The 72089-nt window shown below is 40.5% G+C and overlaps 1 protein-coding gene across 1 annotated transcript; it reads right to left on the reverse strand.

Moving 5' to 3' along the window:
• Positions 1-1211: 1211 nt before the first annotated feature.
• SLC41A3 (solute carrier family 41 member 3) lies at positions 1212-34011 on the reverse strand. The gene is made up of 11 exons (XM_032238995.1): positions 32993-34011; positions 30631-30945; positions 22066-22173; positions 20353-20424; positions 18795-18939; positions 15640-15786; positions 10118-10262; positions 8800-8879; positions 5088-5222; positions 3632-3780; positions 1212-2701 (listed from the first exon to the last, which is right to left on the reverse strand). Exons 1-11 carry the CDS (start codon positions 32999-33001, stop codon positions 2516-2518), a joined length of 1491 nt encoding a protein of 496 aa, XP_032094886.1. The 5' UTR covers positions 33002-34011; the 3' UTR covers positions 1212-2515.
• Positions 34012-72089: the final 38078 nt, after the last annotated feature.

Below are 72089 nucleotides of genomic sequence, written 5' to 3' on the forward strand. Positions count from 1 at the left end.
CCCATCTGCTGCCATAAATTCAAAACCAAGTGCCATCAAGGTCTATGTGTGCATGGTTCAGGATTCTGGGAACTATAGTCCCAAAGCCTCAGGTAGGAAAAGCTCTCAAGTATGAGCAGTGCAGAGAGCTTATAAAGCCACATCTTGGTTTAGAGTACAACAACCAGGTTTGTTTGGGAAGAGAAATGATGTTACTTAAACAAAAATAAAATCAATGTACACTTGGAATATAATAATTTACAGATTGTTTGACCATTCCATTTCCCCCCTTCATAAAGTATATTCATTCAGATCCTATTAGTTATTTATGGTGATGTTACATTAGCTGCAGTGCAAGTACATAGTAGTTCTTTGGCTGCCAAACGGTGCTAATCCTTTCCGTTCAGAGTGCACTGGATTGGAGTGGGGGACAGCTAGCTCTACATTTAGAAAGGCTCAATAACATTCGGCAGCAACATCTGGGACTTCTGTCCCCACCAAAGTCACCTCACGCGTCACATTGGGGAAGGTCTGGCACCAGCTGGATTCATTCTTCTGCATAAATGCTGTTATTTTTCTCACTGAATGGGTACCTATTTATCTACTCACATGTAAGATGCTTTCCAACAGCTAGGTTGGCAGAAGCTGAGGCAAATGATGGAAGCTCACTCTGTCACATGATGCTAGGGCTCAAACTGCAGGGAGTACAGACCTTCTCCAGTGTCATTAAGCCACTGAGCCTCTATTCCGATACTATAATAACCATTCTAGAAATGTTTTACTTAGTGACGGCAAATTGAAGGAATCTCATGTTTTGGTGAAAGTTATTCAAATCATAAAATAAGGAAGCATTTGTGAGGCTTTCCAATATATATTTTAGAGTTCCCCTTGTATGTTTTCTTGTTGTAGGCAGGCTGAGGTTCAGGTTTTCCTCAGACATAAAAGATAGCTATGTGACTCTGGGACTCCCCACACACAATCTATTTCTCAGGGTAGTTGTGACAAAAGTGGGAGGCAGGAATAGCATGGATGTCATCTTGAGTTCCCTGTGGATGTATGCCCATCTTTAAAAAAAGAATCGCTCTCTCAGCTGTGCTCAATGCAGTTTTCTACACCAGACTGATTCATATAATTCTTACTATTCATAAAGCTGATACATTATCCCACATCTTACCTGCTGGATCTTAGAAATTATTAGCTTAATAACTAGCCCTGGGCCACATAATGAAGCCATCCAAGTACTAACTCTTATTTATATTTTATTTTGCATGTGTACATTTCCGTGACCCCGTAAAAACAATAATCTGACTTGAACATGTTAAACAAAACAAAAAAGAAGAGTGGGAAAAAAAGATGGAAATTTGATTAAGCCTGACACTTGTGCTGGAGGCTTAGGGAAATTCAACCCCCATTTTTTCTATTGTAAAAATTCCTTTGAGTAAAAACTCAGCTGACACTGGTCTCTGGGCCAAAAATAAATGAATTTATTTCCCTGCCTTTGGAAGAGCTAAGAGGTCACAAAAAGGTTTTGTCCCTGACCCAGAATTCATGAAAGCCTGTTCTTCCCACCACGAAGCTATTACAGACACCAAACTTTATTCACCAAACTTCCTCCTCTGGCTACTTCTAGAATTTGGCTTTTAGATTTAAGCTGGTTCTTATTTTCAGATTTCTCTGCACTAGTCAGCAAGAATCTTTGGCCAGGAAAATAGCATAGTGAGATAGGAAAGATCAGATGCTGATTGCCCTCCCATCACTGACTGTTGCTTTCTTCTAAAACTTTTCTGCCCAAAACACATTTTTTTTATTTTCATTCCTATATACAATCAAGTCTTGAAGTTTCAATATTTAGGTCAACCCCCCTCCCCCAATTATGTATCCCTGTTTAAGTGCAAGAAATTACACACACCTATACACAGAGACACATATCCCATTCCCCAAGTTGAATATTAGTGGACAGACTAAAAAAAAATAATGCAAAGTAATTTTCACTGAGCAGGTTGCCATAATGCATGAGGTGTCATGAAGCGGATTTTGATCTATTGTACTGTAATGCTTTGTCTCTCTTTTTTATATATATTTAGGGATTCAGTGAAAACAATCCTGGACATAATTTTCTTTTTTTGGGAACACATAGCAGTCAGAAAACAAAATGCCTTTGTTGATGGGTGATGGAGACAATGTGGGGTCTCATCAAGGATACAAGCTCAACCCCACTGCGAACAGGGGTTAGCTTTCTGGTAGCATCAATAGAGTGTTCAAACGAAGCCATTGTGGCAAGATTCCTTGTGGTTGAAAAGCTGATCAGAGTACTTCACAATCCTTTCCTTGCTGACACTTCAAAAGCTGTGATACATGATTATGCTACGTCATTTGTAGCTCTTTTCAACTTTCAGCTATGCAGTGTTGAGAGCCAAAGGGAGGAGAGACAGGCAACCTATTCCAGTTTAGGAATCCGGATGCCCTCTTTTCATTACCCTGTTGTTGAAGATTATGAGAGATTTGCAGGTGGGTTGACACTACGGTTGAAACAACTTTAGTTCCCTAGCTTTGGCTCCAACCCACTGAGCAACCAAAGCAAGTAGAAGCAAACTGCCAGGAAGCCAGTGCCTAGGAGATCTCCCAGGGCAGTGAGGTAGGGGATGGAATAATTGTCAGGATCCAGACCCTTTCTCCACATCAGTCGCACAATGATGTCAGCCATGTAGAGCAGAATTCCCACCTGCAGGTGAGAAACAAAACAAGGGCAGCAGTCACCAGCATGCAATGTGTCATGATATCGTAAAACTGCCATCTATTCCATCAGCTGGGATAGCTGCAAGTCAGTGGTCGGTTCCTAACTGGTTTACTACCGGTTTGCTCATGCTCACGTGCGTATGTGCGTGCGATGCTTCTGTGCATGTGCAGAAACAACCGGAAAGTTGGGTGGAGTCTCCCGCCGCCACCACTACTGGTTCGGCCTAACCAGGAACAACCCACCGCTGATGTAAGTGCATACATTCCACAGCTGAGACAAAATCTCCCCCTTCTCATTCCTTTCCCCCATTTATGAGGAATAAAGTATGTATCTATGTCATTTGGTAAGTTGGGGTATTGTAATGCCGGGGTCTCCCAGGCAATGGCCACTCAGAACCAGGCTGCGGAAGTGACAGGTGAGTGTGCATGCCTACTGATCACGCTAATGGAGCTGCGTGTGCATGTGCTTGCTCGCAACTCGCACAATACCAAGGGTCCCCCACCCGGTTGATCTCAAACCCGGAAAGGTTCTGCTATAATAGTATGTGGAAAGCTGTTGGGAAACAGGGCAAAGAGATGCTGCTTAGGGAATGGTCAGGTAAGAGATAGCATAGTCTGCAGCTGGGCAGTGAGTGCAAGAGCCTCACAAGGGACACTCCCTAGTTTCTTGGTCTCTAAAAGAAATAGGAGAATTCATCTTTAGGCTTGCAAACTCATGTTAATGTAGCTTTACGGTAAAGCAGAAATAGCTTATCTGGTTATGTTTTCTGCCTAATTTGTCTGGTAAGGCTTGGGGGCGGGGGAAATGTAGACAAAGTGTTCCACACAGAAAAGAGAGACTTTAAGGTGATGTTAATGGATAAAAATAAATTATCCTAAGCCAGATCCCAAATTCTAAAGGTCAGTTTCTAGTTACCTGCAGAAGAGCAGCTATCAAATAAAATGCCACAAAAGTGAAAGTGATGGTTGTGTGGCCCCCCCCAAAGAAATGTATAGCATAGAGGAACATCAGGTGTCCTGGGATCACTAGCAAGATGAGGACTCGAGCCGATTTAGAATTGATACCTGCAGAAAAGAATAAAGATTGTAATTATGATCACACGATCACAAAAAAGAGCTGAGTTCTTTTTGTGCTAGTCATTCCACACTCTTGGGGGCAGTGCTCATCATCATTTCAAAGCCAAAGAACCAGTGCTGTCCAAAGACATATGGTCATGAGGATGGCATGACTAAATGCTGAAGGTGCACGGAACACTGTTACCTTCCCACCAAAGGTGGTCCCTAATTTTCTACTTGCATTTTTACATGCTTTCAAACTGCTAGGTTGGCAGAAGCTGAGACAAAGTAACGGGAGCTCACTCCGTTACGCAACGCGTAATTCTATAGAAACATATCCATACACACATTCTTATGTACAGTTTTTGATTTCAGCACTACAAGGCAAACCCTAGAGAGGTCCAAGTGAAGATTACTGCAAAATTTAAATTTGGTAATGTATCTTTTAGATGCCACAGCTTATTTAGCAAGTGACAAATTCATAATACTGAAAAAATATAGAAATGGCAGCTAGAGTTTATACATTTTGAAGCCCCTTAAACCTGACTAGGATTGTAGCACTATTCAAAGAGATAATTAAGTTTTCTTTCTTTTTTCTTCTAAAAAATATTTGCCCTAACTGGCAACATATTGAACATTATTATATAGATCTCTCTTTGTCACTTTTCCACTGCTTTTACTGCTGTCCTTATTCCTCATCTAAACAATGTTGTATAGAAGTCACTCTGGGAATTCCATTCCAATGGTAAGAATACTGATACAGATGAGAACTGGATTGAATTGTATTGGGTTGGATTGGAAACATGTGTTTCTCAAACTGAAGTGAGTCTTCTCCATAGCCAATAGATCTAAATTGGCATCCCAATGAAACGATTATGAAAGATGCCCCAAAGGTGCTTTTTCAAAAGGGAGCCGGACTTCCTAATTTTTTTTCTTTGAAAATGTTTCACTTCTCATCCAAGAAGCTTCTTCACTTCTAATGAATGGTGGGAATTCCCCACCAATCAATTAAAAGTGAAGAAGCTTCTTGACTTGAGAAGCAAAATGTTTTTAGAGAAAAAAACCCCAAGAAAGTCCAGTTGCCTTTTGGAAAAAGCACCTTTGGGACAACTATGATCTTGAGAATAGTAAAGAAGATTATGCAAGTCACAGGAACATAGGCAAAGCAATTCATTGTGGCTTATATGGACAGCAACCTTTCTCATTGACTTCTGACTGTGGGAAACAAGAGTAGTTTTCTGTATCACTCCCAGTAAAGTACTAGGATAATTCTAGAACCCAGGTATGCAAATAGCAAGGGGCCAATGACCTCCTACCTGAAGCGAAGAAGGTGGTACATGGATTAGGCCAATGCTGCCTCATTTTCTGTGGCAGGACTCCAGGCATGCTCCAGAAATGGAGAAACGTGGATATGCGACTGGCCTGGATAGCCACCAAATTGCCACCAACACCTGCAGAGGACAGAACACACGTGTTAACCCTCTATAAGAGAAACCCAAAAGCCTAGCCCAAAGCCATGGAAACATGGGTGCAAGTCATGAGGGATGTTCTACTACAAGGGAAGGCCACATTTGGATCTTTATAGCCCACAATTAACATTTTATAGCCCAGGATTGGCCTTGTGGGGATTTGCTGAGGATACAAATCTGACAGACAGCATTATCAATAAAATTACCAATTGAAGAAATACAATTTTCTCTTTTTTTTCACCTTGGATTTTTGCAGGATTCATGAGCTGTTCTTGTTTTAGGAGCTTACACTGTATTTTTTGGGGGGGAGGGGGCATTCCTACCACACTATGGCAGGAAATGGAGCTACTGCTGGTAACTAACATTTTGTAACTAAAAGTAGAAATAATTCTGAGGCCACTCAGTTTACTCATTCCTGTTCTGGAAGGAAGCTCCTAGTGAAACCATTTAAATACCATCATATTGTTTATATTGTTCTTTTTGACGATTGATTTTATGATAAGTACACACACATGTACATATAAAGTAGAAAGCGAGAACATTTGAGCCCCACTTTAAAATTCAATAAATAACGTAGAGGGATTATACAATAAAAGCCTTACCTGGAAGTAACCTCAATGCAACTTAGTTGATATGGAAAAGGAGATGCATTTGATCTAGTATTGGTGGCAATCAATATTTGGCCCTAATCAATATATTTTTAATGTAAGACGAAATTGGAAATTCAGCAGACTCAGAGGTTCCCCCCCCCCGCCTTTAGAAATGGGCAGGGCTTTTTAAAATGTTTATTTATTATCAAATTTATTGGCCTCTCATCTTACCACAGGTAACTCCTGCTTCTTTCCAAGAGATTAAAACAATTTTGCAAGGAATTTGTGGAGGAGATGCCACTTTTTTAAAAAAAACTTTCTGTGACAAATGTAGGTAAGGTAAGTTTGAGATCTGTACCACTCAAAATACTGACACCGGGAGTCTGTTCTCTACTTTTCATTTTTTTCCCCAGAGAGAAACCTCAGCCCAAATTCCATATAGAATTCTGTTCTTCCTTTCTTCAGAGTCATTAACTTCCTGGCCTTCACAAACACTTAAACATTGAAGCAAATATTGGCCCAGCGCTAATATTTTTACATCAGCATTCTGCAGCAATTAAGCTTGTGACAAGTTTTCAAAAAGAAGAACTAATTCTTGTGTGAACTAATATACCTATTATCCAGGGGTGGGTTCCTGCCAGTTTCTAACCTCTTCTATAGAAGAGGTTCCACAAATCTACAGTGCCGTTTAGAACCGGTTCCAGCTCCCTTCCCCCTGCCCGTCTGCACATCATCAAGATGAAGAGCGAGAGGAGGAATTCTGGGAATTGAAGTCCAGAAATCTTAAAGCTGTCAAGTTTGAACACCCCTGGGGTTTTTTTCTAAAGGGGTAGGGTGTAAGGGTCTTGTAACTTGACAGCTTTAAGACTTGCACACTTCAATGCCAGAGTTCCTGAGCTAACATGACTGGAGGAGGAATTCTGGGAATTGAAGTCCACAAGTCTTAAAGCTGTCAGGTTTGAACCCCCTGGGGTTTTTGTTCTAAAGGATTAGGGGTGCAAGAGTCTTGTAACTTGACAGCTTTAAATGCCAGTGTTTCTGAACCAACATTTTGGTTGCTAAGCAAGTTTCAGCACATTTTACAAGTTGGCCATGCCCAGTCACATGACTGGCAAGCCACTCCCACTCGGTCACATGACTGGCAAGCCACTTCCACCCAGTCACATGGCTGGCAAGCCACTGCCACCCAGTCACAGGGCCAGCAAGCCACTCCCACAAAGTAGGCCACACCTACAGAAGAGGTTCTAAAAAAATTTGAAACCCACCACTATTATCTGTCCATGCTTTCACTCCCTTATGCAGAGACAGAAGAAAAGAGTTTTCTCCCCTTTTTTCTCAGCTAGTAGAGCAGGTTTCATATCTCCTTTCTCCCCACACTATGTATACTTTATATAACAGATCCAATCCAAAATCATAATTCAAATGCAATGTCTGCCCTGGATCCATCTTTGGTCAGACTTTACAGGGATGCCACAGTGGGAGCAGAAGAATAGGAAGGGAGTAAATCATAACAACATTCTTTCACATGAGATCAATGTCGGGCTGCTGGCACCTGGAGGGGAGTTAACAAAGTTTGGCGGCAACTGAGAAAGGGGATTGATTGGGCCATGTGATGTAAATGTCACTGGACAGGACAGGGTGTGAGTTTTAATGTGGGTCGGGAAAAGCGTGGGATTTCAGATTCAGGTTTTCCCCAGATATGCCAATATGACTTCTCTAATAAAATCTTACTTTGATGGATTTTGCCTTGGAGTTGGAGCTGGAACGGTGACACGAAAAAGCACTGTTCACAACATGATTTACTCCAGGATGTACCTCCCCTCCCCAGCATGATCCTCAGCATTTTAGAGGCTCCCAGGGTTTCCTTCCCATGGTGATGTGAGGAGCTGTCATATAACTTTGGCATTAGTAGTCCTCTTCTGTAGACATATCTGGCATAGCCTGTTTGCTGCAGCTCCAATACCTGCTTTTCATTCCATTTCTCAGAAATGAACACAGCCAAAAGGCTTTTGCATTTTTAATCCACTTCAAAAAAATAAACTTAGGACACTATAATCATTTTGTTCCTCTGAGAAAGGCCCTGAGAAAATGGACTCCAGCCATGCCAAGCAAACTTAGAAGACAAATCTGTTACTGTATTTCCAAAGCAATTCAGGTTGGCAAATTGGAAAAGTCACATCCTTCATTCAATTGATGCCATGGAATCTTACATTTATACACGTGGGTTCTCCCGTTCATTTTTATGACTCAAAATGGTTGTGCAATATCCACTGTGTATTGGTGGAGCTTTCTTGACACAAATCCTGCTCTGAGTTTAGACTGATCAAGCTCCTTGTTTCATTCTTTTCTTCAAATTGTTAAACAATTTTGGTCGTTGCAAAGCAGCTTAAACTGGCACCTAAATCTCAGCATGCAATGTGGGCCAACTTATCCTTTACAAACTCCATGCTCCATTATGTGAATAAGTTGATTTCCTGGACCCCTACATAAGTGTTATGAATATACCTAGCATTTTATTGGATTTAATATTCCAGTAAAAATCAATGTATTTGGGGCATAGGCCAGTGGCCTGTTTATAGAGCTTCATATTGGCAGGACTAAGATGTGTGGATATCCACTCCTAGAATTCCCCAGCCAGCATGCATGGTTTAGAGCAATGCAATTCTCCTGCCCAGTAATATTTTATCATCTGAGTTTTGAATTTAGAATGATTTGAATAAATCATATGATATTCTGCTGCAGAATTACAACCCTCACCTTTTAAGCAGATACATTATTCAACTGAGAAGAATTGTAATTACTGAGTGCCCTAATACATCCCCAGAGTGAAAAAGGCTAAATAATATAAGGTGAGAGAATCAGAGTTTATTTATCTTTCCTATCAAACCTTGGAACCCCAGAAGACAATAAAGCAGAAATTGTATTTAATTACATTTCATGTGCATTTTTTTTAAAAAAAATCATCTTACCATTGATCACTGGAACGAAAACAGCAATGCCTTCGAAGTTTGGTTTTGCTACAGTTTTGTCCAAAATTACTCCACCTAAGCTGTTTCAAAACATACACATCTATTCATTAGTCTAATTTACCAGTAGGCTAAATGCAAACTACTATCATTTATTCAGACATTTATGCAACTATATATCATTAGCATAAACTAGCAACATATTCTCAAATAAGAATTCAAGCTTATTGAAGTCAGGAAGTTAAGACGTTTTTACTAATAGAGCAAGAATTTTAATCTTGCTGCCAGGAAAGAGAGCACTAAAAGAAAAAGGATCCGCATATGAAAAGAATTTGATGTCAGTATATCCGTTTGATGAGATCTAAATTCTATCTGTTTCAACCAACAAGAACAGTCAGTCACAGGCCAGTGGAAAGGCAGTTAAGACATGACCACAGGACCATCTCCCAGTCTCAGGTTTCTCAACAATTGTCAGTGGAAAATGCTATCCCTCTAATTATTATTATTTATTATTATAAGCCCAAATGAAAACATTGCAGGATGAAAACTTCTTTATTAAAGATGATGAAGAGGTGGGTTTCTGCCAGTTTGCTCTGGATCGGGTGAACTGGTAGTGGCGGCGGCGGGAGGTTCTGCCCACCCACCTGGACACTTCTGTGCATGCACAGAAGTGTCGCAAGAGTGCACAAGTGAATCGCTAGTAAAATACATTGAAACCCATCACTGAGATGATGGATTATAATTTAAAATATTGGTCCAATATGGATCAATAGACAGGTTTTTATTATATTTTATATTTTACTTTATTGTATTTTAATTTTATTTTCTAGTCTTGGGTTAAGAGTGAGTGACCAGCCCAAAGTTACCCACCTGTTTTACTTATTTGGAGGGAAACATCGCCACTCAAAGCTTCAACATTATTTTCTAGAAGCTAAAGCCATGTTATGAAGTTCATTTTTTTAAATAATACATTAGATAATTAGACAAACAGAGGAAAATTAAAAGCTTGAACATTTTTACTACACCGATTTCAAGCTAGAAAGAACTGCTGAAAGAATCACTCTCAGTGATTCTCCTTTTATTTATTTCAAATACTGTAAAAAAAAAACCACCTATTTTTGGCTTCTTAAAGATTCAAATCCAGATGCTTATTAATAAAGATTTCATTAACATATTCCAGATATGCAGAAAGAGACAATCCCCAACAAAAATCCAGACTTTAAGAAAACTGATGATGATGATGATTATATTATTATACTGATTTTTCCACGGTAAGCACATAGCAATGGAGCAAAGCTCTATCTCCAGTGTTTATTATTACCTGCTGATGATCATTGCAATTATAATTGGCTGCCATCCAGTCTTCAAGACTTCGGCAATGGGAGGACTCTGCCGCGCAATAGCAATCCACAAAGGAATCAAAACAATGAAAATAGTACAGACCATAGGGGACAGGTATGTTACATCTGCCGGGAAAAAAAGAAGATCCCAGCTTTACACCTGAATTTTCAATTCTGAGGGATTAAATCACATCCTCATTTTGGTAAAGCAATTCCATGGTTTTCAACTAAAAACAGAGATGCAGCGATAGACACCCAAGTCCTATTGCCTTCAGAACTGTATTTGATATGGGTATCCTTTTTCAATCACCTGCTATAATAGACCAACAGAACTAGCTAATATGAGAGAGAACCAGAAAATACATTGGACCTAAGAAGGAAAAATGTTAAACATCAGTAATAAGAATGCCCATCTACCAGGAAAGAAGTGCCTGAAAAATATAATAATTCAAATATTTATGTTTTAATTTTTCATCCAGAGAATCTGCAAGGTTTACAGTTCAGAAATATAAAAGATACCATAGATATAATATACTGTAACTGTGCTTTGTAGCACCAGCTTAATAAACAATTACATCAAGCAAGGTCATTATGGCAATAATGCATCAATACTAATTCAAAATCCATAGATTTATATAGGAGGTAGTTCTTCAGGCCTATTTTACTGAGAGTTTAGTATGAATATCTTTACTGGATTAAGGTAAAGGAGCTATGTGTTTATGAAAATGTCATCCTAAAGTATATTAACTCCTAAAATATATTAAGATGTCATTCATCTTTCTGTTGCAGCGGGGAAAATTGAGTTTGTAAACAGGGAATTTAATTACCTAAATGTGGGAAATTAGAAATTCCTAATAAAATATGTTTTTGAAGGGTAATTAAACAAGCTCTTTATTGTATCTATGCAGAAAATATGTCATGATAAAGGACCTAGCCTCTTACGACTCTTAATTATGTGACGTTTTGTCTTTACTTTGTAAAGAAAAAATATAATTACAGCCCCACATAAACCTCATAAAATTGAAGTAGAGACATAGAGATCAAAATATTGACAACAAATAGATACTGCCACAATATTCTATGGAACTTAGATTTGGATTTCAACCTTAATCTTTCAAAGCATTGAGTTTGTTCTTCATTCTTTCATAGACTTGGTTTTGGGATAACTGTTCTGTTACCCCAACAACTTATTTTGTGAATTAGATGAGCAAATGGAGTCAGACTCTTGTAGAATTCCCTGTTACAAAGCAGAATTCAGGTTATCTTCAATGATGACAAATTGAAGCAGAAAGCTCAACCCATGTTATTACCTGCTCTGAGGCTCTTACTATAAAAAGCAGTTTCTGCCACACACAATATCCTCAGGGTCTGAAAAGTTCCACCAGCGATCCATCTAACCATAGCTATGTCTCTCTTTGCTTCTGAGCAAACCTGGGACTCCTTAGAGACCAATGGCTTACACATTGCTACTTTTCTGGGATTCCCATTTTTAGCCAATGCTTTTCTGATGGTGGATTCGTGGACACTGATTTTAGGTAAAACCAGAGAAGCTTACAGATTTCTAGAGGTGGTTTTCGTATGGCCACTCTTGAAAAGTAAATTTTGTCCCTTATTTCAAGCATATACGTATATCACTGTTGAACTGTGGGACTCCAGAGCTTTTTAGTCTTTTCCAATGAGGATGGAGATTGATTGTTTTTAACATTGATCTTTGAATGTTTCTATTCAGCTGAGAATTATGCACTGCTGAGAACATCACTGTTAAAACCACCCATGATTCTTTAATTAAGTATTCATAAAACTGATCTTGCCAGTTACACTTTAACTGAATTGACTGAACTAGAGGAGCATTTTTTTTCCACACAGACAAATTACATGTTGAAAGATTTTGCTTATCAAACAAGTAAAACATGCATCAAACATTGGTGTTATTTATTCACTTAGACATATATGTTAATAGAATTACATCAAGTTCTAACAACACTCAATGAGAAAGATGCATAAAAATTCAGAAAGCCTGAAAGACAGCAGATACTTGTTTGCAAATCAAAGACGGTGCTATTCCTATTTGCTATGTCTCAGTTAATTATGCCATAGATTACTTAACTAAACCATGAATTAATTCATCACACTATTTGAACTGGAGTCAAAAAATGGGGCAAGTCCAAAGAGAAGATCTGAAAAGCAACCAACCATTAAAAAATATATTTAATATATGTATGCTTTTTTTTTTTACAAAGAGATCGGTATATGTACAAACATATCAGTATATTACTTCAGTAAAACCAGTTTTACTAAAGTAATATTACTAGTTTTATGCTAACGTTTTGTTGGCAGCTGCTCTTCAAAGCCGGAGTTTCTTTGAAACTGACTTCTCAGCAGCTTTCAGGCAACCATACCCAAGCATGCGCTAAAATAAGCCCTCCCCCAAAAATAAGCCCTCCCCGAAAATATTGCAACGCAGCAGCAGCCATGAGGTGACCACGCTCGCTGTCCCCTTCACCTCAAAAATAAGACCTCCCCAAAAATAAGATCAAGTGCTTAATTTTTTGGGGGGTGTGTGTCAAAAGAAATAAGACGCTGTCTTATTTTTGAGGAAACATGGTAGGTTATCTCACTCAAATGGTAATAGAAGCCAGAGAAGTCAACTTCTATTTCAATAAAATCTCATTACAGATTTATATATACTGTCATGGAATTAGACCTTCATATCACGGTACCTTCAGCTGTTTTGGATTTCAACTGCCATAAGGATTATGAGAGCTGAAGTACAAGAGCTTTGGGGGAAGAAAGCTCATGTGAAACATCATTATGGCAGCTGAAATCCATTTCTTGTAGGGTTTTTTTTCCCCTGGTTACAGACTGAATTGTATCAGTTGAGATTTAAGTTGACCATGTCCCTTTTTTTCTTTGAAGTGAGTTCATTCCATCTGACCCAACTTCATTCTTTCCCCTATAAAAATCCCATAGTAGTATTGAAATTACCCAACTATTCTGCCTAGAATAAAATGTATTTCAACTTCTATTCTCACACAAAAGAATTACTTCGAGCAAAGAATCCCTCCATCCTTTGCAATGGAACATTCCAAACTAAATTTTCTTCCATTGCTTAAACTGCCCTAGTCTGCCCTCTCCTATCTCTAGTGAATCTGAGCTATAAATAGAATAATTATTACTATCTTAACTTGCTTTCCCATAAATGTCCTGCAATAAATTAATTTATCAATTAGTATCCCTTTGATCATTTTCAAATGATCAAATAATATAGCATCGCAATGACCTTTAAATGACCTCCTTGTAAAGGAGACAGAGAAGAATGCTGGGACAGCAGAAAACAAGCAAGATTCAGAAGCAGAAAGAAGGAAGCTTCAGTAACACCTTGAAACAAACAGAAGAGTGCCAATCTTTTGATACCCTAATTATCTTTCTTATAAGATTCTCCATCTGCTCTCTGTAATTGGCCCAAAGCTGGGCTAGTAGCAACCCAATCTCCAGCCAATGTAGTAGAAGAATTCTTGAAATGTGCTTTTCATTTTCCTGAAAAAGATATTGTGAAAGCCTAAAGCCTGAAATCACAAAACTGCATTAATTGCAAAGCAAGCAATTTCAAAGAAAAGAAATTCAGCTTCCTCGGGGGCAGAAAGCAAGGTATAATTCTACAAATACAATATAAGGTGACAGAAGCTTGCTGCTTAGGAAACAGGTGGAAGTGCTATATCTCTACCTGGTTTATGAGGGGAAGGTGGAGTGGCGAAATACTTGAGAAACCTAAATACTCTGGTTTTGGTAGCAAGATTATTTACATATTTTTCAAATCTCTCTTCTATAATTAGATACAGGACACCATAGCTCTTAGTATCTTTCAGCATTTTAATATTTTGCAGAATAGGTATTCCAGGAATTGCTTGAAGTAGTGAACAAGATTGTTTCCAAAATTAATTTTTAAAACAACTGATGAGATAGGCCTGTCCAGTGAGTTTTATGGATGTGTTTTTTGGGGTCACATCTCATTACACATCAGCTGAGTTCTGAAGTGCATGAATGTGGCACTAGAAGTACAATATAATGCATGGCATGTTTGCTGCCTTTGAAAGAAAGAACAGATCCATCCAGAGTATCCATAACAGTGGTGGGATTCAGTCAGTTCGCACCTATTCGAGAGAACCAGTTAGTAACTTTCTAAGCAGTTCGGAGAACTGGTTGTTGGAAGAAATCTCATTTTGTTTTTTTTTCCACTTTACAGGGCTAATCCTATAAGGAAGGCAGGAAGGAAACATCCTGGTGTTGTTTCTAGCCTAATCTTTATTGCCCTGCTTACAGAAACTGCCTCTCTAGTTAACCCTTATTACATTGTAACAGCTAAGGTGAAGCACCCATCAACATGAGTGATGTTGAGTTGGCCATGCCCACCCAGTAACATGATCTACCCTGCTGGTCATTAGGGCAGAGAACTGGTTGTTAAATTATTTGAATCCCACCACTGATCCATAAGTAGCCATGTGACCTGCTCTCATTTTTTAAAATTGTAATTTCTCCTATTGTTATACACTTCAAAAGGAAAAAAAAAGATTGAAAATAAAGTACAAAGCCTACAATTCAGCCAGCTTTCAAAATATTTTCTAGATCATTCAAAAATATCTACCTGTGCCTGTACTGCTTCATAATATGAAACATTCATGCTTCATATAAAGAAAGAATAGTATGTGTGTGTGAAAGAGAGAGAGAGAACTCTGGAACGCCTTGAGCAATTTCAACCAAACTTAGTACACAGATGACTTACCCTCTGGAGAAAAATACTGTGGGGCACCTCTAACAACCCTTGGGGGGGGGGTGTTCTGTTAAGATACAGCCTGTTGTGCCATACTGCCATACTGGTTTCTAGTGTACAAGGCGGTGGAGTTACCATGGTAATAGATTCATAGTACTCCACAAGGGGGCTCTCTCTGGTAAGGGGGAAAATCCAACATTAGAAATTATGTTTGGTCCAGACATTTCCCCCCAATGAATAAATAACCGGGCAATGGCCAGGTTATCGGTTAGTTATATATAGTGTCCTGCCACAAGGACTGAAGGGATGATGGAATTTGGAGATGCTTTAAGTTTTTTTTCTCTGCCAATTTAAATCTGCCAAAATATTATTTTTATATAGCTTATATTGGCCCAGAAACCTATTATTATTAAGGGTTAGGATTACGGTTAGATAATTTCCAGGATATTCGGCATCCAAAAATGTTGATGCTTGTTATTTGTTACTTCTACCAGTCAAAGATCTTTAATTTTTCTGCATTGGTAATTTGCCTTTTAATTCCTATTAATTAATGAACAAAGGTCATTAAAACATTAAAACTCACTGAGGTAAGTATGCAGAAGCTTGTCCATTACTGCATTCCGTACTCAGCCTTCCAAGTCATCTCCCACCGATACAGAAAACTATTCCAAAATAACATTTTTTGTAATGTATTGAACTTGCTGCTGAGTTCCTAAGATTTTTTCATTAACGTACCTATATATCTGAAGAGAATACTGCTAATTCCAGCCAGCAGACTAAGAGTAATCAAATCTCCAAGGCTTGCAGCTATAGGAGTAGCAACATTATCTGGATTTATCCCAATCTTTCTTGCTCCAATGATCACACCAATCATCAACAATCCTAGGAAAGAGAGAGAGACCACAGATTTAGAAAGTTTCCAATAAATCTGCAGAATAGCAAAAGTTCAGAACATCCGTGGGACTTCTTCTTTCCTAGAGCTCACAGAACTAGAAGCAGTAGGCTGATTTGCCAGGGTCTTATAAGTGTGACTAGAATGGAGAGATGAGAGAATAATATCAGATTTTTTAGCATCTGGGATACAATAAAGAGAATCAAAAGGTACTGGAAAAAAGCAGACCAAATACAGCACCAAAAGACCATTATTACAATTTCAAAGTATCATTAGGGACTATAAATAATTCTTTATCATTTTTTAAAATATTCACTTCAATTTTTCACATTGTAAGGCTTAGAAGTCAAACAAAATGAGTATATTAACTATGGAGTTGGGGTGCAGAGAAGAGAGTCTGTACAACTGCATAGCTATGTCAAAGAAAGGAAGATCCCTTGATGAATTATTCTGTTTAATCTTCTTCACGCTTTAATTTCGTTATTGGTGCTCTTACTGCATTCAACAACCATCTTTCAACTTCATGCTTTCTCAAAAAATCCATAATTGAAGCCTACTTGCTTTATCACAAGTGTTCTCTAAATCAACAATGTACAATAAACTTTATTTCATTCAAAATTTCTAATGACCTCCTGAAGAGCAACAATCTTATCTGCCTATGTCCCATCTGGCATGAAACTGTACTGCACGCTCCAAAATTTGTTCCCTTTGTCTAGATATCACAGAAAGAAGTGGGCCGTCATCTTTAAAGACTGCCGCTCCATTCATATTTTGCATTTATAGACCAGCATATCTCATGTGAAACATAGCCACTCGTTCCTTGCTCTTCTTAAAAAGTTATATGCTGCTCTCTTGTGGAAGACCTGAACACTTCTTGGAGCAAAACACTTTTATTATTAAGCCATTTTTCAGGAATAAGGCCTCATAATCCTGACAGGATAGGAAAAAAAGCCTTAACTGTGAAGAAGAAAAAAACTGTGACAAGAATTGCCTAAGATGAGGGGAGAGTTTTGTGTAAGCAGAAGAAATCTCAGGAGAAAGAACACAAGGTGGTAAGTAAGATTTATGTAAAGAGTAAATAAACCATAAGTGAGGCTGTTTTCCTAAAAATCCCTGCATAAAGCCATTTAGCTGAGGGTTCTTACAAGTTTCTTGCAAGTGCCCAAGGAATGCTTGCAAGGGATACTATGAGAAAATGATTAGTTTTCTATGATACCAGTATTTTTAAGAAATAAAGAAGAATGGAAAATAATAGCTCCTACCTCTATGGAACTGATTCAGAATTTATACCTGTTATAAATGGTGTTGCTATTTAGAAGTTCTGCTAGTTTTGAGAAACAAAACTGTATCTCAAAAGTGAGTTTCTTCTCAGCTGAAAGTTACTTTACCTAAACAATGTCATTGTAAAACAATATCATGGAGTTGTCCATTCTCTGTGGCAATACTTTCCTATGGAACAACATCCTGCTAGGGAGGAAGATAACTCTAACCCTCTTAGTCTTTTGTAAAACATTTAGACCTAGTTGTTACCCCAGATTATTTATGGGGTATTTATAGGGCCCTGTGATTAAGCAAGCTCTGCTGATTAACACTGCTTAACTATATGAGACATGATAGCAGTGTTCCAATTTCTCAGGGGTTGCCACAAAGAAGAGGGAGTCAAACTATTCTCCAAGGAACCCGAGGGTAGAACAAGGAGCAATGGGTGGAAAGTAATCAAGGAGAGAAGCAACTTAGAACTGAGGAGAAATTTCCTGACAGTTAGAACAATTAATCAGTGGAACAGCTTGCCTCCAGAAGTTGTGAATGCCCCAACACTGGAAGTCTTTAAGAAGATGTTGGATAGCCATTTGTCTGAAATGGTATAGGGTTTCCTGCCTAGGCAGGGGGTTGGACTAGAAGACCTCCAAGGTCCCTTCCAACTCTGCTATTGTATTGTATTGTATTGTATTGTATTGTAATGTATTGTATTGTATATTTCTGAGTCACGTAAGGTAGGTTGAAAATTAACTCATACAAACAGGATGGGCTGCAGCTCATGCTTCGTACACAGGACTCCAGATTCAGTCATCGGCAATTGAGTGCAAAAAGACTATTCTCTGAAACCCTGAAGAAATATAGCCTGAGAAAGCAGACTAGGAGTGTGCAGGTTTTCTGAGCCACAGAGGACACTTGACTTTTGAGTGGCTTACGGAGCCCACACTGCTTAATACTGTAGAGACAAAACTAACATTCATTTACACTTAATTAAATTAACAGATTAACAGAGTTGGAAGGGATCTTGTAGATCATCTAGTCCAACACTCCCATCCAAGCAGGAGACCCTACGTCATTTCTGACAGAAGGCAGTTCAGTCTCTTCTTGAAAGCTTCAACTGATAAAGCTCCCACAACGTTGATTGCTCTCACTGCCAGAAAATTTATCCTTATTTCCAGGTTGAATATCTTCTTGGTCAGTTTCCATCCATTATTCTTTGTCTGGCCTTCAGGTGCTTTCGAAAACAGGTTGACCCTCCTCCATGCTGTGACAGCCCCTAAACTATTGGAAGACTGATTCAGTCATTCTTCATTCAACTATTTAAATTCAGTAGCATTAATACAGTTACTCTTCATTCAACTATTTAATTGCCCCGCTGGTCCACGGAATCTTGTAACTGAAGTCTTCCATTGCATCCATGGCTTTGAGGAGGTTGCATCTCAAGCAATATACTTGCAAGTAAACCAGATGGAGTATTGGTCTGGTCTGGCCCATTAGAAGGACAGATGCCTGGAACAGGTTACTATTTAATGTATATGGTAATGTATTTTCATACTCCTATTTATTACTGATACAATTTATGTGATTACCCAAGGAAAGGATACACACTGTCTACAAACAGGTATGAAATACTGACCAGGAACCAAGTGCAAACTATTTGTATGAGGAGCAGAATTAAAATTTCAAAGCCAGGGCCAACTGGCATTCCAGGAATCAGCAGAGTTAAAAAAAAACAACTCACCAAGAAAAAAGGCAGCTACAAATGCTGTTGTCAGGCTGCTGGCACACAACACAACGGCATGGTTCAGTTCCAAATACCCATTAGAGAGTGCGCCTAGAAGGATTGCTGCTACAGCTGCCAGAAGGCCTATCACAGTGGCCTGTACCTGTCAAGCAGAAACAATGAAGAACAGAACACGTCAAGAGCCTGTAGTGTGAGATCAGTTCAGAAGCATTTCTGCAGGTCTGTTTTCTAGATGGTGGCATGAAGGGCAGTTGACTTCTTAATGTGTCGAGTCTCCCCAATAGCATCATCCAAGGATGATTAAGCTTTCCAAGCAGATAAAAGCAGTATGTGTTTTGTCCTTCACGTTATCTTTGCCAGTTACTCGTTTCATAGTACAAAGCTACTTTTCAGGCAGACTTATGAAAGTAAGTTCATGTGTGAAATAGCCGATCGGTAACACATGAAGTGAATTTCACCCTTCGCAGGCTTCTCTTGAACAAGATACCTTAGGCAATTATTTTTAGTCAGCTGACAAATGTTTTCTTAAGCAACAAAAAGATTGAAACTTCATGCAAGAAGGTAGTAAGGAGTATTTGTGAATAATTTGATTGTAACTTTAAGCGCTTAACTTATGATAATTCAGGGGATGCTGAATTGTAAATTGTAACAATTCACTCTTGGGATGCTGATAGTTGTACTTCCACAATACTTGGCGGGAGAGCACATATTTCCCTTTCCATCATCTAATCAATTAAATCCTATATTTAACAAGGTAATTAGATACTCACAGTCATAAATCAATAAGCATTTTTAGCCACTGTCAGTATTTTATACTTCACGACACTTTGGGTATGAGTAAATGGGCACTGATTTGAGAGAAATGAAACTTGAAAATCTAACTCTGGGTAATTAAAATGTTACTGAATTGCTAGATGAATTTAAGTTTAAACTATTAAACTTAACTGTAGTTCTGAGTGACAGGAAGTAAGTTGAAAAGTGATAGGAATTATCATTGGCTTGACTAGTGAAGGGAACTTTCTGTGTAGATCTTTCCATTTTCTTACAGTACCTAACAAACGTATGGCTGTAGGAATTGGTTACTTCTAGAACACAAGTGTCAAACTCGATTGCATCACATGACGTATCATGACATATCGTGACATTTTTTGCCTTTGGAGCGGGCATGGCCTGCACATGACGCATCCAGCCCAGTTTGACAGGCCTGTAATCTAGCCTAACAGCTCCTACTGCCACAAATCAAAAAGTAATATGTAGCTTCTCCGACTTTCATCCTAATTTCTGTACAAAAAATATATATAGAAAAAAAGTAGTTGGAAACAGAAATGTTATAAAATGCCTGGACTTTCCCCCTAAACATGTGAATAAATAATCACCTCATTAGAATAACAAACAAACATCAAGGCTTTGTACAAGAAAAAACAACAGAACTTCCATTTTTGAAGTGACACAATTAATAATCAGCTGTAATAGGTGAGTATCAGCTCTATTATCCAAGGGTTCTAATTGGCTAGTATTATCCAAAGATCTCCGTAAAAAATGTAGACTTGCTTACCTGAATCAAGGCCATATTGCAAATAGCCATTTTCCATTTTTCCTGTGTATTATCCATCCGGCCGGTATTAGCCTGGAATGCATAGGAGAGAAAATTCATTTCTTACGCAGGGAAGGGAGCCATCTGCTACAATAAGATGGTCCCTATCTTTTGGCAGGATTATGCCAGGGCACAACTATCAATCTCATTCATTTTCATCTTTATGAAAAACCACTAGAGATACGCCTGCAGGGAATGGATTTCTTTTTCCTTCCAACTGGCAATGTGACCAGTTCAAAAATAGATTTACAAGGGCTGTAGCCCAGTTTGGAGTACATTTGGATGCATAAAATCAGGAGGCACAACTGAAAAAGTGTCTGAACTTCATACTCATCTCCAAGGTCTGCGCCTTTGGATTTTATTGTATCTTTATGCTCATACTAAGCTATAACAACAGTTCACCCAAATCTAAAAATGTTTCAAATCTCGGAGGGGGGGGGACATTTGCAAGGTTTGGGAATTCTGACCATAATAAAGCCATTTGTTTAGGTGAATAAGCCAGGGTGATAGCACAATAGGCTAATCCCAATCTTGCTGGCCTCCCAGAAGGGCTCAAATATCTCACTTTGACATTTGGCCTAAGGATCAGAGAGAAGTATGGAGACCTTAAAATGGCTGGACTGTCCTTGAATTGCTGTGTTCTCTCAGGGAATGTACTCTATGCCTTTAATGGTTTAATTGTTTTTATTTATTTATTTATTGGTACTGTTTATGCTTTAATTGTAAACCACCCAGACTCAAGAATATGAGATGGGGCAACTATGTAAATTGAATGAATGAATGAATGAATGAATGAATGAATGAATGAATGAATGAATGAATAAATAAATAAGGAAATTATAGTCAAACAATATGCAAGCCTCCTAAATGCTTCTAGTGAATGATCTTCTAGCAAGAGGAATATTTTTAACTCTTCGGGTCAACCTAAATGATTGGTTAATAAGCGTGTCATTAATTCAAGATGCCAGGCTTAATTCAGAGGCATGCACATGCAATACTAGCTCAACTGTCCTAAGACAACACAGTACAGGTTATCTCGGGATAGGTTATCTTGGGATGTTGTCCTTTTGGTCGGTAGCTTTTAACCTGATTCAAGTTAATTGTAATGTCTATATCACTATGGTTTTACTGTACTGTAAGCCATCTCGAGCTAAAGTAGTGGATAGTGAGATAGGTGGCATATAAATTAATTAAACAAACAAACAAACAAGCCCTTCTCTTTTCATAATCATGGATGGCAAATAGTACATCTCCCATGTTGTTATATTACACAAGGCAGATCAAAACTTTATTGCCAAGATCTCATTAATAATAGTGAGAAACTTCACTCCTGTCTTTCTGTAGATCTAGGGTGGAGGGCTTGTGGCTTCATCTCTAAAATGGCTCCTTCCAAACTTTGCTTAAATATATTATTGGATACCTAAAATATAATTCTTTCCAAATATGTGGTACAATGGGGAAATCAGAAACACAATTGTAACAGAAATGTTGTTCATGACCACCATGGAAAATAAAACATACAGGTCCAACCTATATAGGTACAATAAGAACTACTAAGCCATCTATGCATTTTCCACTATTGGAGAGGTGATCACATGTCAATACTTTTCTTGCCAAACAAGAACTCTAAATCCTTCTCTGTATATTAAAAGACAACATATAGACTTTACTTACAGCTGTAGAAAGTCTAGATGCCAAGGTCATTTCAAGGTTGCCTTTCAAACCAATCAGGGCTGGAATCAGAATAAACATTTCTCTGATTTTAATGAATACTTTCCAGTGCTGAAAGGGAGAGGAGAAAATATTAATCCATTGTGATATTAGTTGTAACATCAAATTCATATAAGCTTTGAACTACTGTACTACACAGAATTTCCAGCAGTTTTGAATTGTATGTGGTTTTTCAGTGTGGATAGGTCCCCCATCAATATAACTTTGAAAGTGGCAGCTAAATACCTAAGCAACAATTAATAAAGAAAATTGAAATAAATCAGTATTCTTGTCACAGTCCTTAAAAAATATATCACAAAACTAAAGGTAAACTATTTTTTGTTGGACCAAACATACATCATGGAAACTAATTAGACAGTTCCAATTATATCATTCAACCTTTCTTTGCACTCCCAAATTATTTGAAACCATTTCAAAATCATGAAAATAATAAGCAAGTTCTTTAATTTTATGATCTACTTGGTGGCCAATCCTGCACAGCAAAGTTATTTTAGATTGAAGAACACAAAGTTCAAGAGTGTGTTGCTTACGATTATAAATGACTTGAAAGTGAAGAGAAAAAACATACTAGAAAGTGCAGCTTGTGGTGATAAGAGATTTGTATAAGTCTTTTTCCATTCCTTATATGTAATGCATTAATGGTCTGTTTCCTTTTCTGTTTTATGTCTCTAAACTAGAGACACCCTTCAAGTGACAGAATTATTACAGTATTAAAAAAAACAAAACACAATAAACATATTATTGACTACATTGCCTATGCATTTTAAATTACAAATAAACCTGAAATTACAGGGCTGCCACTTCACTTTTCAACCTGTTTTGCTTATTAATAATGAAGCAGGGGGAAAAATGTTTCTAATAATAATATAAAGGGCACAGTCCAATCCACTGATATCAGTGAGGTTTCTCCCTAACTACATATTTAGGCATAGAGTGTTCTGTGACTGCGTAATCATTCATTGGCTGACTTCACACAACATACTACCCTGTTTCCTTGAAAATAAGACCTCCCTGGATAATATGCCCAATTGGGATTTTGAGCACATGCGCTAAAATAAGCCCTCCCCCAAAAATAAGGCCTCCCCGAAAATATTACAACAAGCAGCAGCCATGAGGTGACCACGCTCGCCTCCTCCTGCACCTCAAAAATAATAAGACCCCCCCGAAAATAAGGCCAAGCGCTTATTTCAGGGGTCAAAAGAAAATAAGACCCTGTCTTATTTTCAGGGAAACACGATAGTATAGTTTAACAAAACATAGCATAGCTTAGCGAAACACAAGAGCCTTATATCTGGACAAATAAATAATATTATGCTTTAACATGTTGACTTGATTCACACAACAGACAGAAACTATCCAATTGTGACTTAATGGAGTCTAATGTTTTGCACACAAATCCTGCACTCTTTATATGAGTACATGCATACCTGGAGGATTGTTATAAGGCTCAAAGGCCCTATGAAACAAAGCAACCATAAACAAGAATTTTATTTATTTAGAGGACCCAAATGATTTGGGCCAGTGACAGCCATTCAGCTCTAGGCTAGGAGTTCAAAAGCATAGCTCCACTAACTCACTGCACTAGCATACAGGTAGTTCTTGACTTACAGCCATTTGTTAATTTGTGACCATTCAAAGTTACAACGGCACTGAAAAAAAAATGACTTAGGACCATTGTTCCCACTTGCAGCCATTGAAGCATCCCCATGGTTACATGGTCAAATATTTGGATGCTTGGCAACTGGTGCATATTTATGACGATGTAATGTCCCAGGGTCATTTGATCACCTTTTGTGAGCTTCTAACAAGCAACGTCAACGGAGAAGCAAGATTCACTTAACAACTGTGTTACTAACTTAACAAGTGCATTGAATCACTTAACAACTGTGGCAAGAAAGGCTGCAAAATGGGGCAAAGCTCACTTAGCAAATGTCTCACTTAGCAACATAAATGTTAAGCTCATTTGTGGTTGTAAACTGAGGACTACCTGAGATAGATTATGCTCCATAAATTAAACTTCAGCGAGGAGGCTTTCAATCTGCAATGGACTGATTCAGGCTGATAATGCTCTCTCACACACACAAAACCACAAACACACACCTTTCAAATGACCCCAGAAGGACAACAAAAATATATTCTTAGGAATGATAGAACGCTCTAGTTTCTAGGATGTCAGTTGAAAAGGAAACAAAACAAAACAAAAATTTAAAGGAAGAGAGTAGATAGAATTGGTCTAAGAGCTTAGACTACCCTACAAGAAAAAATTTAATGAGGACCAGGAGTTGCAGTAACCCAGGTGTTCCACAATAATCTCTGCCGGGATTTCCCACCTATATTGTAGGCAACATGAGCAGTTTCCTTGTCACAAAAATAACATATTCTGGCTTGTGGCTGATGAGAACATTCTTGGATCAGTTCAATCCTAGTATATCTTCTCCAGGACACTTTAGAAAGAACATGTGGGCGGTGAATAAGAGTCTTTCATCCGACTCAGTCTGTCCACGAGACTCTTTAAAGAGCCCTGACATTCTCACAAAAGACATCCCGCCCCCGTAGGTAGAACAAATACTGCACTTAGCTCTCACTTAGCCATGTTAAAAATAGATGCTCACAGTCAGCCTACCCCTCATTACCAAGGAAGTTGAAAGAACATACATACTTGAAGAATATCCATCACCAAACCAGCCGCTACCAGGCCTAAACCTGCCAGTATATATGGCCCGATGATCTGTGATGCAATGGAGAAGCCTGTTTCTGGAAGGAATCCACTGGATGATCTGAAAAACTTACAGGTAAAACCTCTGAGTTTCTTCCCCCGGAAGCACAGCTCCAATTTCAGCTCAGTGACCACCATTACTGAATGCCATTAAGCCATGCTAAAGAAGAAGAGGACAAAAGGAAATCCAGAAATCGGAGTAGTCTTCAATCTTCAGTCAGAGTTCCAAGGCACCTTTAGATCACAGTTGCCCCATCATGTGTTTCGAAATCTGCTGTCCTTTTCTTCTTCCGCGGCAGAACAAGGTTAGTTTCCAAAATGCATTCAGATTAGCTGAGCTCGGTTTTCAATATGCTTTGAGTCAGTTTCCAGCTATCACAACCTGGCTGAAAACCAGAAAGACTGGCTGAAGCTGGGACACTAAAGAGTTACCAGCATAAAGAGGGGTAGGTTGTGCTGGAATTGCTTAAAATACTTCAGTCACTTATGTCCTTTCTCCTCCACTTACAAAGACAGTAATTGAAAAGATAAGCTTGCATGGCTGAAATAGTCACAGCGCCATCAAGGCTCACCCTGTGTGACGCTGAATCTTTCTCACTGTTCTAAGGCAAAGGAGAAAGTTTACTTCAGTTTCCTTTTTCCTTTTTTGGCTTCCTCAAGGTGAAGAAAGGTCATTAGGAACAGGAGCTTAATCCTAACTACAAATGCAGAGATTACAGAAGAGCTCAGAGGGAAAAGTAAGGGAGAAAATCTATGAGGCTGCACTAGCTAAAAGGCACTTTCATCCTTTATTTTCTTCTGCTTTCCTAGCTTTGCTTTGGGCACGCAAGTTTAGAAAATAGTCTCTCTCTCTTAATCACTGACTTTCAGAACTCCTGAATGAACACCGATGAGGTTCAAAAGCCAGCGCCCTTATCTGCTGTCATCATTTCAAATTCAGATACAAAAGCCCTGATAACAATCTCTGCAGAACTTATTTAAGGTCATTCTATTCTCTTCCAGTACTTTTCCTGTTGCATTTTATTTCCTGTCCTGAAAATCTGCCATGGGCTATTCAGAACTTTATTTTTTTTTTAAAAAGAGTAAACAATACAATCCACGGCAGATTAATACTAATCATTCAGCACACAAGCATTAAAAAAAAAACCTAGTGCAACTCTTTCAGCTTTGTCTTTTCACAAAACTTGTAATTTACTCAGTTATGTAAACATTTAAATTTGGGATTTTCCTGCTTTGATCAATTCTCTTGAAAGAAGGACGGTGGCTGTCATAGACAATGCAATAATTATTTGGATGCTCTTTGCTTGCTCGAGACCAGTAAGTAAATCTCCTCTGCAGCCCTATGTTTTCATAAAAAGGATACAACAATAAATGACAAAATTCAAATGCTCGGTTCATTCAACTGAACCAGGAATTTCCAGAATCATTTTTTTTCATTATATGTTATTTCACATCTGGTGGCACTACCCTGGAATCTGGATGAGCAGAAGTTTCAAAGCATAAAACTTACTCTCTGTCCCTTTGTCTATATTTTCCCATGTGAGCTTTCTCCAAATGCCTTAGATTGAATGACACACATCCTCATAACATGGTGAGGCAATTTAAACTGGAAGTCCATGATGAATGTAGAGTCATTTAGATGCTGCAGAACCGAAAAAGATTTAAACCCAGTCTTTGGAGTCAGTTTTTAACCCCACCCCAACATTGTCTGCACCACACCAATCAATCAATTCGATAGTAGTCTGGTTACTACAAATAAAACCAGCAATCTTCCTGAGGCATGCTGGTAGATCTAAAAAAAGCTTTCTCTGATAACATTTTGAGGATAATCCAAGAACTCTGCTTGCTTAGCTGCTTTCTTTCCCACACTAAGGAGGTACAGAGGAGGCTGAAGAAAACTGGACTTCAATTCTGTAAGTCCTATAACCAGCATTACTTGAGAAAGAAGCTTGGAAAGTCACCTTCAGACATTAGCTTTCTACACAGATACAGAGAATAAAACAATCGTAGTCTTTTTGTTCCTTTAGATAGCCAGAAAATCCAGGCCATGAATGGGGACACAGAAGAACGGTCAGCTCAGGAGGAGAACTGGCAGTTGGAGCTCAGGATTCTTTGGGGAAGGGAGGGGGGGACGACAATAAATTTCATTCCTTTATGAGCCAGAGAATAGAAGGAGGAAGAATGGACTTGAAGGTCAGGAGGAAGTGCCCCTACCAAGGTAATGGTCAGATAAGAGGGGCTCGAGTCCAGGCCAAGAAACTAATTTGAGAAAATCTTTCAGACAAGGCCTTGTCGAGTTCACATGAAGATAAAATGGTGGGGGAGAGCACAATGAGGCTTGCAATATTTTATTACTATAATTCTTGTAATTAAAAGGGCAACTGTTGGGAAACTCCCAGCCAGCCAGGCAGGGAGGAGTGGTCAAGAAGGGAATTAGCCTTGTGTCCTTGCGCAGCCAAAAAAAGTCTGACCCAGACACCCCCTTAAGTTCCATGAAATCTGATTTGGTTGTTATTGTGATTTATTGTGAAAACAATAAAGTTGCTGATTTGGACTTTTCATAAGTGTATCTGGTTGTTGCACCTGAGATAGTCTGAACTATATGCCGCTGGTTTCTTTGTCGGTTCCACATTGAATGGCTGACACAATGGATGGAAACTTGTTACGTTGCTTCCTATTCTGCACTGCTTTTCTTGAAAGAGGTGTGTGTGTGTTAGAATAACCCTCTTGAAGAAGAGAAAGAGCTGCAGTCAAGGCAATGGTCAGATAAGAGACCCAAAGCAGGAATGTAATTTGAGAAACCATTTTAGACTTGACCCTCCCTAGTTTTCTATTCTAAACATAGACGAGGAGACATATTCAGAGATGCAAAGTTTTGTTACTGCAATTTTAGTATTTGGTGTTTGAGTGTAATCAATCTTAAAGGGCTGACACAATGGATAGGACAGGGCTGCTCTTCCCAGGCTGCATCACTTTCTTTGCGGACAAGAGATGGTACTCTTCTACTTTTGATTAGTGTTTGAACTCATAGAGTGCTTGCCTGCAGCTGCATATTTATAATAAATCCACATTTAAGTGGAAGACGTTTTGTAGGAATCGTTCCAAAATACCATGCTTATAGGTAGAATTCCCAATTTTTATCCCTCATGCCTCTTATTAGCAACAGCACTTAAACTTACATACCTCTTTACAGTGCTTTACAGCCCTCTCTAAGCGGTTTACAGAATCAGCATATGTTTACTGGCTGGATGCCGTGCCTGACACCTACATGGAGTTCACAGCAGATATTTTCTCTTTGTGCTCTGAGAGAGAAACAACTCTACCTAGGACTGAAATAGAAATATAGGTTCCACCACAAAACCGCGGTAGACTAAAGCGCGTGTGACTAAAGCGCAGTGACAAAACCGCACCGTCAAAACCGCGCGACAACAGTGTGCCGACAGAAGCGCGCTGTAACATAACCCTAAAAATAACCCTAAACCTAACCCTAAACCTAACCCTAAACCTAACCCTAAACCTAACCCTAAACCTTACCTTAAATTAAATCGCGCTTCTGTCGGCGCGCTGTTGTTGGCGCGCTTTTGACATCGCGGTTTTAGCGCCGCGGTGTTGTTGGTGCGCTTTTGACGTTCGCAGTTATGTCGTGCCATGAGAAACATATACCATAGAAAATTGCTGCTTCAGATATTTATCCATTCAAGACGAAGGAATATTTTCAAATTTAAAACTGTTGGATAACCCACATATTTCTGTCTTAAAACTTTTGTTTGGAAACAGACCAGAGGCCTACTGATTATTTAATGATGCATTTTCAGTGTTTTTCTTTTTTCTCATTAATAGCTCAGCATCTTGAGAATAGTCTTTCTTCTACTTTCACTTTTAGGATAACTCATGAGGTAACTTTTTATATGGTACCTTTATGACATTACTTGCCTTATCTTCTCCAATCCTCAAGCAAAATGAGAAGGGTGAACCTAGGCCAGTGGTGGGTTGTAGCCGGTTCGGGCGTACAGGAGCCTGCCCAGAGCCCCGGATACCATTCCGGTACAGTGCTCCGGAGGGCCCAACCGCCCACCCGAGCTCCTTACCTATTCTTTAAAGCCTTTGGTGCTTCCACACACGCGCATGGCGCATACAGCACCTGTGTGACACTCCACTGAGCAGCTGAAGTATCGCTGAGACTTGCAGAAGCATCACTGGGATCCGGAACCCATCACTGACCTAGGCCCATAAAGGTTGCTCATCTCTGCTCTAAGTGAAAACTGATTACTTATTTATATGTCTATGCTCTTCAGGCAGAACATTATTTAAGGCTAAATCTTCTCTTCCTGTACTCTATAAAATGTCATGTACCATGGTGGAACTATATAAAAAAATAGTAACACCATCAGCTTGATACAGTGCAAAAACCAATTGGGAAATAAACAGGGTTTGCCAAAAAAATATCAATACACTTCTGGAACATCAAGCATCACACTCCTCTAGGTAATTGGCTAAATCATTTTAATTTGGGATACTTCTAAAATCTATTGCAGGAGGGAACCTCAAAGTGAGAAGAGAACAAACTGCACACCAGCTTCCACGTATTCAGGAAGGAACTAAACTCACATTAGCTCAGCTGCATATAAAACATTCTGAAACAGGTAAAATCTTATGAAACCCAATTGATTTCCTTCATGCTAAACAGTAACATGAAATTAATGTAAGCAAGAAATATGAACTCTGGACCAGAGAAAACAGGCAGAAGGCATTTTAATGTCATCCTATCAGAAAGACAAAGGGCAACATGACCTCTTATTTCACTAGTTAAATAAATTAGATAGCACAAGGAAGGATTTCAGTGCTGAAAAAGTAACCTATTAGAACTTAATCAAATTGCTTGTTTGAATTGAAAAACAAGAGCCTGCTTTTATTTATTTTATACAGTTTATCTACATTTCACCCCAGTGAGGCTCCATGTGGTGTACGACACTAAAATATAAGAATTAACAGTGCATGATTAGTATAATAACAATATTAAAATAAAGTTTAGATTCATGCCGAGTTCCTTCAATTAAATATTTAAAGTGGTATTTGTTGCAGCAAGATTAGCCTCTCCAATGATGTGTTTTAAAATTAGGCTTGCTTCAGGAACTTGCGGTTTCATCTTAAAGTGCAGTTTGCAATATAAGATTTAAAAATACATATTAATCATCATTAAAAAAAACCCTAAGAAATGATAGAAGTTTGATTTGGATCACATGTAATTGACCATGACACTAGACTGAATGTTATAAACCTTCTTAGCTGGAAGTGGTTCCAGAAAAGCTTCCCCCTCCCCCCCCCCTTTACACCTGGAGCTTTTCAAATACATTGGACTGTTACTTTCATAATGCCTATTGATGTGCTGGCTGAACTGTTATGGAAAATTTAGTGCAACCCATCTGGAGGATATAAAAGAAGGCAACTGGAAAAGTTTTTGCACCATCCAAATGCATGCCCAGTTATTGTACTAAAATCTATCAACCTTATATTCAAATGCACATATAACATATTCTTAAAAACTGAGCACTGAGTACAATCGCTTAGATTTAAATCTGAATTAACTATGGAGGCTTACTCCCCGGTCCACACACATAGCATCCAACCAAATGCAACTCTGAGCAAGGAGACCACAAAATCAGATAAGATGTCATTATTTTCGTGCCACCTGCACGTGCCATGTTCCCAACCCCAACCCCGCACATGGTCAAACTTCTTCCTAGGCAACCAAATACAGCAAAGCACATTCCCAGAATTCTTGTTCATCTTACCTGAATATAATCCAAGACCATTCCTGCCAGGACCATGCCCATGCCTGCCAGCAGGTAAGGCAGGAGCACCTGGAGGCCAATTGCCAAGGTTGATTCCTCCTGTAGTTTTGCCATGGCCACTTTTGCCTCGGGAGGCTGCTTCTGAGGCAGGAGCAAAGGGCCATCCTCTGTGCCCTGGCTGCCAAGTTTGCTCTCTTTGTGTTTACTCTTGCTCTTTGCTTTCTGCCTGGATCGCTCTCCATTTCTGGTTCGGCCTTCCTTTCTACGCTGCCGAGTTTCTTCGCCTTTCATGTTGATTTTTCTCAATTCAGGAGTCTTTTGAGGAATGGATATGATAAAGCCCAGGACAATCAATCAATCATCAATCAGACAATAAACAAGAGGAAGAAAATAATAAGACACAACATCCTATCATAATATTTAAACATCCTGATACTTTTTTTCTTTTGAAAACCACCTTTTCCAAACTATGCCAGTTCCTGCAGTTCTTCCCATGGATACACATTTCACCAAAGACTTGCACAATCTGCCCTCTTATTGACCCAATGGCAACTTGAGAGACCACCTGCTGCCAATTACCTCCCACAGACCCATTAGATCTCACAGGGTTGGCCTCCTCCGGGTGCCATCTACCAGCCAATGCCACCTGCTACTACCCGGGGGAGGGCCTTCTCTGTGGCAGCTCCGGCCCTCTGGAATGAACTCCCCGCAGGGATTCGGACCCTCACCTCTCTCCAGGCCTTCCGAAAAGCCGTCAAAACCTGGCTTTACCGGCAGGCCTGGGAGTGATGAGTTCCCTCCCCTCTCGACATGTATGGTTGTGCGACTGTTGTCTACTTTTATTATTTGTATTTTGTCTTTTATGTTCCCCCTTTTTTTCCCCTTTGAATTGTTCGCCGCCCTGAGTCCTCCCGGAGAAGGGCGGCATACAAATAATAAAATACCAAATACCAAATACCAAACTGAATGCTTCCTTCCAAGAGCCTCTGAGCTTCTCAAAGAAACTTTGGCCTACTCCTCTGCTACTTAATAAAAGCAATGCATGTATTATATAAAATACACAGCCTACGCAAAGTCAGAAATCTGAATTTCGAAAGCTAATTATATGCGACAGATGGATTTCAATGAAATGAATGCATCTGTGAAAATCAAAGCTACTTCTTGGTTGCCAAAGTCATATCATATATATCTAAATTATTTATTCAGTCTCTCAAGTTAATGCCCTTCGGCTTGTTGGATCATAATTCCCATACTGTTTGGAGATCATTAGAGTTGTATTCAGAATACAGAACAATAGAGTTGGAAGGGAGCTTGGAGGCCTTCTAATCCAACCCCTTGCTCAAGCAGGGGATCCTACAGCATTCCACAAAATGGTTGTCCAATCTCTTCTTGAAAACCTCCAGTGAAGGAACACCCCTAAATTATAGAGGTAAGCTGTTCTACTGAATTGTTCTCACTGTTAGGAAATTTCTCTTTATGTTAACCCAGTTAGAGGGCAATATATTGGAAAATCTGCATCTATTCACTTCTAAGAGCCTGTCGGCCCTCCCTCCCATAAAGCTTCAGTTTTAAAACTATCTTTCTCAATAACCAGATGCCTATTTACATAGGTCCTACTGTATCATTTCCTAGGTTTCTCATTCCGGTTGCTGATAGCTAATAGCATCCCATTGTTGCATTTTTCACTGCAGGTTTTTTGAACAATATATTTATAAGTGCAAAGTGACATTCAAACACAGCTGGGACCTTCTGAATGAGGAGAATACATTCTTTTCTGAGCCACTTCAAAGGTGTGGAAAAGCAGCAAGTCTGCTGGTGCGAACTGATATTAATTTAATGTGAGACATGCCCATATTTGATGAAAGAATTTTGCTTTAAATCTTCCAGATTGCCTATTAAATCAGAAAGTACATCACACTAAGTAACATTTAGTAACCAAAACGAATAGCTTAGCAGGATTCCTTCAACACTGGCACTAGCTTCTAGTATAAAACCATCAGATTTGTAAAACTGATTAATCTCTTGGTGTCAGAAAGGATGAGATTGTTTCTCCACCTCCAGATCGTCCATTACAGTGAATGACAGCAGCCAGTGCAAGGAATTGAATAGGATGATGTAGAGGTGATCGGACTACTTGTTCCTTTTCCATTATCTCCTAATTTCAGGTTCCTCGTGATACTAAAAATAAAAAGCACTATATGAGCAATGACGGCAAGGAAAGAGTTCATTCTCATCTTGCAATTTCGTCGTAGTAGAAAGACACAACGGGTCAGAGATGAATGCAAAGGCCGGGGGGGGGGGGGACTCCAAACGTAGCCATCAAGTTTAGGGAAACACCTCTCGCGATCCCTTGGCCACTTACCCGGCGCATTTGTCTTTTTTCCGCCAGAGTCTACCGCCCCCTGCGGCCCAAAGGAGGCACGGCACACATCTGGAGCTCAACCAAATGGGGACAGACAGTGCGCAAATGGCAAGGTGTGGCTTTGTCCACATCTGGCACGTTCTCCGGTGCCCTGGGTCTCGCGCTGTCAACCCTGCGGCGGAGGCGAGTGGAAGAGGAAGCGTCGCGCCAGAAGGGGAAGGAGGGAGGGCGCAAGAGATGTGGGGTGGGGGAAGCTGGTGGAGAGGGGCGGCGGGGTGGTGTGGGAACCGCTTCGCCGCCGATACAGTACGGCGAGACCCTCACAGCCAGCGGCCGGTCCGAGGCCTGCTAGGGAGGCGGTCGAGATTTGCACAGCCGCCGTGGCCTCCTTCCGGCAACGCTGCCATCGCTGCTCCGCTTGCAATGGAATCGGTTTGCTTTGCTGGCATATCCAGGAAATGGAGATAATCGGCGGTTACAGGAGGAAGAGGAGACTCCGCCCATGCTGATCGGTTTACATTAGCTGTCCCCAATCTGGTGCCCTCCAGATGCATTTAACTAGGGTGCCACATCTGGAAATTCTTCGCTGTCTTCCATTGGCCGCTCGAAGGTTTGCTACCCCGTCCCTTGACTTAAAACCTCTCAGGATGCGGTGGAGTTGTGAAGATTGCTCTCAGCTTGTGCCCCACCCTCATAATGGAAGCTATATACAGAATATATTGCTGGTGTTTTGCAGGAAATCCCACTAAGAATTCATGCGACAATCATTGGTCTTTAAAGCGCTATTAAGAGACTTTGTTTGGAGGCAGAATTTCTGAGAAGGAAGCCTTTCCAGTACAAATATGAATTACGATTTTTAAAAACCTTTAAAAAAACCAACCTTGCTCTGAGAACTATATGTCTCCAAAGCAAGAAAAACATATTAATTAGATAAAAGAAAAGAAAGTTTCCTGCTGAAAATCATGCTATGTTGATGAAAGATAGAATGATTCAAAATGCCGTTTAGATTTTTCTTTTCAAGTGAGATGAGATGGAGATACAGGTAGTCCTAGACTTACAACAGTTCATTTAGTGACTGAAGTTACAACGGCACTGAAAAAAGTGACTTATGACCATTTTTCACACTTGTGACCATTGCAACATCCCCATGGTCATGTGATCACCTTTTGCAATGACATAAGCAAAGTCAATGAGGAAGCCAGATTCACTTAACAGCGGTGTGACTAATTTAAGAACTGCAGTGATTAACTTAACTGTTGCAAAGAAGGTTGTAAAATGGGGCAAAACGTAGTTAATAAATGTCTCACATAGCAACATAAATTTTGGGCTCAATTGTGGTCATAGGTTGAGGACTATCTGTCGTATGTTACTAGAAAGGGCAACTTCTTTATGATTTATCAGTCATGACATAGACAATGCTAAAAACTGTAGCCATGTTCCTTCTTCGCCCCTATGCATATCTATTGGAAACCATTCTCACAAACAATTGCATTCTTTCAGTTGTACATTATTATGTCGGAAAAGCATGCAGTTCATGCCAAAGAAGGAAGCTTTAATGAATGAAAGCTGACATCATTGTTGAGTTACTGGGTTTTTTTTATCTCAAGTATCAACCAACCACTGTTAATAGTAATTGAAAATTGTTTCTAGAAAAATAAAACAATTTTACAGAAGGCCATGTAATCATTTTATCTCTACTAAACAGTCACCCCAAGGTTTAGGATTCTTTTAAGAGCTGCTTGGAGATTCCCAGGGTCTAATGGAAAAAGACCTGTAACTATATATGTTGACAGCACCAAGACTATGTTATGCACAAAAATGGAAGAACAGTTCGATTCCTACCACGGACGTGTGGTTGCAGAAGCTGATGGAGTTGGCTGAAATAGCAAAATTGAGTATTTTGATTAAAGAAAACAATCTAAGTACTTTTATTTCTACATGGAGACCACTTCTGAACATCGTGCTGAAGTGAAAAAGAATGAAACTTTGATTTTGGGTTTCACCAAGTAGATTGATAGATCTTTATAAAAATTAAAGGTGGGTTGCTCCCAGTTTGGCCTGGATCAGGCCAACTGGTAGTGGCGGTGGCAGGAGGCTCTGCCCACTTGCCAGGATGCTTCTGAGCATGCACAGAAGTGTTGCTCACACATGTAAGTGTGCATGTGAGCAGGACTGAAAAGCCAACACAGTTCTAGGCTGCATAAACAGAGGGATAGAATCAAGATCACATGAAGTGTTAATACCACTTTATAATGCCTTGGTAAGGCCACACTTAGAATACTGCATTCAGTTTTGGTCACCACAATGTAGAAAAGATGTGGAGACTCTAGAAAGAGTGCAGGGAAGAGCAACAAAGATGATTAGGGGACTGGAGGCTAAAACATGAAGAACAGTTGCAGGAACTGGGTATGTCTAGTTTAATGAAAAGAAGGACTAGGGGAGACATGATAGCAGTATTCCAATATCTCAGGGGCTGCCACAAAGAAGAGGGAGTCACACTATTCTCCAAGGTGCCTGAGGGTAGGACAAGAAGCAATGGGTGGAAACTAATCAACGAGAGGAGCAACCTAGAACTAAGGAGAAATTTCCTGACATTTAGAACAATTAATCAATGGAACAGCTTGCCTCCAGAAGTTGTGAATGCCCCAACACTGCAAGTCTTTAAGAAGATGTTGGATGGCCATCTGTCTGAAACGGTATAGGGTTTCCTGCCTAGGTAGGGGGTTGGACTAGAAGACCTCCAAAGTCCCATCCAACTCTATTATTCTGTATTCTGAATCACTGCAGTTGCTAAGTAATCATGTAAATTATTGAGCAAATCTATCTTTCCCCCATTGATTTTGCTTGTTGGAAGCTGGCTGGGAAGGTCACTACATGATGGTTGCCAAGCACCCAGATTTTGATCACAGCTGCATTAGAACAAGGACTGGTTGAAAGTCACTTTTTTCCACTGTCATAACTTCAAAATGGTCACTAAATGAATGCTTGTAAGTTGAGGAATGCCGGTACTGTGTGAATGGAAAATGTATGACAGAGAGCACTAGAAGAAAAATGGTGCAGGATGATTTTTTTTTTTGGGGGGGGGGGTCAAGGGAACAGGTACCATCTGCAGTTGATATGTAACTAGGGGTGGGCTGCTGGGGGTTCGCAGGGGTTCGGGAGAACCTCTAGCTAAGATTATGTGCAGTTTAGAAAACCCCCAAATCCCCTCTTGGCTTGCCCTGCACACCCCAATCCTCCCAGGAATCCCCAAGCGGCTCATTTTGGATGTAGGTAAGTGCAAGGCACACACAGAGGCTTGGGAAGGGTGAAAAATTGGCCTACTGGAAGTTTGGGAAAGGAAACTCCGGAGCTAGGGAGGGAACCCCCCCCCCCCTGTGGTGCAGGAGGCTGACTAGGTGTCAGCGTTCCTAGTATCATGTAGAATTATATTAATTCAATTATATTAAAGCAATTATATTCCCTTTAGAATTTTGGCCTGCCACTAGGCCACACCAGCCATGGCCATGTCCACCAAGCAACCAGGCAGAGAACCCCTTGCTAAAATTTTTGAAGCCTACTTCTGCATGTCCAGAGCCAATGCTGAGCAGAGACTGAGAAGGGTCTCACCACGTAGCCTGCATCCTATTTAAGAAGTTTGTGTCTATTGTTTTAAGCCAGGCCATATGTATACACTGAACAACACACTCTCAAATCAACTATTTGCCCAAGACGGGACTATAACTCACAATCTCCTAGTTTTTAGTCCGGTGCCTTAACCACTATACCTCACTGGCTTTCTAATTCAGAATCTATCTTAGCTAAATAACCATAATTTGCAACGATGGCTTTACCTTGCCTAAAATATCCACAAATATTGTAGTAATATAAGTTGGTTTGAAACCCTGAAAAAGAAAGGATAATTTCTTTGGCTGATCTTAAACCAGAGGTGGGTTTCTGCCGGTTCGCCCCAGATCGAGCAAACCTGTAGTGGCGGCGGTGGGAGGCTCTGCCCCAGTGGTGGGTGGCAGGTGGTACACCCTGGTACTGGCGTACTGGTGCCTGCTGGAAGCACCGGGTACCGTTTCCTGCTGTCCTTACCTGTATTTGAGCTCTTCGGTGTTTCTGTGTATGCACACAGAGTGTACGGCGCCTGAGCGATGCTCCACTGAGCAGTTGGAGCATTGTGGAGGCGTCACGGAGCGTCACAAAAGGTAAGGATGCATGCGCATGCTGTGCGTGTGTGCCCGCGTTCATATGGTGGACGCCGGGCCCCGATGCACTGTACCGGATGCAACGGGATCCGGAACCAACACTGCTCCGCCCACTCGCCTGGACGCTTCTGCGCATGCACTTGAGCGAACCAGTAGTAAAATAAATTGAAACCCACCACTGTCTTAAACCCAAGCCCCACTTAAAAAAAAAACAGAGAGGGAGGGGAGAGAGAAAGAGAGAGAGAAAGAAAAGAAAGAAAGAAAGGACAGAAAGAAAAAGAAAGAAAGAAAAAGAAAGAAGAGGCTTGGGAAGGGCGAAAAATGGGCCTACCGGAAGTTTGGGAAAGGAAACTCCGGAGGAAAAGAAAAAAGAAAAAGAAAAGAAAAAGGAAGGAGGGAAAATTTTGATGGGTATGAATTTGAAATTCTGATGAATTGTATTACTTAACACAACAGCTGCCACTAAGCCAATATCTCACAATACAGCTTTGTTTGTTGTTATAAATATGCTCCAATCAAACAAACAATGCTTATAATCTCAAAGGAAGTCATTTAGCAGAACTGGTCTGTCTGGCAACAAACCTTTCTGGTGAAGATATATTGTTTAATACCTATACCAATAGTTTTCCTTTCCTTCCAGGGCACACTGTGTTTGAAGAATGTTGGAATATTGTGTCTTCTATTAAAATTATATTGAAAGAGAATGAATGGATACAATCTCAACATTCCAAATTCTATCACAATTTACAGAGAAAGAAATTCTTCACCAATGAGCGAATGGGGAGTATAATGCATATACCAGTAAAGAGGAACATAATTTCTACTACACAATAACAACCTAAACTAGTTACACTTTATATATTAACAAGGCATGCTTGTTCTATTATTACCTATTGGTTTTGAGTTGGGTGTGTCAGTATCTGTTGTGCAAGCCAGCGCAAACATATTTGTGTGTTTGTATGTAATATAATTGCGACGCTAAAGCACAAGATACACCAGATCAGCCATTCTCATGCAACATGAATAGGAATCATGCGATCACATTTCAGACTGAAGAAATGTTACCTCCAATCCTCAGCTACAATGACAGCCTGTGCTAAAAAGAGAGCCAGTTCAGAAAATGAAGTGAATAGATGAAAAGATTTTTAAGTGGTGTTTTGTGAGATCCCCTGTCAGATTATCGCTTGAAGGGCAATTTCTCCTACCCGCCCCTTCTCCAAGACACAGCATTTTGGAGGTGATGGTAACTGAAAACTGCAGCTGCTGTGTTCTAGCTCTGGACTTTTTTCATATGTCACTTGTAAATTAGGCAGGCTTCAGTTTCAATCCACTTGGCATACTTCTGCATCTTTTCAAGGGGAAGTGTCTCTTTGTAGGATCTGGGGCAGGACAGGACATAAGAAGAAATGAAGGCACCCAAAGTTACACATCCACTCATATGAGCTGTAAGGAAAGCAAGCTTGAATGAGTTAGGATTGAGATGGTGTGGGGAGCTTTCCTTGTTAAAAATAGGGTTGCCTCACCAAGGCAGTTTTTAGAGTTCTTCTGCTATCAGTTTTCATCTAGCAGAGCTCCAAGAAATCAAATGGGAAATGCCACAAGCAAATGAAACAAACAAAATGTTAAAAAGTTCTGATATTTAGGTAGTTACTTACCAAGCACATCTAAATTATATTAAAGTAACCAAATTATCTTTACAATCCCCAATACATCACAACTTTTGAGTATCCCTGATGTTTGGAAATTGGAAGTTGAAAATTTTGACATTCCCTAGAATTTAGCAATACTGAAGAGGGAGGGAGGGAGGGAGGGAGAGAGAAAGAGAGAGAGAGAGAGAGAGAGAGAGAGAGAGAGAGAGAGAGAGAGAGAGCTGCTTTGCTCTGTGCACAAATACTTTGGCACTTGTAAAACTTTGATATCAATCATTTTGAAGAATTATGGATTACTCGCCTGACCATATTAAAAAAGTATAAAACCAATACAGGGAATCGCCACTAGATGGATTCTTAACTGGCTGAGTAATCACATTCAATGTGTAGTCCTTAATGGAATTGCATCTACATGGAGTGGGGCTTTGTCATAGACCCAATTACTCAAGGCTTTGTCTTAGACCTAGGACTCTTCAATGATTTAGATGAGGGGACAGATGGGGAAATTTGCGTCAACATCAAGCTGGCAGATATAGCCAACACTCCAGAAGATAGACTTAATATACAGAAAGATCTTGACAGACTTGAACATTGGGTGCTATCTAACCAAATGAAATTCATTGGTGAAAAAAGTAAGGCTCTACATTTAGGTAAGAAAAACCAAATGCACAGGTATAGTATAGGTGGTACCTGGCTCAATAGTAGTAACTGCAAGAGGGATTTTGGAGACCTAGCGGACAATCACTTAAATATGAGGCAGCACTGCAGCTGCCAAAAAAGCCAATGTTAGACTGTATTAACAGAGGGTAGGAACGGGATTTGAAACCCACCACTGGACGGCACCATCTTGTTTTTTGCTTCCTCTTCTGCGCAGAAGCAATTTTTTCACTATTAGGCAACCAGAACCCCCCACACACACACAAATGAAAATTTTATATATATATATATATATATATATATATATATATATATATATATATATATATATATATATATATATATATATATATATATATATATATATATATACTTAAAGTCACAACCCCTGGTATGCCCAAGTATGGGAGGAAGGTCACACTTCCACTCTCTGTCATTAGGCTCGTCACAAGAGACCATCCAGACAGAAACCCAATATTTTTTACTGTTGCCTTTTTTGTTACATTTGTTATATTTATGCTGATAAATAAATAAAGGGAGACTAGTATAGATCTATTTCAAGCTATTTAGCTCTCATCAGCTAGCCACACCCAAGTTTTTGGGAATCGAACCTGTGCTCTATTGCCTCCCAGGCAGGGAGTTAACCATTTGAGCTACAGAGAACGACTCCTTTATCAGCCAGCCAGGGTGGGAGGTATATACTTAAAGTCACAACCCCTGGTATGCCCAAGTATGGGAGGAAGGTCACACTTCCACTCTCTGTCATTAGGCTCGTCACAAGAGACCATCCAGACAGAAACCCAATATTTTTTACTGTTGCCTTTTTTGTTACATTTGTTATATTTATGCTGATAAATAAATAAAGGGAGACTAGTATAGATCTATTTCAAGCTATTTAGCTCTCATCAGCTAGCCATACCCAAGTTTTTGGGAATCGAACCTGTGCTCTATTGCCTCCCAGGCAGGGAGTTAACCATTTGAGCTACAGAGAACGACTCCTTTATCAGCCAGCCAGGGTGGGAGGTATATACTTAAAGTCACAACCCCTGGTATGCCCAAGTATGGGAGGAAGGTCACACTTCCACTCTCTGTCATTAGGCTCGTCACAAGAGACCATCCAGACAGAAACCCAATATTTTTTACTGTTGCCTTTTTTGTTACATTTGTTATATTTATGCTGATAAATAAATAAAGGGAGACTAGTATAGATCTATTTCAAGCTATTTAGCTCTCATCAGCTAGCCATACCCAAGTTTTGGGAATCGAACCTGTGCTCTATTGCCTCCCAGGCAGGGAGTTAACCATTTGAGCTACAGAGAACGACTCCTTTATCAGCCAGCCAGGGTGGGAGGTATATACTTAAAGTCACAACCCCTGGTATGCCCAAGTATGGGAGGAAGGTCACACTTCCACTCTCTGTCATTAGGCTCGTCACAAGAGACCATCCAGACAGAAACCCAATATTTTTTACTGTTGCCTTTTTTGTTACATTTGTAACAAAAAATATTGGGTTTCTGTCTGGATGGTCTCTTGTGACGAGCCTAATGACAGAGAGTGGAAGTGTGACCTTCCTCCCATACTTGGGCATACCAGGGGTTGTGACTTTAAGTATATACCTCCCACCCTGGCTGGCTGATAAAGGAGTCGTTCTCTGTAGCTCAAATGGTTAACTCCCTGCCTGGGAGGCAATAGAGCACAGGTTCGATTCCCAAAAACTTGGGTATGGCTAGCTGATGAGAGCTAAATAGCTTGAAATAGATCTATACTAGTCTCCCTTTATTTATTTATCAGCATAAATATTACAAACATATATATATATATATATATATATATATATATATATATATATATATATATATATATATGCACCTCTTTGCATTTGACTTTTGCTTCCTAGATGAAGAAATTTGCAGTTGTCTGTTAAATTTCATTGTGTTATTTTCAGTGCATTTCTTTGATTCATCAAAGCATCTTTGAATTTTAGTTCTGTCCTCTACACCATGAGATATTTTGTCTTTATGTCTCTTGGCATGTCTCCCTTGGACAACTCCTCTGATTCTTCCTTAAAGGTTGGCTCGAGGGAGGATGAGCTCATTTCTGGTACATCAAGAAGAGGGCTAATTAATGACTCTGAATTGCTGAAAAAAAGAGATTTACGAGGGGCTTCAGCTGGGGACAGTATTCAGGTCAGTGAAGAGGAGGAAGAAGATCTACCTTCTGAGTTGGATCCAAGAACACTCAGGGCAGAGAAAAGACTAGAGCAAAGGAGATCTGCCAGATTACTCGGGAGAAGGCCCTGGCGGCCTGGCCATCTTGATGGGCTGCACCAGAAAGCTATTTGGTGGCAGAGGGAGGTGTTGCTGGGAACAACATATTTGATTTATGGCTGTGTGTTTGTTCATGCTTCCAGCTTGACTTGGTGCCTTGGAGACTCTGAATGACTCTTGCCAAGTGAGCTCTCATGGATGTACCTGGTGTACCTGGTAAATTTAAGTTTGTTTGGTAGACTTGCTTTTGAAGCAACTTTGTATTGTTTTATGGACATTGCCTTGTGGACTAATCTTGGTCTACTTGTGGCTGGCTTTATTTGGGACAATTCTGAGGCTAGGTGAAGGGAACTGCTGGGGAACATCAATAAACTCTCTAAAACACACTTACTTGTGAATGTGAGTGGGGCAGCACAGCATGGAATGCTCAGTTGAAATACAGTCCCAGACTGTATCGTAGGCCATGTCAGATCCACAAAAACTACTGTGATTTTAAGACTTCATTCTTACAAACTGGAATTCTGCTTTAATGTGGCTTGTTAGGCTCAGCACCTGGTCTTTGCAGTTTTGATTTTATCAAAATAGCAATAGCAATAGCACTTAAACTTACATACCGCTTTACAGCTCTCTCTAAGTGGTTTACAGAGGCAGCATATTGCTCCCGACAATCTGGCTCCTCATTGTACCCATATCAGAAGGATGGAAAGCTGAGTCAACCTTGAGCCTGGTTAGATTTGAACTGCCAAACTACAGACAGTTGGCAGTCAGCAGAAGTAGCTTGCAGTATAGCAGTCTAACCACTGTGCCACCATGGCTCATAATCTTGTTCGTTCCACAGAGAGGTGTTCTGTCTGGCTGTCTACCTGCCTATTTAAAAATGTGTGTGTGTGTTTGTGTTTTTGTGTTTGTGTGTGTGTGTGTGTGTGTCTGTGTGTTTGTGTGTGTTCCAGCATAACTCTGGAATGCCTCCAGCAATTTCAACCAAATTTGGTACACAGATGACTTTCTCTCTGGAAAAAAAAATACTGTGGGAGTAAGACACCCCTAACACCCCTCAGGGTGTGTGTTCTGTTCAGATACAGCCTATTGTGCCATACTGCCATACTGGCTTCTACTGTACAGCACAGTGGAGTTGCCATGGTAACGGCTTTATAGTACTCCACAAAGGGCTTTCTCTGGTAAGGGGGAAAATCCAATATTTGAAATTATGTTTGGTCTGGACATTTCCCCCTATAAATAAATACCAGGGCAATGCCGGGTTATCGGCTAGTCTAGTTGTCCTATAAAATATACCTATTTCAGATAACATTTTCCCATCAGTTGTTTTGAGCCAGAGATGGCCATTTTACCTGGATCAAGTGCAGAACAATAATTATGTAATATGATTTCCCAAGCCTTCTATCAAAGTAAATTATCAAGGATTTAAGAAAAAAAAGAACTGTGGAAGCAAACTTTGTAAATGGATTGTGCTCAACAGTTATATTTTCTTGGCTACAGCAATCAAATCAGATTCCATTTGTTGTTTTTGTTCTTACTGTTCAAATATGTAGCCATTACAACACAAGAAAGCTGCCACATATGGAAACGATTTGAGATCACACAGACTTAATTCTTGGAAAAAAGTATAAATAAAACATTTCCACAAAATTAGTAGCAGGAAATTCAGATTGTTTTGTTTGGAGTGCTCATCTCTTCAGTCGTCATCTGTAAAAACTTAAATAAGACCTCCAGGATTGTGATCCAAAAAAGAGAATATGTTACTGGCAATGTGTGGAAAGCTGGCATTGGGTAGATTGCCTAGAAAATCTATAGAATGTGTGACTTTTGTAGACAAAGATGAAAATGTTTGTGTTATTTTAATAGGCTATATAGTACTTCCCCAGGCATTGTGTGCGATACTTAGGTATTATGCAGAATGACGAGAACTATTTGGGCAAAGTATGAAAAGAGAATTATGTAAAGGGTTAGAATTAGGGTTAACCCTAATACTCTAATGAAAAGACCCAGGGTTGGGCTTCAAAAATTTTAGCAAGGGGTTCTCTGCCCGGTTGATGGATGGGCGTGGCCATGAGTGTGGCCTAGTCGGCCTCCTGCATCACAGCAGAGGGGGGGGACTTTTTTGCCCTCCCTGGGCTTCAGAGGCTTTCCTCAAGCCTCTGGGAGGGCAAAACAGCCTTCCTAGGCTCCAGAGGGCCTCTGGAGCACATTTCTGATGTTCCTGAACTTCCGGTAGGCCCATTTTCCACCCTCCCTGAGCCTCCATGTGCACCCTGCACTTTCCTGCAACCAAAACGGGCCACCTGGGGACTCCTAGGAGGGGAGGGGATGGGTGGGCGAGGCCAGCCAGGAGTGAGTGGGATTTGGGGATTCTCTGAACCCCTGCGAACCCCCAGTAGCCCACCCCTGAAAAGACCTGACAAATACGCGCACGACAAAAGCATGCCGACAAAACCGCAGCGCTAAAACTGCGACATCATCAATGTGACATCATCAACGCGGCAACAACAGCGCACTGACAGAAGCGCGATTTAAGTTAAGGTGAGGGTTAGGGTTAGGGTTAGGTTTAGGGTTAGGGTTAGGGTTACGGTTACGGTTAGGGTTAGGGTTAGATTTAGGGTTAGGTTTAGGGTTAGGGTTAGGGTTAGGTTTACAGCGTGCTTCTGTCGGCGCACTGTTGTCGGTGCGCTGTTGTCGGCGTGCTTCAGCGCTCATTCGTCGGCACGCTTTAGAACTCGCGGTTTTGTCACTGCGGTTTAGTCGGGCGTGATTTTGTCATTTGCCCTTTTGTCAGTGAACCGAAAAGACCTATATGAAAATGAAAGAAGAAATGCAAAATAAAGTACAGGACTTTCTTACTGAAATAAACAAGAGAAAAAGACCAGTATTGACCTATTTGTTGCAACAATGGAAGTATTTTGCTGGTTTCCCTTTTGGCACTTCCTAGCATAGAATGGCTAGGAAGTGTGTGAAATGTTAAGCGTTTCATACTTTAATGTCCCATTTTTGGCATTCTATACATTTCCTAGGCATTGTATAAAATGCCTAACTTCACACATGGACAGTAACATATGTATAACATTCTTTAGCACATTCTATTTGCACTGTACACTAGAGCAACATTTCCCAGTCTGTTTCACCCCGGATGCATTGCCTACAGCTCCTATAACTGCCAGCCAATACAGCTTTCCTGGATACATCTATATCAGTTTGAGGAAACCAGATTTTAGATGGCTATAATTCATCCATAAAGTTTGTTTGAACCCAAGTTTATCTTTTATCATCTCTCAAAGCTCCCATAAAACAGAGGAATCTGGCTAGGGAATTAATAATTTTTCATTTCAATTCCGTTTATCAAAAGTAAGTGATCCTCTGAGATTTTTCATTTTACTTCAATGCATTCAAGCGAAGGAAAGCAGGGAGAAGAAAGACGATTAAACTGTTAAGTAGAAAGAAAGCCTAAATTTCAAAGAATCATATTGCTAACAAGTTTTGCAAGCCAGTGCTGCATAAGAAAGACCACATTAATTTAGAAAACAACCTTATGATAGAAACAACCCGTGGTTTGTGCTGTTTAGACATCATGGTGTTTCCTTCATTCTCCTAGAAAAACGAGGTAAAAATGCAACACCTCTGACACATCTTTTGCCCATAATAGTCCATAGGCTTAAAGAGGTCAAAAGTGGTGCATACATAGAACAAAACCAGGACAATTTCTATATAGCATAAGCATCTCCTAAAATTATGAATCTCTGAGAGGAGCACATGAAATTTAGAGGAAAAAGAACTCTTTAATAAAAAAACAAGTTAATAAACAGCCTAAATGTTATAAAAAAGCGAATGTTCACATTTTGTTTGCATCATACTGTTTTTAAACATGGTAATTATTTTCCCTTGAAACCAGAGAAAAGGGAACTGTGGAAGGTATGATGTGTACATTTGTATGGAAATGAGTGCTATTGTATGTCAATGGTGGTCAGGGAATAATTCAGGGATATGTGATGTCTCCATGGTTATTTAATGTATTTATGGACAAATGTTTCAGGAATACTTCTGGGGAACATTAGAGAAATGTTGATTGGGAATATGAATGTTTGCATACAGGTAGTCCTCAACTTAGGAATACAATTCAGCCCAACATTTCTATTGTTAAAGGACACATCTGTTAAGTGAGTTTTGCCCCATTTTATGACCTTTCTTGCCACAGTTGTTAAGTGAATCACTGCAGTTGTTGAATTAGTAACATGGTTGTTAAGTGAACCTAGCTTCCACATTGACTTTGCTTGTCAGAAGGTTGAAAAAGGTGATATCATGACCCCGGGACATGGCAACTGTCATAAGTACATGACAGTTGCCAAGCATCTGAATTTTGATTACGTGACCATAAAGAGGCACTGATGATTGTAAGTGTAAAAATGATCATAACTCACTTTTTTCTGTGATTTATATCTAACCGTGATGGCAAACTATGGCACGCTTGCCACCTGTGGTAGCCATATTTGCCAGAACAGTAGCCTTCAGCTTCAGCAGGCATGCGTGCACTGGCCAGCTGATTTTCGGCCTTCTGGAGGGCAGGGGGAGGCCATTTTTGCCCTCCTCAGGCTTCAGGAAAGCCTTTGGACGCTCAGGAGAGCGAAAAACAGCTCCAACAGGCCAACCAGAAGTTCATTGGGCCTGTTTTTCACCCTCCCCAGGCTCTGTAGGCTTTGTGGGAGGCGCGTGTGCACGTGTGGGTGGGGCACATTCCGTTGTGGGTATGGGCACATGCGTGCGCAATAGCACACACAGACACACTTTTGGCATGCCTTTAGAAAAAAGTTAGCCATCATTGATATATAACTTTGAATGGTCACTAAATGAACTGTTGTAAGTTGAGGATTACCTGTACTTTTACATAGAGATAATGGTGTATTATTGGTAAAGAGCCAAAATGGAATGTAGTGTATCTATATTCCTGCAGTGTATCTCAATTAACCTAATGATGAAATAAAAATTATATAGATTTGAGCATTAATTTACTGATGGCCAGTATAGTTCTATTTGGAAGTGAAAATGGAGTGAACAAAAAAAGCAAATTGGAAAACTAGAGTAATTCAGATACCACCATTGTATGGAGAAATTTTAAAGCGTGCCAGTGAAGATAGCAAAATAGGACATTGTATGTAGTCTGTTGCAAGGAATGAATCTGAAGAAATGAAAATAGCCATGCCCCTAGAGTACGCTGCCCAGTTTCTTATATGGAAATTTGAGTTGGATATGCCAGGAAAATCAATAAAATATATTAAATGTGATGGGAGACAAACTGTTGTAAAGTCCTTGTGGTGAGATAAGAAGAGATAGCATGAAGAATGAGTGGTGATTGGTGCATGTGGGCTGAATTCAAAAATGAATAATCAGCAGGAAAGAAGAACATTGAGGTCATTTGAAGGAAATGAGTAAGGATGAAGCAAATGTGAAATGAGCCATGGAGAACTGGAGAAACTTCTTTGTGGTTTGATTAAGTTGACGAGATCCTAAAAAAGAGAAAGATGAGAATTTTTTTTAATATAATTTTTTTTATTTTTTTTGTTACATAGACAACACATACCCACAATAATGAAAAAAACCAAAAAAACAAAACAGAAAAAAACCCATCATCACATACAGCATGTCGTTAAAACACTTGTTTTAACATTTATAATGTTTATAACATTTAACATTTATAAGTGTTTTAACATTTATCATTCTTATACATTTATTATTTCATTTAATAGGTTATAATATACAGTTTGGGTTGCTTTGTTTACCATCCCTTCCTCCTGTTATAACACCACCTTGTTTTCCCTTTCTTTTCTCCCTTCTTCCCTTCTCTACTTTCTTCCTTCCTGCTCTCCTTTCCTTTCCTTCTTCCTGTACCTTTCTCCTACTCCTGCTCTTCCTCATCCCCTTCCTACCCTCTCTCCTCCTCTTTCTCTCCTTACCTCTTTCTTTTCACCCTCTCTCCCTTCTCTACTTTCTTCCTTCCTCCTCTCCTTCCCCTTCCTTCTTCCCTTGCCTCTCCTTCACTCCTACACTTCCTCTTTCCCTTCCTACCCTCTCTCCTTCCTTTTCTCTCCCTTCCATCTTCCTTTCCTTTCCCTTTCCTTTCTCCCTCTCTCCCTTCTCTACTTTCCTCCTTCCTCCTCTTCTTCCCCTTTCTTCTTCCCGTACCTTTCTCCTACTCCTGCTCTTCCTCTTCCCCTTTCTACCCTCTCTCCTCCTCTTTCTCTCCTTTCCATCCTCCTCTCCTTACCTCTTTCTTCTTTCCCCCATCTTCCTTTCATTCAAGATGAGAATTTTAAAGAACAAAGGGCAATATAGACATGATGGAAACCAGGATGATTTGCAAGGATACATAGATAGGTACAATAAATAACATTTAGGTAACTAGAGTTATCTAGTTTTCACTTCTTTTTCTCTTACCTTCTGCCATTTTCCACCTACTGTCACTCTTTTTCTGTGATTTGCATAGCATTGCTTAACCCCACCCCCATGGAATAGCCTTCTGGATCATGTACTGCATGACACTATGTCTGTGATGGCGAACCTATGGTACACGTGCCCAAAGTGGCACACGGAGCCATGTCACCTGGTACACATGGCAGCGCCCGCGCCTCTTCTGGGTTTCTGGGGTGCAAGTGTGTGCAACGATCAGCTGCCCTTCATGCAAGCAGCAGTACCAGAAACTGGAACATTTTCTGGAGCAGGCGAGCTGATCATCGTGTGTGCATGTGCGCCAGTAAGCAGAAGACTAGGTGGCTGGTGCACGTGCATGTGCCGGAAATCGGACGTTCATTTCCCAATGTGCACATGCATGTGCATCCCCCCTTTGCAGCTGCTCTTCTGGGTTGCGGGCCCAACGCACATGCTCCCTTTTCAGCACTTGGTACCAAAATGCTTTGCCATCACTGCTCTATGTATTTTCTTTTTTTAAAATATATTTTTATTAACAAACATGTAAAATACACACACACACACACACACACACAAAGGAAGACGTACACCACATTTACACAATACAATACGAACAGGAACTTCCTGTTCTTTATAATAGCAATTATCAATCGATAATGTATTTTCAAACAAAATAAACTTTTCAAGAGTTGTATGAATCTTCAGTCGCCTATAGATGGCAGCATTAGAATATGAAACCCAGTGATGATCCTCAGAGAGAAAGAAAACAGTATCTACTTAACTACAGTACAGTTGTCCCACAGTGCCTGTATAGATTGTGATGTGACTTGTTTCCACACCCTGGTGGAATAGGACTCAGGCACCTGACATTCAAATGACAGCCAGATTTTCTGATTTATTGCTCACTGGCTCAGTATATCTGGGTCCCATGCTTTCCAAAAGCGGCCACACCCTTGGTTGCTGGAATGATCAGAGACTCACATGATGCTGTGTTGCACTGCAGCATTGCACTATTTCCCCCTGAATCTGTTTATTTTCGATCAATTTCAATTGTGTTTCTAACCTCCTAGATTAGCGTTCCTCCAAATATCGCTAAGCTCTCTGAAATCAAAGGCTAGGCTGACTGGAGCATCTCCAATGCGTAGTTGAGTAAGTAATAGTTGATAATAGCTATGTGAGTTCAGTCTTGCAGACTGATAGCTCTGAAAAGTTCAACATTCCCCAAATGCTAGTTATGTTGAAAGCCATTCTGGAACAGAGAAGTACAGATAGTAAGGTAAAAGTAAAGATTCCCCTTGCACATGTGTGCTAGACGTTTCCAGCTCTAGGGGGCAGTGCTCATCTCTGTTTCAAAGCCAAAGACCCAGCGCTGTTCAAAGACATCTCCATGATCATGTGGCCAGTATAACTAAATGCCTAAGGCACATGGAACGCTGGTACCGTCCCACCAAAGGTGGTTCCTATTTTTCTACTTGCATTTTTTACGTGCTTTCGAACTGCTAAGTTGACAGAAGCTGGGACAAGTAACGGGAACTCACTCTGTTACGCCGCACTAGGGGTTCGAACTGCTGAACTGCTGACCTTCTGATTGACCAGCTCAGCGTCTTAGCCACTGAGCCACCATGTTTAGTAATATAACAGTTCATTTGGTGACGGTTTGAAGTTACAGCACTGAAAAAAGTGAGTTATGACCATTTTTCACACTTATGACCATTGCAGCATCCCATGGTCATGTAATCAAAATTCAGACGCTTGTCAACTGATTCATATTTATGACGGTTGCACTGTCCTGAGATCATACAATCACAATTCGCGACCTTCTGGCAAGCAAAGCCAATAGAGAGACCACATTCCCTTAACAATCCTGTCACTAATTTAAGAACTGCAGCGATTCACTTACTAACGGTGGCAAGAAAGGTTGTAAAATGGAGCAAAACTCACTTAACAAATGTCTCACTTATCAACATAGATTTTGGGCTCAACTGTAGTTGAAAGTCAAGGACTAATTGTACCTTTGTTTTAAAATGACTGAATGAGTTAAAATCCTGTGGTTGATTGATTTGAGCAGGATGGAGGGATGGATTGGTGGATGGACAGATAGACTGACAGACCAAGCAAGGGGAATGTGAAAAATTAATAAAGAAAACATGAAGCAAATGCCATTCTAAGAATGAATGTACAATATGATCTTTAATTAAAAAAATAGACGGCATTCCAGAAATAAACAGATATGTAGCTTTTATACATCTGTGCAGAGTGCCTATGAAGGTGTTGAACTATAATTACCAAATATATCGCATTCCCCAGTTGATATTGGGCTGCAACTACGATAATGAAGTACTACAACTATAATAATCATGTGATGGATACTGCAGCCCACATTCTCTATCATTTCTTTCCCTGATCTAGAGGTGAGATAGTTTTTGTTTGGGTATATTATTATCTTTTTTCAATTCATTTTTATTTCTCTCAATCTTTTAATGTACTATTTGTTACCTAGCATCATTTAAATGAGGCAGCTCCTTAATTGATTAAGTAAATGTATAAAAGGAAAAAAAAATGGGTTGAAGAAGCTGTTACCATTACTATGAGAGAAGGTTCTGCTTTGTCCACTTCCGACAACACCAGCAGAGTGTCTCACAGCAGACCCAACCACCCTGCATATAACCTCACGGAAACAGTTTGTTCAGCCACATGATTTTAAAATTAGCCTTCTTGTTAGTATTTTGGGTTTTCTAGCCCGTGGACTTTAATGACAGCCCCATGTAATCTGATCTGGTAGTAGTCATACAAATGGTACAAAAATAAATAACTAAATAAACAAATAAATAAGTAACATTGCTTTGAGATTATGTGGTCTGTGTCAGATCTATTTCCCCTGTACGTCTACAAGTGTGTGTACTTTAAAACATTCTGAGAACAATTCCACATTGCAGCAAAGAAAATGCTCTTACAAATGGGTCTATTGACATTTGCTTTTCCTGGGAAGGCTCTTGTAACACCGAACATTTAAGGCTGCTGGCCAATGATAACAGCAAGAAGAAAAATGAGCATCAAAAGCGTTCAGCAATAGACTCGTCAGATAAGCAAGTGTGACCAGAAAGCATATGATTGTGGTGTGGTCAAGAGTGTGTTTGTCACATAGTTCTCTCTGTTAAGGAAGGGGAAAGCATGGTGTTAAAAGAGCTCTGCGCACCCCCTCCAAGTGGCTGGGCTGTCCTCCAGCCTATGGGTTAGCCTCGCTGCTCATGAATCAGCCCCTTTTGCAAAAATTGCCTCCCCAGCTTGTTTACTTGGAAACTAAGTGCTTTAAGGAACAGGGTGCTTTCCATGCATAACAATGATCCCTGTTTTAGATGGTCTCCCTTTGCTTTCACTCATATTTACCAAGGGAGGCACATGTGCGCAAGGAAGCCTGCCTTTGCAAGAAACTTCCAGGAAACTGACCCAAAGAACATGAGAACATTTTCATTTTGAGACCGAGCTGACATTTGATGGCGCCAACATTTTAACTAACACGTACAAATGTGCTTGTTTTTGTTTTCCCCAGGTCTAGATTGATAGGAGAACTTAATTAGTAAAACAATGAAGTTTTGTCTGGAATTCTCATTACTACAGTTGCGCAAGGATTTAATGGTCTGGTGGGAAATACTGGGCTGAATTTTGGAGGGTCTGATGCTTCTGCTAAGTGGGGACCTGGGATACTCAGTTCTGCTGCAATAGCACGGTGGACCACACCAGCTGGTGACAAAATGCAAGCCTACAAATAGATGATGATGATGATGATGATGATGATGATGATGATGATGATGATAATAATACTAATAATAACAATACTAATAATAACAATAACAACAATAACAACAATAACAACAACAATAATAAAAACATTCTCCTTATTGCCTTCATAGGGAGTAGATTAGAATATAGTATAATAGCACCACATAGCAGACCAGAACATAGCTATTTTTTTGGGGGGGGGGGGGCTTCAAGCACATATCCATGCAGTTTTCTTGTTTTTTTTAATAAGGGGCTTGAATATAGAATAACAGATTTGGAAGGGACCTTGGAGGTCTTCTAGTCCAACTCCCTAAGCAAGAAACCCTACACCACTTCAGACAAATGATTATCCAACCTCTTCTTAAAAACTTCCAGTGTTGGGGCATTCACCACTTCTGGAGGCAAATTGTTCCATTGATTAATTGTTCTAACTGTCAGGAAATTTCTCCTCAGTTCTAAGTTGCTTCTCTCCTTGATTAGTTTCCACCCATTGCTTCTTGTTCTGCCCTCAGGTGCCTTGGAGAATAGCTTTGACTCCCTCTTCTTTGTGGTAACCCTTGAGATATTGGAACACTGCGATCATGTCACCCCTAGTCCTTCTTTTCATTAAACTAGACATACTCAGTTCCTGTTCTTCATACGTTTTAGCCTCCAGTCCCTTAATCATCTTTGTTGCTCTTCTCTGCACTCTTTCTAGAGTCTCCACATCTTTGTTACATCATGGCGACCAAAACTGAATGCAGTATTCAGTATGCAGCTTGCTTTGCCTTCTTCCAAGGTCACCTGTTGGTTGTGTGTTTAAGCAGGAGTGGACCTCACAATCTCCCAGTCTGTAATCCAGGAGTATCAAATTCGATTTCATTGAGGGCCGCATTAGGGTGGTGTTCGACCTTGTGTGGCTAGGGTAGGTGTAGGCATGGCCAGTTCGACGTCACTTGTGTCGGGGGCACCTGTGGTGGCCCCAGCACCCTGCCAACAAAAACAGGCTCCAGAGCTCCATTTTCAGCTGTGATGGCTTCCTGCAACACTCTGCCAGCGAAAATGGAGTTCGGGAGGGCCGCAGCAGGCCGGTCCTTTGCTGTTTCCAGGACAGGCCTGCGGGCAACATCTAAGCACCCTGCAGGCTGGCTGTAATTCAGATATGGATACTTTATGGACCACATGCCACATCCAGCCCTTCAACTGCCTTTGTCCAATGTATGACGTTGACATGGCACAGGGAGTGGAGAATTGATGACGAGGGTTGAGACAGCAGTGGCAGGAGATAGGACAGCAGTGTATGTGTGTGTGTCTGCGTGTGTTAGGAATGTAGTCTAACAGTTGGGTTAGCAATATATAAGCCATGATAGTAGTACAGTATCTTTAAGTACTGCTGTAAATGTGATTGGTTGCTGTTACCTCAAGTGGCCATAAGATGGAGCCAGAATGACTGTTAGCTCTCTCTCTGATTGTTAGATGCTGATCGTTGGATACTGCTTGTAGATGTGTCGTGTATTGCTCAGCGTGAATTACTGTGGGTTTTGCTACTGTTAGCGACTGAACTGATCATATGATACTGGACTGTGTTTGATGGATCACCCCTTAACAGAGAACGTTGATGACTGACTGTCTTAACCGTGTATGAACCATCCTCTGCATACCTCTGTTTCCACAGAAGTAAAATACTATCTGTTTTACAATTCAGTTTCTCTGTATGCTGGTTTATGCGTTAATTATCCACCTCTGCTCTAATTGTTCTTAGAACCAGATTGGTACAATGGTTAATATTTGTTTGGAAAAAAAGATGAATTTCTGCACATGTGCAAGACCAAGGTGAACCATTGTAATCCAGTGGGTATAATATGATTCCTCCCTCACACCTAAGGATTGGGATGTTATGCATACAGAGTTAGCCCTCTCTGGTTTTAGCTTTTTCCTACATTATTAGCTTGCTGGATTAGAATATAGAAAGGGAGATATCATTCTGCTCCTTTGTCTGACAAAGAATAAATGAAAGGGTAAAGTCCATTTATCTTGATGCTCACATCTACTGTACATATTAACTGTGTGTTGTCACCAGACGGGGTGCAGGTTGTTGGGTTTTTTTCTATATTATACTTTTATTGTTTGTAAGCTGCCTAAAGTTGCTGTGAGCGAGTAGGTGCACAGTATAGAAAAAAAAGTAGCAAGAAAAAACAAGAAAACAATAACCCATCACCCCGGCAACAAAATACAATTACTATGTATAATCGATCTGAATACCAAGATGAATATTAGAAAATATAAATTTTCTAAATGAATGAATGAATGGATGGATGAATGAATGAATGAATATTTGTATGTCAATCATGCAGGGGTTGTAAGTGATCAACATACAATATTTGTATGTCAATCATGGGGTTGTAAGTGATCTGAATGGAAAAATATTAAAATGTATTAGCTCAACCTGTTAAATTCAGTCAGTCTTTGAGTCAATTAATGTAGAATCCCCCGTGTCATTTTTGGATGATTCATACCAAAAATTGGTATGAGTGAAAATAATTACCTTCACTTTAAAAGTGCTAACATTTCTGAGGAAAATGCCAGCATTCTTTGTTGCTTGTTCTTCATTACTATGAACAATTTGCTTTTTGATCATAATGATGCTGTCTCTGATAACTGCAATGGGCATACGATTCTACACATCGGGTCAGCTTAGAAGTTAGTCACCTTTTTAAACAAAATCATTTAATATATTATCCCACCATTCCATTTAATAATGGGTATCAGCAACCAATAGGGATTGTAACAATATACAAAATAGCAATTAGTAGTGGTTCTATTCACACTGGTATCTATTAAACAGAGCATTAAGAAAATGTTCTGTTCTCATTATATTGCTGCTGATCACTTAGAACAGGGGTGTCAAACTCGATTTCATTGAGGACTGCAACATGGTTGTGTTTGACCTTGGAGGGGCTGGGGGGCATGGCCCACTCCACATCACTCATTGAGGCTCTGTTTTCAATCGTGATGGCCTAAAGGCATCTGCCAGCAAAAGCAGAGCTTGGGGAAGCCACATGCGGCCCACCAGGCTTTGTTTTCTGCCACGGCTTCTTGCAGCCCTCTGCCAGGGAAAATAGAGCCTGGGGGGGGGGGGATCTCATGCAGCCCTCCCAAACCAGGCATGGGTTCCGGCTTCTGTTACTGCCAGTTTACTCAGGGATGTGCTTCAGGTGCATGTGCACTTGATGCATACTATAGGCACATGTGCAGTATAAAAATTGCATGCGCAGAAGCAAAAAACAAGATGGCGGCACCTATGGCACAGCCGATAGAACCAGTTCAGGGACGTGGCCAGCCGAGTTACTACCTACTTGGCTGAACCGGTGTGAACTGGTAGGAACCCACCTCTGTCCCAAACTCAGGTTTCACTGGCAGAGACACTGTGGGCCAGTCCTTTCCTGTTTACAGGGCAGGCCCATGGGCCAGATCTGAGCACCCCATGGTCTGGATACAGCCCACGGGCCTAGAGTTTGACACCCCTGACTTGATACCACTCTAAGGCTGGTAGGTTTTGAAGCCACACGATTCATGATCTGGATGTGGCCTTTCATCTCCATGACAAGGTCCTTGGCTGCAGCCCATTGGAAATGCTGCACTGCCTACCATCTCGTCTCCCCTGATTCACATTAGATTGTTCTCCATTGGGTAGCTACTGTGCTGACAACAGATTTTGAAGCCTAATTCCCATTTGCACTTGGTACAAGTAGTCCTGGACTTACAAGCATCCTTTCAGTGACAGTTCAAAGTTAGAATGGCACTGAAAAAAGTATTTTATGATCAGTTTTTTTTACATGTGCAACCGTTGCAGCATCCCCATAGTCACAGGATCAAAATTTGGCAACTAGCATGTATTTTTGACAGTTTCACTCTCCTGAGGTCATCTGATCACCATTTGTAACCTTCCCAGCTGACTTCCAACCAGCAAGGTCAATGGATTTGCTTAACAAACGCATGAGTCCCTTAATAACTGCAGTGGTTTGCTTTACTGCAACTGTGACAAAAGGTCGTAAAATGGGATACAACTCACTTAATAACCGTCTTGCTTAGCAACAGAAATGTTGGGGTCAATTGTGGTCGTATGTTGAGGACTACCTTAGTAGTTTCTTGTAATCATACATACATCTTTAGGGATGACTAGAAATCATCTTATTGTAGCATTAATTATGTTAGAGATTCTTGACCGAGGCAGGAGATTGGAACCGCTCCATTTAAGATATGCAATTAAGGGAAGCAAAGCATACTGCTATGGTTCCATAACATTATGATTGTTTGCCATCAGAGTTACCACTGAAAAATGCAAAGAAACTCGAGTGATAAATATCTGGAAATTATACAAAGGCATTGCTTCGATTGAATTATAGGACATAGTTTTACGTTGTAGCATGAATACAACAAAATACATCAGAATAGAATAGGCAATAGAATAGAAAAGAACAGAACAGAATAGAAGCTGGAAGGGACCTTGGAGGTCTTCTAGTACATCTCCCTGCTCAAGTAAGAGAATCTATATTTTAAAATGGTTTTTATCAGTGGTTTTTCATGGATATCATTTCTCTAGGACTCTGCTCAGTAACTGCTTCTTTGAGTAACTGTAAGCTTCTACACACTATCAGTGCACTGAGTAATTTTGTCTTCTTTTGGCCTCTTTTTAACAGAATAACAAAGTTGGAAGGGATCTTGGAGATTTCCTAGTCCAACCCTATGCCCAAGCAGGAAACGCTATACCATTTCAGATAAATGGTTGTCCAAGCACTTTTTAAAAACGTCCAGTGTTGGAGCATTTACAACTTCTGGAGGCAATTAGTTGCACTGATTAATTGTTTTAACTATCAGGAAAATTCTTCTTAATCCTAGGTTGCCTCTCTTCTTGATTAGTTTCTATCCATTGCTTCTTGTCTTTTCTTACTTTTCTGTATATTGAATTTTATTTTGTTAGAAACGGCCAAGTGTTCAAGTATCTCAAGATCCTTCAGTATCTTGAACCTATCTTCTGGAATATTGTTTATTCCTGCCAACTTGGTGTTGTCTGCAAACTTGATAAGTTCCCCTTCTATCCTTTCATCTAAGTCATTGATGAAAATATTGAAGAGTATTAGGTCTAAGACAGAGCCTTGGGGTACCCCATTGCTCACTTCCCTCCATGTAGATGCAGTTCCATTTAGGACAACATGTTAAGTGTGAATGGTCAGCCAGTTACAAATCCATCTGATGGTGATGCTGTGCAACCCACATTTTTCTATCTAATCAAGTAGTAGGCTGTGGTCAACCTTATCAAATCCTTTTCTGAAGTTCTAGTAAATTGTGTCTACAGCATTTTTCAGATTTTATCAAGTGATTTTTTTCCTTTTATGTTCAAAATAGTTAACTTCACTTTCATTATCAGAGTTCCCAGTGAATGAGTTGGTTTTACTCCTCTAATGTTGAAGAATTTATTCTTCTTGCAGGCCTGGACATTCTCAGTAATTTCCTTCAGCACATCAAAGGAAGCAATTTTTATTGGTTCAGCTTTATGATGTCTTAGATCAGCAGATGGAGTTACATGATACACCCATGTTTTTAATCTAAAAAGTGTGATTTTCATTGTTGAAAGCCTTAGTATAATCAATAAAACAAAAAAATAGATGTTTTTTTGACATTCCCTTGCCGTTATCCATCAGATGATATCCATGTGATCTGGTGACCCCATTCCTTCTCAATCCAGTTTAAGAACAGAGCAGAACAGAACAGAACAGAATAGAATTCTTCATTGGCCAAGGATGATTGGAGACACAAGAAATTTTTCTGTGGTGCAGAAGCTCTCATTGTACATAAAAACAAGTGATAAATCATGATCATAATAATCATAAGATACATTCATCATAAATCATAAGACACAACACATAGTGATAATCATAAATCATACTAGGAAACTAAATAAAGCAATTAATATATACCGTAAGATACAAGCAAGAAAATTGTATTCATAAGAGGATAAGGAAATAGGTAATAGGAAAGATGAGAAGAATAGTACTACAGCCCTACTAGGTAGTTTGACAGTGTTGTGGGAATTAATCTTATCAGGTGGGCAGAATCAATTGGGAGCAATTATCATGAATGAATAAAAGCCTGCTTTAAAAGATGTCTTTCAGGATCTTTTTAAATGCAAATCAAGAGAAGACTTAACCTCATGTGCATATGGACAAATGTATGACTGTACAGGAATTTCCTGAGATAAACTTTCTTTGCAGAATACTGTAGAAGCTTTCTCCTCTCCAGTGTATCAATTTTAACCTGATCTCTCTTTTGAATTTGCTATCATGAATGACCTTTCTGGGAGTGTATACCTCTGATGGTATCTCTCAGAGCGTTATTAGGATGTGCAAAGAGATATCTCTCTAATTTGAGGATCAGGAGACAAGCTGTCAATTGTCCCTGAATCCTCATCTATAAATAATAGTTCTCTGTTTGAAGAGACACCTAGTCTTGTTTGGAGGTGTTCCTTATTTGAAATACTATTTATTTCCTGTCCAACAAAAGTCCTGAAGTACCGTATATACTCGAGTATAGGCCGACCCGAATATAAGCCGAGGCACCTAATTTTACCACAAAAAAACTGGAAAAGTTATTGACTCGAGTATAAGCCTAGGGTGGGAAATGCAGCAGCTACCGGTAAATTTCAAAAATAAAAATAGATACCAATAATGTTTTTGAATATTTATTTCAAAGAAAAACAGTAAACTAGCGGTGTATTCAATGAAATACTTCACTCACCTCATGATGCTGATGTCCCGCTGTGATGATGATGTCCCGTGCAGCCGCGGGAGCGATGTCCCGCCTCCTATGACACACGGCACAGTGATTCCTATCATTGGATCACTGTACCAGAGGAGGTGGGACATCGCTATGTGGCTGCTTGCCATAACAAGGAGGAGGTGGGACATCGTTGCAGAGCGGCAGGAGGGGGAGGAAGGGGAATCGTAAGACAGCCCTGCATTACATTAGAACGTGAGGAGGGGGGATGGTGCGGTGCGTGCTGTGCGGCAAACTGACACAGAGGGAGGGGAAACTCACAGGGGCACTGGGCTATTCACGAGTGTCACCCAGCGGCATGGCCCCGCCCCTTTTTCTCCTCCATTTCGGGCAAATTTTTCACTGACTCGAGTATAAGCCGAGGCGGCTTTTTTCAGCCCAAAAAGTGGGCTGAAAAACTAGGCTTATACTCGAGTATATACAGTAGTTAGTAGCAGGACAACTATTCATTGTATTTACCACTGTAAAGAATTATAGTATATATTTATTTATATTAGGGGTGATTAGTCTGTGGGTTACCTACAGCCTATCCTACTTTCATAGCCCCAAAAGTTGTACTATTAAAATCTAGTGATATACCATTGAGGCAAGCTTTCTCATTAATTTTAAAGGAAAAGACAAAATAGTAAGCTCCTAAATAGGTGTATTTATTTATTTACTTTGATATGCTGCCTATCTCTCTAAGAAACAAATGTAGGTGGCTCACAAACAAGTAACAATAACAAGATAAAATATTGAAATATTAGAATAATGAATATCAAAATTAATAGTTCTTACTGTCAAGAAATGTCTCCCTAGTTCTAAGTTGGATCTGCCCTTAAGGATCTTCTACCCAATACTTCTTGCCCTGCCCACAAGTGCTTTAGAAAGTACCATATTTTTCAGAGTATAAGACGCATCTCTCCCCCCACCCCGGACTAAAAGAGCATGGAAATGTTGGTATGTCTTATAATCTGAATACAGCCATTTTTGGTGCCAGGTGAAAAATGGGCAAAAACCAGGCTATTTTTTTGCAAACATGGAGACATTTTTGCCTTCCCCCAGCTCCCAGAAGCATTCTGCAGGCTTCAACAGGACTGGGGGAAGGCAAAAATGCCCCTGTTTCACACAAAAAATGGCCCAAAAGGCATCTTTGCCTTCCCCCAGCCCTGCTGAAGTCTGCAGAGTGCTCCTGGGAGCCAGGGAGGACAAAAACTATTTTTTCTTACTTACCTCTTCAAAATCTTGGTGTGTATACACCTGTACGTCTTATAGTCTGAAAAATATGATAGGTCAACCCTCTCTTCTTTGTAGCAGCCCACTAAGTACTTGAAGACTGCTGTCATAGCACCCTTAGTCCTTCTGTTCATTAGAATAGACATACCTAGATTACTCAATTGTTAGTCGTATTGTTTAGCTTCCAGACCATTTATCATCTTTGTTGCTCTTCTCTGCCGTGACCCGACAAATGCGCGAACATCAAAAGCGCGCTGACAAAACCGCGGCGCTAAAACCGCGATGTCAAAAGCGCGCCGACAACAGCGCGCCGACAAAAGCGCGCCGACAGAAGCACGATTTAAGTTAAGGTAAGGTTTAGGGTTAGGTTTAGGTTTAGGGTTAGGGTTAGGGTTAGGGTTAGGTTTAGGGTTAGGTTTAGGGTTAGGTTTAGGGTTAGGTTTAGGGTTAGGTTTAGGGTTTGGTTTAGGGTTAGGTTTAGGGTTAGGTTTAGGGTTTGGTTTAGGGTTAGGGTCACAGTGCGCTTCTGTCGGCGCGCTGTTGTCGGCGCAGTTTTGTCACCGCGGTTTAGTCAGGCGCGCTTTTGTCATTCGCGCATTTGTGGTGGAACCCTTCTCTGCACTCTTTCTAGGGTTTTAACATCCAAGAGGGAAAAAGCCTACAAAGATGTTTCTGCTCTCCCTGCTTGCATATTTGGAATTCCGTAAAGTAAGATGCCTCCAGAGATCCACAGAAGACGCTCAAGCAATTCCAGATGTTCTATTATTGTTTCCTTCACTAGGTGAGGGGGCCATTAGGCGTGGTAACTTGAAGCAGCCAAAAGTTCCTGTTTCTGAAAAGCAGCCTTGGAGACTTTGATTGGGAACAAAGCTGGAGAGTGACTATCTAAACCAGCGTTTCTCAGCCTCAGCAACTTTAATGTATGGGGACTTCTAATGAAAGTCTGACTGGTCTAACCATTCTGTTCCTGGCTTTGATAGTTCAGAATTAATTCCCCTTTCCCTGGTGCTTCCTCGTGGATTGGAAAAAATGGTTTAGGGAGGGAGGCTGGCTCTGAACAGCAACAAATGAGGAAGCCAAAAATAAAAATAATTAGCTTCTCTTTCTCCAAGTTCTCAGTTCCACCTGCCAAAGACCCATGGCTGCTTTTCTTTCTTAAAAAAATTGTGGAAACTGTTTAAATGTTTCCTGTTTATTAACTTAAACAAGAGGAACAGAATCCCTATTATGATTCCTGATATACGGAGGCTCCTACTTGAAAGGAAATTGATCTAGACAGTTGATTCCCTCAAGCATAATTGGATCAAAATGTTTTCTTTAATGACTCAGAAAGGGAGCATTCCAAAAGAAGCTCTCCTCATTCCCCACAAGGCAACTACTGTATTTTCTTCCCAGTTTGGATGATCTGTATAACCAGGTGCTGTTTTACATGGATGTCATTTGAAGCTTGATAACGCTCCATCAACTTCCATTCCTTACCCTAACCCTAAAAAAAGGCAATTGACCAACAATATGAAGAACAGATTTAAGATTGGAATAGAGTTATCCTACAAAGATAGTTGTTTGCTTGTTCATGAGCTACAAGCAGAAAGCAAATTAGTAAAACAAAATTATTCTAAGCTGTGATTCCTTACATTTCCTCACAAGATAAAATATACAAGTTGTTAAAGTTTTAATCTTAAAATATCTTGTCAATGATACTTTATACATGCAGTATAACTAAAGGGGAAATTAGTAACATACAATACATATTGTTACATATCAGTTGCATGACTATAACTTGAAACCATGTATATAAAACAGACCATAAGAGGGTGAGAAGACGGAGAAAGAAAGAAAAATGTCACACGGCAGTATTCACATGGTCAGCTGTTATCCAATGGCCTTTTTCACAGGGGGGGAATTTCATATATTTTTTTCTTTGCAGCACCACAGCTGTTTTAGCCCATTTGCAATCTTTTTCCTCTGATTTAAATTTGGCTCATTTCTGTTCTGTTTTTCAAGGTTGATTCTGCTGTTGGACAGGCAGACACAGTTCTGAACAACTTTACACAATTTCATTCCTACATTGCTTTGAGTTAAAAACAAAAGAGAAAAGAAAACAAATTGGATTCTTAGGTCAGAATTATGTATTTTGAGGTCATAACAAGGATTTTCAGAGTTTCTAGGAATTCTATCTGCTACAATAAACCAGCCCAGTAATACAAATTGTTGTGTTCCCTTTCCTTAGGTCAATCCCAAATATGGAAAATATGTAGTTACTAGTTATACCAAGGGTAGAGCCAAGGTGGCGCAGTGGTTAAATGCAGCACTGCAGGCTACTGCTAGATCAGCAGGTCAGCGGTTCAAATCTCACCGGCTCAGGGTTGACTCAGCCTTCCATCCTTCCGAGGTGGGTAAAATGAGGACCCAGATTGTTGGGGGCAATATGCTGACTCTCTGTAAACCGCTTAGAGAGGCCTGAAAGGCCTATGAAGCGGTATATAAGTCTACTGCTATTGCTATTGCTATAAGGGTGGGTTCCTGCCCGTTCTAACCTCTTCTATAGAAGAGGTTCCACAAATCTACAGTGCCGTTTAGAACAAGTTCCAGCTCCCTCCATTTCATTTCATTTCATTTCATTTATTAAAATTTATAGGCCGCCCTTTTCCCTGAGGGGACTCAGGGCGGCTTACAATCACAAGGGAGGGGGGTGCAGTATCAAAAAACAAAACAAAATGTGAACAAAGAAAAATAATAAAACACAACTTTCGTTCAGCAATCAAACACTCGGGCGGGTGAATTGGGAACCTATCCCCAGGCCTGCTGGAAGAGCCAGATCTTGAGGGCTGCGCGGAAGGTCTGGATGGTGGTGAGGGTACGGATCTCAACGGGGAGATCGTTCCACAGGGTCGGAGCTGCAACAGAAAAGGCTCTCCTCCGTGTGGTCGCCAGTCGGCATTGACTGGCAGATGGGATTCGGAGGAGGCCCAGTCTGTGCGATCTAATTGGTCGAAGGGAGGTAATCGGCAGAAGGCGGTCTCTCAAGTACCCAGATCCACTACCATGGAGTGCTTTAAAGGTGGTCATCAGTACCCTGAAGCGCACCCGGAGACCAACAGGTAGCCAGTGCAGCTCGCGGAGGACGGGTGTAACGTGGGCGAACCGCGGTGCGCCCACTATCACTCGCGCGGCTGCATTCTGGACTAACTGTAGTCGCCGGATGCACTTCAAGGGCAACCCCATGTAGAGCCCATTGCAGTATTCCAGCCTAGAGATCACAAGGGCTCGAGTGACTGTTGTGAGAGCCTCCCGGTCTAGGTAGGGCCGCAACTGGCGGACCAGGCGAACCTGGGCAAATGCCCCCCTGGTCACAGCTGACAGCTGGTGGTCAAAAGTCAGCTGTGGGTCCAGGAGGACTCCTAAGTTGCGGACCCTATCTGAGGGGTATAAAATTTGACCCCCCAGCCTAAGTGTTGGTACATTAGCCAAATTATTGGGAGGGAAGCACAACAGCCACTCGGTCTTGTCCGGGTTGAGTACCAGTTTGTTAGCGCTCATCCAGTTCTTAACGGCCTCTAGACCCTGGTTCATCACGTCCACCGCTTCATTGAGTTGGCACGGGGCGGACAGATACAGTTGCGTATCGTCCGCATATTGGTGGTATTTTATCCCGTGCCTCCGAATGATCTCGCCCAGCGGTTTCCCCCTGCCCGTCCGCACATCATCAAGATGAAGAGCGAGAGGAGGAATTCTGGGAGTTCCTGAGCCAACATGACTAGAAGAGGAATTCTGAGAGTTGAAGTCCACAAATCTTAAAGCTGTCAAGTTTGAACACCCCCGAGGTTTTTTTTCTAAAGGGTTAGGGGTGCAAGGGTCTTGTACTTGACAGCTTTAAGACTTGCGTGCTTCAAATGACAGCGTTTCTGAGCCAACATTTTGGTTGCTAAGCAAGAGCGTTGTTAAGTGAGTTTCATCACATTTTACAAGTTGGCCACGCCCACTCAGTCACATGGCTTGCAAGCCACTCCTACCTGGTCCCATGGCTGGCAAGCCACTCCCACCCGGTCACATGTCCAGCAAGCCACTCCCACAAAGCAGGCCACACCTACAGAAGAGATTCTAAATTTTTTTGAAACCCACCACTGAGTTATACAGAATCATATGACTAGGCAGTAGTATTGGAATTTATCCAGATAGTAACTATTGAATGCCAGGAAAATGAAAAAGGAGGGTTCCACCATTCACTTAATTTTTTTATTAGTATGATTTTCATATTTACGTATAACTGCAGCTCAGACAAATACCTCTCACACCCTTTTAGCCAGTTTCTTCCAAACTTTTTTTCTAAGAGGTGGTTAAAAATGATATCTCCTGTAGTTTTTACATTCTTCCAATCATCAATCAGGGCAACAGTTCTCAATCCCAACATATTTTCCCAATTCCCTATCTAGACCTGCAACTTCATCATATTTTTTTTAGCATTATCACAGTACTCCTCTTAGCTCAAGTCAGTTAAGACCATTTTGAACCTCCCCTATGAGAGCCATTTGTAGTATCCCTGCAAATTTGATATTCATTCACTTCATTCAGGTGGGCCATTAATAAAGATGTCAAACAGTTCAAGGCACAGATATTGTCCCGTAGCTCTCCACCAGGGGTGGGTTGCTCCCAGTTTGGCCCGGATTGGGCAAACCAGTAGTGATGGCGGCAGAAGGCTCTGCCCACCCACCCAGATGCTTCTGGTATGCACAGAAGCATCATGCGAGCATGCGCACAAGTCAACTGATAATGGAAACCCACCACTGCTCTCCACTTGATATTTCCCTCAACCTAGTGGAATCTTTAATGGGTCTGTCATTCAGTCAATTATTAGTCCACAGAACTTATATTCTCTTTGTTTTGTCACTTTATTAATAGGGATATTAGCAATAAACAGTGCTTTATAGCCTTCTGTAAGCAGTTTACAGAATCAGCATACTGCCCCCAAAAATCAGGGTCCTCATTTTACTGACCTCGGAAGGATGGAAATCTGAGTCAACCTTGAGCCTGGTGAGATTTGAACTGCCAAATTGCAGTCAGCCGGCAGTCAGCAGAAGTAGCCTGCAGTACTACACTCTAACCACTGCGCCACCATGACTCATATTGTAATAATCTGTCTGAATAGAATAGAATTCTTTATTGGCCAAGTGTGATTGGACACACAAGGAATTTGCCTTTAGTGCATATGCTCTCAGTGTACATAAAAAAATAAGATACATTCATCAAGAATCATAAGATACAGCACTTAATGACAGTCATAGGGTACAAATAAACAATGTCATCTAAGGATGGGATTATGTTTAATACAAATATGTTTAAAACATGAAAGTTATTTTAATGCCTGAAGTTCTTTAATATATTTGGGGGTGATTTAGTTAAATGAAGTTAAATTCCTAATAATCGGGAGAATTCATGCACACAAACAAACAGGAGCTTAAATAGGGGTTCTACATTTTTTATTTTGCATATTCACAGCCTCTAGATTTATTTTGGTGGAAAGTCTGGAATCTTCAGGAAGATAGTAAACAGTGTCCATTTCTATAGCTGGGCATAGAAATGAATCTGAGCTGAAGAAACACAATAACATCAGGCTCAGCAAGAAGGCATTTGCTATCAGTGGGAGTGAATGAAAAGCCTGAGAATGGAAATTGCTGTTTTCTCTGCAGAAAAATATGCAGCTGCTGTTTAGTAGCAAGAGGCATGTAAGTTTTTAGCATTCTGTGTTTGTGGCCTGTTCTTTGCTGGGGCTGTTTGAAGCTTCAGGCATCTCAATTAGTGGGAACATATAACCTGTAATCAGGGTTGTCTTAATATAGGAATTTCTCAACTTACAATCACAACCGGAATCAGAATTTCCACTTCTAAGCAAGGCAGTTAAGTGAGTCACACCTGATTTTGCAGCCTGATTTTTGCCATGGTTGTTACGCAAATCTGGTATCTGGTATTAGAGCCGAGGTGGCGCAGTGGTTAAATGTAGCACTGCAGGCTGACTGCAGTTCAGCAGTTCGGCTGTTCAAATCTCACCGGCTCAGGGTTGACTCAGCCTTCCATCCTTCCGAGGTGGGTAAAATGAGGACCCGGATTGTTGTTGGGGGCAATATGCTGACTCTGTAAACCGCTTAGAGAGGGCTGAAAGCCCTATGAAGCAGTATATAAGTCTAACTGCTATTGCTATTGCTATTCCATTGACTTTGCTTGTCATAAGCTGGCTGGGAAGATCACAAATGGTAATCACATGACACCAGGATGCTGCAGCCATTGGAAATACATGCCAGTTGCCAATTGCCCAAATTTTGATAGCAATAACACTTAGATTTATACACCACTTCACAGTGCTTTACAGCCCTCTCTAAATGGTTTACAGAATCAGCATATTGCCCCAACAATCCGGGTCTTCATTTTACTGTCCTCAGAAGGATGGAAGATTGAGTCAACCTTAAGTCTAGCGAGATTCAAACTGCCAAATTTCAGGCAGCCAGCAATCAGCAGAAGTAGCCTGCAGTACTGCATTCTAACCACTCCGCCACTGCGACTCCTTGATCACATGACTGGAGATTTTAAACAATCTTAAGGATGAGGACAGGTCAAAAGTCACTTTCCATTCAAATTTTGAATGGTTACCAAACAAATGGCTGTAAGCTGAGGACTACCTGTGTACATGCAATGATAGTGATGCTAAGCAACCCATTGTAATTCTTCAGAGGCTGAACCATACAAAGACAATAATGGAAAGAACTCTTTCCCAGGCTGATTCCTCACTTGGAAACTCTGGGTTTACATTTCCAGGGCCAATGTTCTTTTGTCTACCTCTTACTTTTGAAATGTGTAGAGGTACAGATCCCAGTCCTGAATAGCAAGCTTGCATTTTGCTAATTAAAAGAAGAAGAAAAAAGTGGGGTGGGGGTGGGAGAAGGATGCCTGGGTATAGATGGATAGATGTGGAAAAACAAATAAAGGTTGCTGCTAGTGCCAAGACAGCCAGCCTCTTGTGGGTTGAGACAAAGCCCAAATGCAAAATCCATAGCTGTGGTTACCCCCAACAGCACTGAAGTGCAGTGAAATGTACAGTTCTGCAGCTGGAGCATAACCCTGTTTCTCAGCTGCCAAGGCTAATTTTCAGCTAGCTCCTAAGCTCTCTGATCTTGACACTGATAACTGAAGACTTAGCAGAGCTACTGTTAGTGTAATTATGATCCGCAAGGAACAGGCTGTGCTTGGCTTCAGCGGAGGCAAGAGGAGTACACATTTGGTTTATAAATGGCACACATGGTATGTTAGTTATGTCTGAGCTCATAGGCAAACCCTCAGAGGCAGAGGATGATTTATGATTGTTTCTAGGATAATTTTAGGCTCTTTGGGAAACTAGAGTGCCAGGAGAGCATAGCCACACACAGCACAATTGTCTTACAAAGGAAGACTGGCAGAAACAATCACAATGTTTCCCTGAATTAAGAATTCCAAGGCTGATCTGTGGCCATTTATTTATTTACTAGCATTTTTAAACGCATTGAAAATGATTCTATTCAGGTGCGTTGGACTCGATTTCACTGAGGGTCACAACAGGGTTGTGTTTGACCTCGGTGGCCCAGGGTGGAGGTGGCCAGGGTGGCATGGCCAGTTCTATGTCACATATGTCGGGAGTGCCTGTGGTGGCCCGAGCATTCTGCCAGAGAAAACAGGCTCCCGAGCTCTGGTTTTGGCTGCGACGGCCTCCTGCAACTCTCGGCCAGCACAAATGGAGCTCAGGAGGGCTGTGTGTGATTGTTTTTCTGGCAGAGGCACTGCAGGCTTGGCCAACAATGTTTACAGGGTAACCCCATGGGCCAGATTTAAGCACCCTGTGGGCCCCGGCCCTTGAGTTCTATATCCATAAAAAAATCTATAAAAGTATAAAATGACTCTATCCTCAAAGCAAAACGTGTCAACAATATGCAATGTCCTTCATCCCTAGACAATTCAAAGGAAGAGTGGCTTCACTGCCCTTCGGAAAGAACTATAAGGAGGCCACGGTTTGGACCTCTGAAGGGAAGGTATTTGACAATACAGGGCTATATCCAAATAGCCCCACATCCCTCCCTGCTCTGATTTCACATAGAGGGAACCCTCTCAACACCCATATATGGACTGAACAAATTAGATATGTCGTCAGTGGTTCCTGAAATAGGCACCAAGTCATAAACCTAGCAGTTCAAGTCTACTCAGAAGCTTCTTGGGAACCAAAGCTATGCCTACAAGCCAGTATTAAACAGCACTGGCAGCTCTGATCCATCAGTAATTGCCTTGCTTCATTGTGCTCTATTTGTACTTCATGGCAGAGGTTGATTTGGGAGGTGATCTGGGACCAGGTCAGTGGTAGGTTTTGGATCCCATTGCAACTGGTACGGTGCAACGGGGCTGGGTGTCCACCACATGAATGCACACAGTGCACGTGCACACATGCACAGTGCACACATGCATACTTACCACCCGCAATGCTCCGCGACATCTCTGTGATGCTCCAGCTGCTCGGTGGAGTGTCACTCAGGTGCGCGTAAGCCCAAAAACCTCAAATAAGGAGTCCGGGCGGGTCCTCTGGAGCACCGTACTGGAACGGTACCTGGTGCTCCCGGCAGGTATCGGTAGGCATGTACTGGGGCATACCAGTTGTAACCCACCACTGCACCAGGTGCAGATATAGAGAGCCCCAGAAATGATCATGGAGAAGCTATACACAAACAGTTACAGTACACATATGCAAACATGCTTTAAACAAACAGAACATTAGGAAGGAACTCAGACTAGCTCTGAAACCCCTCATTCTCTCAAACCCTCACTCCTTCCAAGGGGTGGTTGGGGACCATGTAATAGTTGCCAATAGTTGAAGATGCTTCTTCAAGATGGGATGTATCCCATCTTGAAGAAGCATCATATGTCCTCTGTCAAGATAGAGGACATAATGCCCTTGCAAAATCCCATGTCATGTTTTCCAGAGCACAAACACAGAGTCCAGGTCAAAGTGAACTAAAGTGATTTCACCTCTAAAATGTGGCCCAAGTTCTTATGGGGAGATCTTCCAATTCCAATTCCCCAAGAGGGAGCAAGTGACCCTAAATGAAGCCACTGAGTGAAGTGGCTATTATTGTTCTTCTTGAAAGCAGTCACATTTTAGAGTAAGTACCAACTGCTGGGGAATAACTATGCTTGCAAGCCTGGGCCACTATATGCAACAAGGCTCTGCCAAATATTTTGCTTTGTATGTACTCAAATTAGATTTTGCAATGTTTTCAGTGTTTTAATGGTTTTATGTTTTTAGTCTTTTAAAATGGTTTTAAGATTTTAATTGCAATGTACGCTTTTGAATTGTGAGCCACCAAGAATTGTTTGCTAAAATGGGAGGAAATCAAATAAGTAAGGAATAAATAATCTGTGGAAAGTGGCTCACCTGCCCTGCTTACGAGCCACTCCTGGCCAGGAATGGCAGCACGTGACGAATTAAGCAGGTCATTGGGCTCATCTGGCAGGGTCCTTACATTCTTATCTTCGTCACGAAGGGACCCTCAGTTGTGTATGATGGAATCCATTATGTAAAGGAAATTGCTGCACATCTCAATAGATGATCATCAACCTCTTACAATGAAGGACTATGGTCCTTCACACATCATCTCCTACTTTGCAGCTTATTCCACCTTTTACAGTGATTTTTTTTTTAAAAAAAATGTACAAGATGCCAAAAACAATTCCTATCCATGATTTTAGTTATGGGAATTAGTAGTTGTTTAGGAGGAGAAGGAGCAGCAGCAGCAGTGAATTGTACCATAGTTGCACCACAGACGCATTGTTGTCTGCTTCTGTTTAAACTGCAGCACTGTTTTCATTGGTGTTATGGGGACATTCTGTTTCCATAGCTTAGGGTTTGGAAAAGGGAGCCTTTCACCTCCTGCCAAATCAACCCCATCAAGAAACAGCCATCACTCATGTGCAGAATCCAGAGTGAGCGGAAATAATCAACAATGAAAGAATTATATTATAGGGAAATGACCCAAAAGGTGCAGAAAGGACTAAAAAAAAGTAAAAATGCTGGTATGTTTAATAATAACAATGAATGGCTTTTGATATTTAATCCATTTTGTGAAAGGCTTGGCACAATATCTTTTTGGCCCTGCCATCTGAGCCCTGGTTGTCTCCAAAATGCTTGTCCATCATGATCAAATTCCTATTCCCAGTGTAACCATTTGGATTTTACCTCGCTGCCAAATGATTATAATGAATAATATATGATCTGTATTTTCCTTCTCAGTTATTGGGGATCCACAGCAAACTCAGTTCAACGAAGTGCTAAAATTTTTGAGTAGATAAAATCTTTTAACAATTATAACAAGAATTTAAGTCTAAAAAACAAGTCTTGGTTTAAAAAAAGACTGTAAATACACCATTCTATGCTCAAGGTCCCTTAACTAATGCTTCTTAAATCTTATGATGATGAATACACTCAGAATTTCCATCAGTCTTAGATATATAAACTCTGCCCTCCAGTGCACAGCAATGTTAAGGCTCAATCTGTTAGTTTAATACTGCCAATTACATAAGTCAGGTATGTCTTATGTTTATGGAAATAGTTCTTACCATGGGATATCTCTGGCCACAGTCATGCTTGGATCCTTTGAGAAATGACATAGTGTTCCCAGAGCACCACATTTCCTCTCCTCACCAGGAGAGCTGGTAAAAAGAGGCACGCTATGGAGTATCTTCACTTTTTTTTAATGAAAAGCCAGAGTTGTTATTGATTCTTCATTCTTATACCATACTTTAGAAGAGTTTTGTAACTTGGAGATGAGCAAGGGAAAACTAATTAGTGCCATGGAAAACAAACCAAATTGCAATCACCATCATTTTTCAAATTGAATACTAATCAGATTTCGCAACTAGATCTTCCAAAATTTACAATAGGATTTTAAATGCTTTAAAATGGCAAGCTATTCATATCAATCTAATTTTTGAAGGAGCAACATACAGTTTAGCCCTCAAAACCTCTGTGTGCCTCACTGGTAATTGGCATTTGCTCCATCCTCCCATTTTGAGAAGAAGACCAGAAGGAAAAATGCAGTATCTATGAAGAAAATGGATAATCTCTTCATTCTAGAAGAGATGGAATTATGGTGCCTTGAAGAAAACTTTGGAAATGAATCCACCAATACAGAATGTAGAAATGAAGGCAGAAGAAATGAAGCAGAGAGGTTCAACTGTGAAATAGCTTATTCTGTATCCAACTTCCTTGTCTTTAAAGTGCCACAAGAGTCTTGAGTAGCATAAGACTTTGCTGAATGATAGATACAACATCAGATACACAGCTATGGCCCAACTTGGAGAGTCAAGTCTCTTCTCCACTTCTGTCCCCCTACCTCTAGGTATCTAATGGACATCTTTATTAATCTGTGGGATAGATTCTTCCATACTTGACTTCATTTAAAAAAATATATATAAACATTATCTAGAATTACAGTGATGGCGAGAACTAGCAATGATGAGCATGAATGCCATGCATTTTGAGGAGATGTCTATCACACAGGTAAAAAAGCCTTTTCTTAATAAAGTCAGATGTGTTTTCTTGAAAGCAGAATTGATTGTAAGATGCCCAGAATATTACATGGTAAAATATGTGATAAGTAAACAAACAAAGAAAGAAATGCAAGAGCTGAAACAACAGGTAGTTCATGTTTCAATATGAAAGTGTGTTTGGATTGTCTAGAACTTACTGGGTGTGAAATATTTTATTAACATAGTCATCTGCTATATATGGATATGTTGACAGCAAGGACATCCTGTCCACCACAGGTCAGCGAATGGGATGCAAGAGCAACTCCCTTTCTGCTGTAGTTGCCAAGAAGACTTCATGAAAAAAAAAAGAATAACAGAGTTGGAAAGAACCTTGGAGGTTTTCTAGTCCAACCTCCTGCTCAAGCAGAAAACCCTACCTACGCCATTCCAGATAAGTAATTGCCCAGTCTTAAAAACTGCCAGTGATGGACAACCACAACTTCTGAAAGCAAGCCGTTCCATTGGTTAATTGTTCTAACTGGACAAATTGGAAGCTAGT

The sequence above is a fragment of the Thamnophis elegans genome, chromosome 2, assembly GCF_009769535.1.
Source record: "Thamnophis elegans isolate rThaEle1 chromosome 2, rThaEle1.pri, whole genome shotgun sequence".
In the NCBI taxonomy this organism is placed as follows: Eukaryota; Metazoa; Chordata; class Lepidosauria; order Squamata; family Colubridae; genus Thamnophis; species Thamnophis elegans.

Excerpts from the sequence above, each read along its gene's own strand:
- SLC41A3 (XM_032238995.1), bottom strand. Across the intron at positions 8,880-10,117 it reads ATTGCAATGATCATCAGCAG|CTTAGGTGGAGTAATTTTGG; the intron begins GTAATAATAAAC and ends GTTTTGAAACAG. Across the intron at positions 3,781-5,087 it reads TACCACCTTCTTCGCTTCAG|GTATCAATTCTAAATCGGCT; the intron begins GTAGGAGGTCAT and ends TCTTTTCTGCAG.